Raw genomic sequence first — 72,089 nt, 5'->3', positions numbered from 1 at the left:
GACTGATATTGGATTGAATTAATTTTTGTTTTAGCGAAATGCTAGCCGAGTCGTATAACTCACATCCGTAGTTTAGTATGGATCTAATAATACCTTTGTATATTATATAAAGAATCGTTTTATTATTTCCCCAACTTGTTCCTGCTATACACCGCAACAATTTTATTCTTTCTGAACATTTGAGTTTTATATAATCGATGTGCTTTTTCCAGGTGAGTTTCACATCAAACAAAATGCCCAGAAACTTATATTCTTTGTATTGTGGTATAGAGTTATCTTTAACCTTGATATTTACCTCTATATGCTGCCTATTGGTAAAATCATAGCAGCAGACTTTTGAGGAGAAATAATCATACTCCAGGTTGAGCACCACTGTTCATTTTTTTTTACAGCTTTCTGCATTTTCTTTTGTAAAAAGTCAGGATTTCTGCCTGTGCACCATATGGCAATATCATCGGCGCACATAGAGATTTTTTTACAGGTTTTTTAAAATCAGTTTTAGATCATTCAACATTGCATTGAACAAAATTAGACTAATAACACTACCTTGAGGCGTTCCATTTTCCACAACAAACTTAAGATAACTGACCATTAATTTTTACCTTGCGATATCGATCTTGTAAAAAATAATTAATCCACTGTAACATTTTTCATTTACTATTCCCTTTCTCCATAAAAGGTCATATGCCTTTTCAAGGTAAATGAAAAAATCTAGGGCATACTCCTTGTTAGCTAATTCTCTCTGTATGTCCGTTTCTAATCTTAAGGAGCTGATCTAAAGAACTTCTGTTTTTTCTAAATCCTGCCTGGGTTGGTGTTAGGATACTGCATCGCTCCACGAACCATACAAGTCTATTTGGAGAAAGTTGATGTCAAGGAAATAGGTCGATATGAAGACGGGTTCGTTGGATCTTTACCTGGTTTAAGTACGGGGATCTGGGTAGAATTATGACAATCTGAGGGTAGAATTGAGGAATTCCAAATATTGTTTACTAAAACTAATATGAACTGAAGAGCTATTTTTGGTAGGTGTTGTAGCATAATTGATTTGATATCATCTGTTCCTGCTGCAGAATTCTTCATTTCTTTAACAGCGCTAGTTAATTCATAATACGTGAAGTAATCATCAAGAGGTGATTCAGGGGAGCAGCTTTCTTCGATCGTATTTTGCATTAAATTTTCAAATGAATTTCTTCTAATAATCTCGCCATTGTCTAATCGATTGTCTGTCGTTTTAAAAACCTTAGCAACTAATTCTGCCATTTCTTGAGCATTAGCTACTGGTGTATTGTTTTCTGTTAATAAATTGGGAGATATAAGTTTTGAGACTGAATCAGTTTGTAGTACTTTTACCATCTCCCATACTTTGCCTAAGTTTGATGTTCTCCTCAAAGACTGACAGTAATTTAACCAGTATTCCTTTTGTGTCGGTCTTTTTAATTTTTGAGCATGTGTTTACTTTTTTCTATACAATTCCAAGTCCTCCTTTCGAAAATGTCTATTTAATCGATTTCTATAATTATTTCTTTCTTTAATTGCTTCTCGGTATTCTAGTGTCCACCAAGGAACTGGGTTTTTGGCTTTTCGATTTCTGCCTGCTTTGCGAAGGGTTTCTTCTGCCACTTTGTCAATAATCTGCAAAATCAAATTGTATTTATCTTGAATATTCAGATCGTGTGAAAATTGCAATATCTTTATTTTACTTAAGTGATGTTTCAGTCTTTCCCGATATATTTCCCAGTTTACATGCTTGAAGGACCAATTATTTCCATGAAGATTGATATTATCATCTACATATTCTATTTCGCGCAGTGGGCACTTGATGACATTGTGATCACTCCCGAAATTTCCTAGCACGTTCCATTTTAGTTTGCTGGCAATATCCTTCGAAGCAATTGTTAAGTCTAGGTAAGACCATAGAATTATTATGGTAAGACCTTGTCCCTGTATGGATGTCCATTCTTGTAGGTGTTCCATCATTTAATACTACTAAATAATGTTTTGTTATAAAGTTTTCAACTAATGTCCCATTACTATCTCGCTTTATGCTACCCCACAGAGGGTTGTGTGAATTGAAATCACCAGTCCTGTAATTGTGTTTTTTGAACAATTTTCAATCAAATTTCTAAATCGCGCAATTCTATCTTTTGACAAGGATTATACTAATTGATTAATGAAATGACCTTGTCATAAGTAAAAATGTCGATTCTTTGATATTCTTTGATTTGAGGGAAATTCACTTCTTTGAACGAAACTGTTTTATGCAAATATATCGCGATTCCTCCTCTTCCTCATTGGCCTCTATTTTTTAGTACTGGGACGAAATCTGGAATTGCTAATATATCAAAATCAGCGAACCATGTTTCTTGTAAACATGTCAAGGCAGGGATGGAGTTGAATTCTACATTTTCTATTAGCTCTTGTAAAAGTCTGGACCGTGAGCACTGATGCTTTGGGCATTCCATTGCAAAATATTTGGTTACACTTCGTAATTCCGAAGGTTCTTTATTCCGAATTCCGAAACACGTAAATTGCCTATACCTCGATGTTCGTTAATCCGAAAACGAAATATCAAGATACAGAAAAGTTCCCATATATGACATAATATAGGGGAAGGCGGGGTAAGTTGTGACAGTTTTTGCTTTTTGCATGTTAGAAATGATATGATTAAAAATCTTGTCGAATTAAGTACCTTGCCCTGAAATTTAATTCTTCCGGAATATTTTCCACCTATATATAACTTTCTATCCCCACACTGAAAGTCATCGTGACCTTTGAAAAAAACGATGTCAAATGGCTCAACTTGCCCCATATATGGGGTAAGTTTGAGCCACCTTCTTGGGTAAGTTGAGCCACAAAAACTATGTACAAAATGTATGAGGGGAGAACCAGCATATCAATCTTTTGTTTAAAGTCTTTTCACTTGCTAATTCTCTATAAATACTAACATCCTTTAAAAGGAAAAGAGCAGTCATGTAAATTAACTCCTTTCAGCCAGCATTTCAATCGATTTTTATGGTTTGTTTGTTTTTTAAGATACATTACCATAGGAATTACCATGGCTCAACTTGCCCCATGCTGTTTGGCTCAACTTACCCCAGTCCGAACTTAGTGCGATAATTTTGTATCCACACATTTATTATGCATCCATCATATAAAAGACTATGACAAGAATGAAGATCCATACCTGGACTAATAATGTTGTTATCATGTCCTCATTATATTTAAAGACATGTGTGTTTATAAAGCACTTATCTATTTCAGACTCTTTTTTACTTTTTTGGCTGAAATTCATATTTTTCCCTCTAAAAAACTACTTTTTGTTTCAAAGTGGAAAACAATGTGGTGGGGTTAGGGGTTATGCTATGGGTCATCAATACATGACACCACCACAATGTCTGACTCATTCATTATTGGCCTGGGGCTGGTGGCTCAACTTGCCCCTATGCTCAACTTACCCCGCTCAACCTTCCCCTAATGATATATCTCGTTAGTAATGATGAATTGCATATATTACTTCGTTCATACATCGCGATTTTTTGCACTTTAGTGCTACTTTTTGTGAAAATTAGTTTCCCCTATTCATATTGTACATACTAGAGTATACAAGGTCCTTTGGCGGCCATTTTGAATATTAGGAAAATAAATATTTTGTCAAAAGTTATTTTTTCAGAGAGTATTCCACTCCTGCCACACAATTTCATGCATTTCATAGCCAATGTGTGGACAATTTTAGGATTTTCATGGGTAATTTGCATATTTTGGCGGCCATATTGGATTTTGCCAATTTGCAGAAAATGCTCAAGGTTACACGAGTGGGATAATTCAAATTCGGAATCAGTACCCTCGAATTGACAAGAAACCATCAAAAAATAGTGTATATATATACATACATATATATATATACAGTGCGTCCCAGAAAAAACGAAACCGAGATTTAGCGATCATTTATCATAACTTAATCATAAATAGAATAGGCAAATGACCTACCAATTTAAAGCTTAGAATCTCCTCTTTCATCTGATATTACTTAGGTTATTTCTTATTCACGCATGAGTGAGCAAAAACCATTTGAAGAAAGGATACCAAAAACTCATTTGGCGGGGGCTATCTGGGTTTCAAAAAGAAAACCACATTTCTAAAAAGTTAAATATCTGCTCTTTAATTTGGTACCAAAATTACAAAAAATGGTCAAGAAATAAAAAAGTTCTGTTCATTTGAAATAAGGCTTGTTTTTCCATAATTTCATGAGATAAACGTGTTTTCACCGGTTTCCCACAGAAGCTTTCGCATGGTGAACAAAAGATTTAATGCATGGCTGATCGTCAACAAAACAGAGTGTCGAGAGAGTTTGAAAGCCATCCTGGAGAACCTCTTCATTTTATGAAATTATTGAAATTCAAGCCTTATTTCAAATGACCAGAACTTTGTTATTTCGTGACAATTTTCTGTAATTTAGGTATCAAATTAAAGAGGAGATATTGAACTTAACAAAAATGTGGTTTTCTTTTTGAAACCCAGATACCCCCCGCCAAATGAGTTTTTGATATCCTTTCTTCAAATTGCATTTGCTCACTCATGCGTGAATGAGAAATAATCTAAGTCGTATCAGATGAAAGAAGAGATTCTAAGCTTTAAATTGGTAGGTCATTTGTCTATTTTATTTATGATTAAGTAATGATAAATGATCGCTAAATCTCGGTTTCGTTTTTTCTGGGACGCACTGTATATATATATATTTAAAAAAACAAGGTTAGGCCTCTTCTATCCTGGACTGACTTTGGATGGAATCATTAAGGCATGTAGACGGGTGAATATCCGACCAAAGTACCCTTACCTGGAACAAATTGCAACAAATGATTTTTCAGTGGCTTTTTGGACTATTTGACCTCAGGGGAGTGTTTCATCAATATTTTCATCCGACAAGTTGTTAGATCTGACATCTTTCCTTGATTCTGATTGGCTGAGAGTCACTGTTCCTATGGTAACTGTCGGATAAACTGGTACTTGTCGGATAAATTGTCTGACAAGTCCTTTCATGAAACACCCACAGGAATAACTAAAATTCTACCAAATCAGTATTCGGGTCCGCATGGCGTCCAAGATGGCCGCCATTCACTGAAAATTGATACAACTGACTCACTGTCCACCCTAGAATCCTATTTCGATTCATATTCCATGGTCTAGGGGGTAAAAAGGTGAATTATAAGCCTTTAGTGTACCTGGCAAATCCAAGATGGCGCCCAAAATGGCTGCCGTATGCTAAAATCCATAATTTATCTAAATGGCTTAAATTTGTTTTTTGTTCAATGGTTTTTAGGTTAAAGTAGTACTTTGGAACAAGTAAAAAGGACATCCAGTGGTCTGGTGTGTCAAGAAATCCAAGGTGGTGTCAAAAATACAAGATGGCTCCAAAAAATTGAGTTTCAAATGGCTGTTAATACTTAAAATGGGCATAGCTCATATCATATCCACCTGGGAGATATGATTTTGGTTTCTAAACCATGGTTTCAATGGTCAAATAAGACATTGGGACAAGTGACAAGGACAGTCAGTTGTCCAGTATGTTCAAAATTACAAGGTGGCTTCCAAAAAGGGGATCTAAAATGGTTGTTGCTACTTACAAAGAAACGACATAGTTTGCTCAATATCCAGATACGTATATGATTTTCGTATCTATACCATGGTTAAATGGGTCGAATGATACATTGGTGCAAGTAACAAAGGAGGGGGGGGGGGGTCAGTGGTCTGGTATATCCAAAAATTAATTCTGAAATAACCTACTGAAGCGGACATAACTCATTTCATATCGGCCTGGGAGATGTAATTTTTGGTGTCTAAACCACTGGTTTCAAGGGTCAATTAATATATTAGGGCAAGTTTACAAGGACAGTCAGTGGTTTGGTATTTCAAAAAAATCTATGTTGGCTTCCAAAGATTGATTCTTAATTGACTGCTGCTACTTAAAGCGGACATAGTTTATTTCATATCGGCCTGTGAGAGGTTTGATTTCGGTGTCTAATAATTAATGAAATGTCTATTAATTCTGAAATAACCTACTGAAGCGGACATAACTCATTTCATATCGGCCTGGGAGATGTAATTTTTGGTGTCTAAACCACTGGTTTCAAGGGTCAATTAATATATTAGGGCAAGTTTACAAGGACAGTCAGTGGTTTGGTATTTCAAAAAAATCTATGTTGGCTTCCAAAGATTGATTCTTAATTGACTGCTGCTACTTAAAGCGGACATAGTTTATTTCATATCGGCCTGTGAGAGGTTTGATTTCGGTGTCTAAAATATGGTTTCAAGGGTCAAATGATATATTAGGACAAGTGACAATGACGGTCAGTGGTCTAGTATGACAAACATTCCAAGATGGCTTCCAAAAAAGGAGTAAAAAAATGTCTGTCACTTATGAAGGACATATGCCCTCTTTACACAGGATTTTCTTAACCCCGGACTATCGCTAACCCCGTACTATCCTTAACCCCGTACTATTTTTTTTCCTTTTCACACATGCCAAATTGTTATTGCTAACCCCGATAAGGAATGCTTGCTTTTTACACACGAAACTCGCTAACCCCGGACTAGTGGTTTTTGTCGATCATTCGTAGTACAAGTGCTTCACTCGTACACTTTTTACACACGCTACAATTTCCTTAACCCCGGGCCAAATTGCCATTTAGCCCCACCTATAGTACGGGGTTAAGCTTAGCCCATGAACGAAATAAGGTTCGTTGTTCCAAAGGTTCGTTAATCCGAAAACAAAATAAGGTTCGTTAATCCGAAAACGAAATAAGGTTCGTTAATCCGAAAACAAAAAAAAGGTTTGTTAATCCGAAAAATGAAAGCAGAGGCAGAGGCAAGGGGAGGGGGGCGGGGGACACTGTTGCCGTTCAATTATTGTTATGAGGATGGGAAGGCAAGGGCGGCCAAACGAATTTTCGTTTGGGGGTTAAAGCCAAAAAAGGAAAATCATACGTCAAAATTGACACTTTGGTGATATTTTCCCTTAAGATTATCATCTGCTTGAAGTCATTGTGTGTTTGATAGTGATTAAGTAGAGAAAAACCTTTTTGAAATGATTTCTGATATGGCAAAACGTATATTTAGGCTTAATTTTTCGGGAGAGAGTGTAATGAGCGAGCGGCTTGGTAAAACAAAGTCAAAGGTGAAGTTGTAAAACGTTTTTGGGGGTCAATTATTCTTAAAAATGGCATATTGCGAGGTGTTGCGAGCGTGAATCACAAGCTAAAACTTTAGGGTATTTCAATAAAGAATGAAAATAAGTTTTTAAAAATCCGAGCAGATTTCTGCTGTCTTTAAAAAGATGTGAATCTAACTAAACAAATAACACGAGCGCAAAACGCAGCTTAAACATACTGACCAGAAAAGGAACCTGTTAAAGAAAGCATTTAGTGACCTCTTTAGGATGCATATTTCACCAATCGAATGAGAGTGCGAAGCGCAAGCTGAAAATTTGCAATATTCCAGCCTGAAAACTTAACTTGTATACTTTAAAAATAGCATTTTATTTCGAAAAACATGAAAAACGGCATATTTATTTTTGAAAAAGGAACTTTCCCATTTTGGAAAATATTAATTTCCCTGTTTTTTTTTTCATTTTTGGGGTGCAAGTGCCCCCTGCCTCCCTCCCGGCGGATCCAACTTTCGTCAAATAGGGGGGGGGGGGCCAATATTTTTTTCAGCCACATTTTCCTCGATCGGCAGCTTAAAGTTGATTTTTTTATTGTTTCTTTGAAAGGGTAGTCCTAACAGTCAATAATTAGCTTTATACTTATGAAATAAGGTAAATATGTAATAACATAATAAACCATTTTTAAATAATGCGAGCGCGAGCTATATATATATTTTAATATATGATGGGCAATATGTTTGTGATCTTCAAAACGAGATGCCTATGTAACTAAATTTAGATAATAACTGCGAGCAAGATCGCAAACAGAAATTTTAAATATATAAGCTCTGACCTGATCTAAAGGGGACATTTAAAGAAATTTTTTGCAGTTAGCCATGAAGACGATGCGTGTTTCAACCAGTGTCGGCGGAATATATTTTCCTGGGGGGGGGGTGCAAAGCCAAAAACGGGGCCAATAGGGGCAATTTGATGCAAACGTATATTTTCAAAATGAGATTATCATCTGTGTAAAGAGGTTGTGTGTTTTGTAGTAATTGAATTGAGCAAAAAAATAAGTGATCACTGATTGATAAATTATATATTTACGTTTCATTTCTGCGAGCGTAGCGAGCAAGCGGTTTGGAGGGAAGAAATCAAATCTGAAGATGTAAAATTCACCTTTTTTGTCAATTACTGTTAAAAGGGCATCCTTGTGAGATGTTGCGAGCGAATCACGTGCTCAAACTTTTGGAAATTTCATGTAGGCCTAGAATGATAATAATGATATAGATATTATTTACCCAGGGAAGCCACTTCAGTTCTGAAAACTGTTCTCCCAGCTATTATTTTTTTTACAAGAATGCTTAGAATGTCCAGTTTTCAGGTTGGAAAATCAGAAAATTTGGCTCACGTTTCTCGCTCGCATCGAGTATTGTTTATTGAGGAACTCATTCTATTCCGGGTTACCAAAAAATATAAAAATGTCCAGTTTTCAGGTGGAATATCACAAATTTTAAGCTTGCGGTTCGCGCTCTCATTATTTAGTTCGTGAGATATATATTCTATTAGGTAAAAAGTTTTATGCAACGGGCCCCAGGTCAGTATATAAACAAATTACAGCTTTATTTCGCAAAATAGGATAAAAATACAAAGAAACATCAAATAATGTGATTAGATAATAAAATACATTGCGTGGCTTTCCATGAAGGTTATCAGAAACCTGTAAGGCTGGATCGCCAAAACATAGTAAAAGGACAACAATATTAATAAAAAAGAAAAACCAGAATATCATATCATTGTAGTAAATACAATGAAGGAAAAGGGACAGAGAAAAAAAAAGAATACAAAAAGACACGAATCAAAGGGGGGGGGGGTAGATAGGGTACAAATAATGCATTGATATCAACTGCGAAAATTAATAATCATTCACTAGAAAATTTTTGTACTGCTTTCTAAAGGAAGATATAAATTGTGAATTAGATATTATTTGGGGAATCTCATTCCATTGTTTGGGACCTACATAACTTAATGATTTAGCTTCGTGACAAGACTTGACAGACCATAGATGAAATTTATTGGAAGAACGGGTATTATGGCTATGAATTTGATTATTATATTGAAAAAGATCTGAAAAAGGAGTGGGTAACAACCTCTTCTTGTACTTATACATAAATATAGCGATTTCTTGCTTATTGATATCATATATATTAAGTAAAGACAATTTCTTAAATAAAGGTGCGGATGGTGCTAGGTAATGGGAATTAGTAATTATTCTTAAACATTTCTTTTGAATTTTGAATATTGAGTCCAATTCATATGAGGTTACATTGGTAGACCAGACAATATTGCAATATTTTAAATAAGGGAAAATTATGGAATGGTATAGAGTTATCAGATTTTTATGAAGCAAACTATGCTTAAGTTTATAAATTAAACCAGTATTCCTACTTATCTTATGTAATACATTTATCATATGGTACTTAAAACTCAAAAGATTATCCAATGTGACACCTAAAAAGTTAATGGAATTACTTAATTCGATACGTTTATTGTCGATATAAATGTGAATACGATCGTTGTCAATTGAATTATTATTATTAGATTTGTCAGTATGGGTTCGTGTTAAAGATTTATTTTTTTGAAAATAGATGCATCTAGTTTTATTTATATTCAGGGACAACTTATTTGCTTTTAACCAGTCGGAAACATTTTGGAGTTCATTGTTCAGGATGTGGATGGTATTATTTAAATCTTTAGAAGAATAAAAAATACTTGTGTCATCAGCAAATTGATAAAAGGTTAAGAAATTAGATGATTTACAAAGGTCGTTTATATATAAAAGAAATAACAAGGGGCCTAAAATTGATCCTTGCGGTACCCCAACGGAAACATTTAATAAAGAAGATAAGACACCGTGGACAAATGTATGTTGAACCCTATTTAAAAGATAATCCCTAAACCAGTCTAATGCGATCCCTCGAATTCCATATTGATTAAATTTAAATAAAAGTTAATTCTTTAAAAAGATACACATCTTTCTCACGACTAAAAAAACTGCTCAGAATGTTTAAGTTCACGTCTTGTTACATGAAATGTCTACTAGTTTGAGCTTGCGATTCGCGCTTTCAACATCTCACAAGGATCATTATTATAGTATTATTTTTATTTTTATTACCAGCAGAAACTGTAATTAGAAATGGCATCCCCTCCAATACAAATCCTATTATCTAAAGGTTACTCGCACGCGAGCAACACACTTGATCCCCTGCATCTTTAAACCATTTGCCTAGGCAGCAATTGCTCAGATAAAAACGACAGTAGCCTATGCTTGATCAGGGCTCCTATTAATGAAATACATGCTTTTGGCCACAACACATGCATGAATCATCGATCGTCATTGCATAACATAACGTCATTGTTACCAAAATGAATAATTTTTCAGTTTCGGAAATACGAACCTTATTTAATTTTCGGATTAACGAACCTTATTTCGTTTTCGGATTAACGAAACTTCGGAATTACGAACCTTATTTCGCTTTCGGATTAACGAACCATATTTCGTTTTCGGATTAACGAACCTTCGGAATTACGAACCCAATTTTGTTTTTGGATTAACGAACCTTCGGAATTACGAACCTTATTTCGTTTTCGGATTAACGAACCTTCGTAATTACGAACAAGGGCGCCGGAAGCGAGGGGGGGCACTTGCCCCCCAATAAGATTTTTGGGGGGCAAAACGAGATTTGCCCCCCCATGTGCCCCCCTAAAGAAAAAAATGATAAATTATTCAAGGACAAAAGTATATGATGAAAGCTTGTTTCTGCCTAAAAATTGTCATGTCCATTGTCAAAAAATGAAAAAATTTCATTATGAAAATAGGTTTATTCAATTTTTTTCCTCCAAGAACTAGAAAAATTGGATTGACATCCGATTTAGTGCATTAGATATTTATTGCTGCAACTTATTTCATTATAAGGGAGACATATTATTCACACAAGTATGAAATAATGAAAAAAATATAATTTTATGTAATAACATAAGAAAACAGAAAGTGGAGATGTGACATCATCAGCCCACCTAATGAATATTCATGACGACTGTTTTCACAAAATATTGCTAAATTTTAAACGTCAATAACTGTATTATTTGTTATCCAATGTTGATGAAATTTTCGGCATTTTGCTCAGTGAATTTTACTCTATTTATTAAGACATATATTTTCAGCCCGGACCATCCCCTTAATCAGTTCATGATTATTTACAAATGAATATTTCCTGGAATTTGATAATCATCATTTCCTAGTTATGGTCACATTTTCCCCAGAAAATATGTAAAGAAAAAAGAAGACTTTGAAGGGGTCATCTAAAAGTGCTTCCCAGCCATACAAAACATGCAAAAGGAAACACATAAATCGAGTAATGAATGTTTTAAACTTTAATGATTTTCAGAAAAGTTCGAAATTGTTAGAGAATTAAGCTTGACATATTTCTTTTTCCTTCAGTTACAAAATATGAAATGTATTGCCCATGCATGGATAATCAGGGACTATCTCCAATGCTGATGTCAGAAGTGATTTGCATAGAATGGGTATTTAAGTGCTTATCGACGTCTGCCACGTCAGAACAGTATGACATTTTGAACTTGAAAAGACATTAGAATTTATTTTGTTTCTGTTGTTGCGCTTCTTCTGCTTAATACACTCCTTGTTCTGACAGGAATTACTTGAAACTTATGATTGTGCTCTCTCGCGTTGTCCGTGTATGTAAATGTACATATAAATATTACTGAAAGGATATTGCATGAAAAATGTAATTTCTGGTATTTTGAGTCAATATAGGAAATTCAATTGATCAAACACATTCCGAAGCGATCGTTTTGCGCGTAGATTTCATAGGTTCTCATGAGTATAGTATTTCGTAGTGAATTCTAGTCTTTCGTAGTGAATTCTATGTTTGAATTTTAAGAAATTTATTTTTGAATGCTCTTAGAACGCAACTTTTATACTCCATTTTAACACAAAGTCCTTACCGTGGGGGGGGGGGTCCCATACCCCCTCCCGCTCGATCGCTTCGGTATCTCACGCTGTCAAAAATATTGTGCCCCCTTCAGGATGCCCCCCCAAAAAAAAAATGAAAGTGTTCCGGCGCGCCTGCTTGTAAACGTGTTAACTTCAGTTTAACTTATCCTAGGTTTGTATAATTTGGTGTGTATAATACTACCAAAGATCCCAAGAAACCTATTGATTTTCAAGTCAAAAGGCCAAGGTCACAGTGACGTGTTTTCATCTTTCCCTTCTGAAGTCCTTGTAAAAGCGATAACTTTAGTTTAACTTAACCTATGCTCATATAATTTGGTATTTATGATACTACCATGGATCCCAGGCATCCTATCGATTTTGAGGTCAAAAAGTCAAAGGTCAAGGTCAAGTGACATGCTTTTATCTTACCCTTCTGAAGTCGACCTTATAAACGCGAAAACTTTAGTTTGACTTAATCTAGGCTCAATATATCGTTCCTTTAACACTCAGATTAAGGAACACAAGGCACATGGTAGGAGAGACGAGAGGGACAAGTCTGCAATAATCGATCATGCTCATACGCATGATCACCAGATCCTTTTGGATGAGAGTAGACTGTTCACCCGTGTCCCCTACTGGCATCAGCGGAGAGTCAGAGAAGCATTGGAGATTGAGGAACATAACACTGTTCCTCAAGACAGCGGCCTCCAAATCAGCAATATCTGGCTTACCGTTCTAGACAAAGAGGCTAATTTGCCTAATTAGCCTACCCGGACGTTCCACACACGTGCGAGCACTGCAGTGCACGAGCGGAAGTGGTGGCTTTTGTAATTCACGCTAATCCTAGCAGGAATGATAACCGACGGCATTTCCGGTCGTCGCTGGTTTTGCGTGCCCAATTTTGTTGTCGCCCACATCCGCATATGTGGATGTCATGTGACTTACCTAGCCAATCAGAGACATGTACCCTGTGAGATACCGTGCATACGGCACTTCGACAGAGTACATATGCCTGCTTTTACAAACTTTCTAACTTACAGGGTTTGGATTTGTTCTATTGGTTCTGGTAATCTCCAAAACAGTGGAGGGATCACTTAAGAGAGAGCTGTCTATCTTGTAATGACAGTGCCCCCCCCCCATCTTGGATTTTCTTGTGTAGAACAATTAATAAAAAAGTTTTCTTCAGATCATCAGTTGGGCAAAAAAATTACAACAAGCTATATTCCAATATCATATCAATAGAACAAAAGAAAGAGATGGTTCTACAGAAGTTGAGAGTGAAATAGAGTGGCGAAAAGTGGAGAGAAAAAAGAGAAAAGCAAGTACAAGAACTATAAATGAAGATGACAAAAGAGTTAGGAAATTAAGTTTCGAAAACAAAGAAGTGTCGTGTTAAAATCTTTAAAAAAAAGTAAGGAACAGAATATCAGAAATGAGAAAAAAAATCTATGATAGTAGAAATAAGAAATGTTGGTAAGAAATCATGCATAAACAAAATAAGTCCAGCAGAACTCGAAGTACAGAGAGGTGAGTAAAATTACGAAAGAAAAGGGAAGCCTGAAATTTACTTGTAATGATGAAACACAGATGAAAAAGATTTTAGACATGACTGAACTAATTCGCATCCCTGTCAAGGTTGCACAATATCTGCCCATAACTCAAATCCGCGGTGTTATTCATAATGGCGCTGTCACACCTTGGCGTTTTAGACAGCGTATGCCCAACGTATGAGGAATTTGGCGAATACGCTGGCGTACGTCGAAAACGTTACGGGTAAGTTTTGCATACGTTAAGAGTACGCTAAAACATGCTGGGATACGTCGTCATACGGCGAGTTCGTCGAAAATTTTTGTGCAAGCACAAAATCTTTCGACGTATGCCAGCGTATGGCTCATACGTCCCGCATACGCGGGCCATAAGTTGTAGGCAAGTTACGCGATCGTTGATACACGTTGACACACGTTACTCGTAAGTTACTCATAAGTCGATGTACGTGGAGATAATGTCCAGCGTACCCTAAAACTTCTAACCTATGAGTAACGTGCTTTGAACGTATGTGTAACTTAACTCCAAAGTATATTGACGTATGAAGACGTATGAAGACGTGCTTCGGACGACCACAAAACTTACTGAACGTGTTTATAACTACCGTACAGCTACCGTAAAATGGCGTATTGAAAACGTTTATAGGAATTGGTATATAAAGGTGGGGTTCACAGGAGGAACCCATCAGAACTCATGAAGACTTCATGGTGAACAGATCCCATGCCATTCGAGGATGAAAACGAAATAAGGTTCGTAATTCCGAAGGTTCGTCAATCCGAAAACGAAATAAGGTTCGTAAATTACAAGGATTGCAAATGGATAAGATGAAAACGCATCAATGTGAACTTGACCTTTTCACCTGAAAATCAAAAGGATTCCTGGGATTAATGCTAGTTACATACACACCAAATTATATGGGCCGAGGTTACATTAAACTAAAGTTATCGCGTTTACATGGAGTTCCGAAGGGAAAGATGAAAAAAAATCACTGTCATGACCTTGAGCTTTGATTTTTTAACCTTAAAATCAAAAGGCTTTTCGGGATCTATGGTAGTATTATACACACTAATTTACATGAGCCTATTTTAAGTTAAACTCGAGTTATCGCGTTTACAAGGACTTCAGAAGGGAGAGATGAAAAGATGTCATTGTGAGCTTGACCTTTTGACCTCAAAATCTATAGGCTTCTTGGGATCAATGGTAGTATCATACACACCAAATTACATGAACCTAGGATAAGTTAAACTGAAGTTATCACGTTTACAAGGATTGCAGATAGGTTAGATGAAAACACACCAATGTGAACTTGACCTTTTGACCTGAAAATCAAAGGGATTTCTGAGATCTATGCTAGGATCATACACACTAATTTATATGAGCCTAGTTTAAGTTGAACTTGAGTTATCACGCTTACAAGGACTTCAGAAGGGAAAGATGTCATTGTGAGCTATACCTTTTGACCTCAATTTTTTTTTCAAATCTGCTATCGCAAGGTAAAAAATGCTATATATATTAAAATAAATGTTGATATCCACTTGGGTTAAAAGATACAGGCATATACATCATGTAACACATTATTATCATGAAGAGGTTAATGGGTCAATCAGTTGCAACATTCAAAGGTTTTTCAAGAATTGTAGATTTGGGTAATTGAGCTAATTTGTTGATATCCGAACCTCCGAAAATTGTGTCTCGTTACATAAAAAGCATTCTACAAAACACGATACGATAATCGATAATGAAAAGAAACAAGAGTGAGGCTAGGGGGAGCATAATATGCCCGCCTGTAAAGTGGCAAATGGAGCTATTGGTCGAGCAAGAAAAGGGAAAGATTGCGACTTGACCTTTAAACTTTTGACCAAAAATCAACAGGCTTCCTGGGATTGATGCTGGTATCAAACAAAACAAATTATATAAGCCAAGGTTAAGTTAAACTAAAGTTATATCGTTTTCAATGACTTCAGAAGCAAGGGCGCCGGAAGCGGGGGGGCAGGGGGGGGGGCACTTGCCCCCCAAATAAAATTTGGGGGGGGGGGCAAAACGAGATTTTGCCCCCCCAACATGCCCCCCTGAAAGATGAAAAATGATAAATTATTTAAGGACAAAAGTAAATGAAGGCACTTTTCTGCCTGAAAATTGTCATTTCCATTGTCAAAAATGAAAAAATTTTGCCCCTGACGGGGCAAATACATTATCATAGTAAGCCTCGCGTCTTTTGACGAACAGTTCCTCTGTGAAACATAGCTTTGATAAGCCCCCTTTCCATCTTATTACAGTGTGATAACGTCTAACCTTTTAAATGAATACATTTCAGACTAAAAGCGAATGGCAAATTGATAGTGGTCCATCAATGATTAGGTTTATAATTCTATGATGCTGGCTGTGTCGTTAACGCGCGGTCGCCCAGAAACGCTCAGACCGGACCCGATATCACTAACGCGCGTGAACACTAGTTACTCGAGCAAGATATGGAATCTATGTCATAGCTGTCAAGCCCAGAAACCATAACATCTCGAGAAACTTGTTTCAATTATTTCATTTTCAACTAAATATAAATTGAGTTAATACAGTGATAACAAGAGAGCGGTGTTGGCTCAGTCGGTAACGCGTCTGCCCGTCGAAGTCGAACCAAAGATCGTAGGTTCGAGTCCACCCTGGGCGGATGACTGAAGTCAGTGCGTTGTGTGTAAACGTCTCTCCCATGTTTCATAGATGCAGGCTATGTTACAATGGAAAACACTCCGTCCCTCGGATAGGACGTTAAATGGAGGTCCCGTGTAGAGGAGAGTCACCACCCTTGCACGTTAAGAACCCACTGCACTATTCGTATAGGGGGAAACCCCGGTGTCGAGGTCCACCTGCACCCCCCCCCATCAGTTATATCGGGAGAAGAGACCTGTGGATCAAAGTGATTCAGTTCGCTTTTCGCCTCCCAGGCACAGGTGACGCCAAACAAATAATAATAACAATTCAGCGCCCTAAAGAAAATACCAAGGTCATTCCAACTCAATATAGATATGTTATCAGAAAATTACACTCAGAATAATCATGTGTAGAGGATTATAATTTATTATTTGTAAAAATGGTGAATCCCACTCGAAAGCAACTTAGAGATAATGTTTAGACATGAAAAAATAAAATCATCTGTGAAAGTGTCTTCTTGACCGGACTCATATTATCCGAGATATGAATAAAAATGTAAAGAATGTAAAAGAAAAAAAAGCGTTACAGTACTGCTCTACTATATAAAAAAAAATCTTAAGATATTTTCACAGCCCCGTATTTTCCTCTGTTCCTTGTCATTGGCATGATTGGAAAGCGTTTTGTCTGATACTATTTCAGCTCATGTATAGCACTTATATATATATGTATTTTAGATTCCAAAACTTCTTCCCATTACCTGTTACTAATCAGATCGAGATGGCAGCTATGTTCTCTGGTTCATCCCAGCTTTTGTTATTCATGGACGTTTGGAAAAATAAAAAAAAAAAACAACCCGGGAGTGGGTGGGGCTAAATTTTCGAAGAAACGTAAGAGCGAGGGGATTTGTGATGGGGGAGCTTTTGCATTTCTAGAATAAAATTGAAGGATTTCGTGCACGCTTTTGGTGAATTTTGCCCTCTCGATCGGCGGCCCCGGCTCGTACGGTCATGTTTGTCATCTTAAAGTCTTTAAAAGGCCTATATAACATTGGTTTGAAACAATTTCGTTTGCAATAAGGCTCGTAATTTGCTGGAACTGCGACCCTGGTCATGAAGAAACACCAGGCTGGGTCAGAAGGGAGGAAACAGAAGGAGCAAAAAGAACTCCAAGACTGTTTAATTCTCAAGAAATTCATTTTTGAATGCACTTAGAAACGCAACTTTTATACTAAATTTTTACACAAAATCCTTACCGTGGGGGGGGGGGTGGGGGTCCCATAGCCTCTCCCGCTCGATCGCTTCGGTATCTCACGCTGTCAAAAATATTGAAATATTGTGCCCCCTTCGGGATTTTGCCCCCCAAAACTGAAAGTGTTCCGGCGCGCCTGTTCAGAAGGACTCCCTCCAATCAGTTATATCGCGACGAGAGACATGCGGGTCATAATGATTTAGTTTGCTTTTCGCCTCCCGGGCACATGTGACGCCAAACAAATGATTATAATAATAATAGTAAGCTGAGAACATGTCACTCTGACCTTGACCTTCTGACCTATAAAACCAAAGGCTTCCATGGATTCATGCTAGTATCATACACACCAAATTAAATGAGAATAGATTAAGTTAAACTGAAGTTGTCGCGTTTACAAGGACTTCAGAAGGGTAATATAAAGCATGTAACTTCGACCTTCACATTTAGCCCTCAAAATCAGGAGAATTCCTGGGATCTTTGCTAGTATCATACAGTTTATATGAGCCAAGGTTAAGTTAAACTAAAGTTATCGTGCTAACAAGCCAGGACTAACGAAGGGAAAGATGAAAAATTCACTGTGACCTTGACATTTGACCTCTAATTCAATAGGCTTCTTTGGATCCATGCAAGTATCCTACACACCAAATTATATAAGTCCTGGTTAGGTCAAACTAAAGTTATCGCGTAACGGACGGACAGACACCGAGCGTAATACCATAATACGTATAGGACAGCTGTATAAAAACATATCTGGTTGCATGATGTTTATTTCATGAGGTATTATTCGGTGAAGCTCAAGAATCAAATAGTAAGGGGGGTATTAATCCTATGCTCATTTTTCCTTGATTCCTAAATCAAAATAAAAACGGGAAAAATAGCCGAAAGATTTATGAAATTTCTTGGTTCATATGGTTACAATTGACTATTAAATGACGGTTGATATAAATGACAATTCAGTAAAAACAATTTCTCTTTATATGAGGCATCAAAGCCCCATGATATAACTTGACGGCAATAGAATGAGGGGTATTAAAAATCTGAACTTATAATTTATATTGCTTGCTTGTAATACTGTTTTACATGTAAAAACATCCTAAAAGATATGACCTTTGTAGTTGATGCCATCGACGATGATGTTGAGTAGAAGTCATCATGATAGCTACCTTGAGTGTCAGGTTCTTCAGACATTCATCTTATAGATGAAGAGAGCGAGATCACGTGATGCAGAGGGGCGTTCACTGAGATCCTCATCGTGACAAAGAGTCTCAATCTGATATTACAGTAACATAAAAATGAAGCCAAAATTACTTGACGTTTCTTATACAGCAATGTACACTGACATCATATGTGATTTGTTTTATTCACAATCCCGGTTATGATAGTATTCATGGTAGACAATTCGATATCATGTAGAAGATCACTCAATTTAAATGTTTCTCATTGCATTTGCATGTTTCCGAAAATGTCACTTATAATACTGTGGAAAAATACATCCTGCCAAAGAAAATCCGGATAAAACAACATTTTTTTAAAATCTGCTATAAATGGTTAATTTCACCCTGCATCACAAGGTAAAAATGTTATATATCTTTAAATAAATTTTGATAACAACCTGGGTTAAAATATACAGGCCTACACGTCATGTGAAAGATAATTATCATGATTATAATGCAGAAGATTAATGGGTCAATCACTTGCAACATTCAAAGGATCTTCATATTTTTAGATTGGGGTAATTGAGTTGATTTATTGATATCTGAACCTCCGAAAATTGTGTTTCATTACATAAAAAGCATTCCACAAAGCATGATACGTCTCGATAATCAAAAGAAAAAATATATATTTCCGATTCCATGTTTTTTCATGATATATTATTCGGTAGTGTTCAAGCGGTTATTATTCCCATGGTAATTTCTCTCAGATTCCTAAATCAAAAATGAAAAGGGACATAACGGCCAAAAGATTTATGAGATTGCTTGGTTCATGGTTACCATTGACAATTGATGTAATAACAATTCAGTCAAGACAATTTCTCTTTATATGAGGCATCACAGCCACATTATATAACTTGACGTCATTAGAATGAGGAGTATTGAAAAAAATCTAAACTTATACGGTTTGCTTGTATTACTGTTTTACATGTAAAAACATCCTAATAGATATGACCTTTGTAGTTGATGCCATCGACGATGATGTTGAGTTGAAGTCATCATGATACCGACCGTAGAGTGCGAGGTTCTTTAGATGATTCATCGTACGGATGAACTGAGCGAAATCACGTGATGCAGAGGGGCGTTCACTGAGATTCTCACACCGGTCATGAAGAGTCTCAATCTGATATTACAGTAACATAAAAATGAAGCCAAAATTACTTGACGTTTCTTATACAGCAATGTACACTGACATCATATGTGATTTGTTTTATTCACAATCCCGGTTATGATAGTATTCATGGTAGACAATTCGATATCATGTAGAAGATCACTCAATTTAAATGTTGATCATTGCATTTGCATGTTCCAAAAATGTCACTTATCATACTTTGGAAAAATACATCCTGACAAAGAAAATCCGTTAAAACAAAATCTTTTTAAAATCTGCTATAAATGGTTAATTTTACTCTGCATCACAAGGTAAAAATGTTATAAATCTTAAAGTAAATTTTGATAACATCTTGGGATATAATTATCGTGATTATAATGCAAGAAGTTAATGAGTCAATCAGTTGCAACATTCAAAGAGTTTAAAAAGCAATTTAGATTTGGGTAATCGAGTTGATTTATTGCTATCCGAATCTCCGAAAATTGTGTTTCATTATAAAAAAATTATTCCATAAAACACGATATAATTTGATAATTTAAAGAAGAAAACATGTTTCTGATTGCATAATGTTTATTTGATGATGTATCATTCGGTAGAGCTCAAGAATCAAATAAGGGGATATTAATCCTATGCTCATTTTCCTTGATTCCTAAATCAAGATGAACTGAGGAAAAATAGCCGAAAGATTTATGAAATCTCTTAGTTCATATGGTTACAATTGACTATTAATTGACAGTTGATATAAATGACAATTCAGTAAAGACAATTTCTCTATATATGAGGCATCAAAGCCTCATGAGATATCTGGGCGGCAATAGAATGAGGGCTATTAAACATCTGAATTTATATGGTTCGCTTGTATTACTGTTTTACATGTAAAAAAATCCTAATAGAAATTACCTTTGTAGTTGATGCCATCGACGATAAGGTTGAGTAGAAGTCATCATGATAGCTACCTTCGAGTGTCAGTTTCTTCAGATGATTCATCTTACATATGCACTGAGCGAAATCACGTGATGCAGAGGGGCGTTCACTGAGATCTTCATCGTGACAAAGAGTCTCAATCTTATATCACAGTAACGTAAAAATGAAGCCAAAATTATTTGACGTTTCCTATACAACAATGTACACTGACATCATATTGGATTGGTTTTATCCAAAATTAATAAAATAATCCGGTTATGATCAAATTTAATGGTATGCAAATTGACATAATGTCGAAAATAGCTCAGTTTAAATGTTTCTCATTGCATTTGCATGTTTCCGAAAAGTCAAGGCCCATATTTATAAAAAAAATCATCCTGCTAAAGAAAATACGATAAAACAAAATCTTTTTAAAATCTGCTATAAATGGTTAATTTTACTCTGCATCACAAGGGAAAATCTTAAAGTAAATTTTGATAACATCTTGGGATATAATTATCGTGATTATAATGCAAGAAGTTTATGAGTCAGTCAGTTGCAACATTCAAAGGGTTTAAAAAGCAATTTAGATTTGGGTAATCGAGTTGATTTATTGCTATCCGAATCTCCGAAAATTGTGTTTCATTATATAAAAAGTATTCCATAAAACACGATACGATTTGATAATTAAAAGAAGAAAACATTTTTCTGATTGGATAATGTTTATTTGATGATGTATCATTCGGTAGAGCTCAAGAATCAAATAATAAGGGGATATGAATCCTATGCTCATTTTTCCTTGATTCCTAAATCAAAATGAAATGAGGAAAAATAGCCGAAAGATTAATGAAATTTCTTGGTTCATATGTTTACAATCTACTATTAATTGACATTTGATATAAATGACAATTCAGTAAAGACAATTTATCTTTAAATGAGGCATCAAAGCCTCATGAGATAACTTGACGGTAATAGAATGAGTGGTATTAAAAATCCGAACTTATGTGGTTCGCTTGTATTACTGTTTTACATGTAAAAAAATCCTAATAGATATTACCTTTGTAGTTGATACAATCGACGATGATGTTGAGTAGAAGTCACCATGATAGCTACCACTGAGTGTCAGTTCCTTCAGATGATTCATCTTACATATGAACTGAGCGAAATCACGTGATGCAGAGGGGCGTCCACTGAGATTTTCACTGTGTCGAAGAGTCTCAATCTGATATCACAGTAACGTAAAAATGAAGCCAAAATTACTTGACGTTTATTATACAACTTTATGCACTGACATCAAATATGATTTGTTTTATTCACAAATTAATAAACGAATCTGGTTATGATGTATTTATGCAAATTGACATATTGTAGAAAATAGCTCAGTTTAAATGTTTCTCATTGCATTTGCATGTTTCCGAAAATGTCACTTAGAATACTGTGGAAAAATACATCCTGCCAAAGAAAATCCGGATAAAAAATATCTTTTTAAAATCTGCTATAAATGGTTAATTTCACCCTGCATCACAAGGTAAAAATGTTATATATCTTTAAATAAATTTTGATAACCTGGGTTAAAATATACAAGCCTACACGTCATGTGAAAGATAATTATCATGATTATAATGCAGAAGATTAATGGGTCAATCACTTGCAACATTCAAAGGATCTTCATATTTTTAGATTGGGGTAATTGAGTTGATTTATTGATATCTGAACCTCCGAAAATTGTAAGTGTTTCATTACATAAAAAGCATTCCACAAAGCATGATACGATTCGATAATCAAAAGAAAAAATATATATTTCCGATTCCATGTTTTTTCATGATATATTATTCGGTAGTGTTCAAGCGGTTATTATTCCCATGGTACTTTCTATCAGATTCCTAAATCAAAAATGAAAAGGGACATAACGGCCAAAAGATTTATGAGATTGCTTGGTTCATGGTTACCATTGACAATTGATGTAATAACAATTCAGTCAAGACAATTTCTTTTTATATGAGGCATCACAGCCACATTAGATAACTTGACGTCATTAGAATGAGGAGTATTGAAAAAAATCTAAACTTATACGGTTTGCTTGTATTACTGTTTTACATGTAAAAACATCCTAATAGATATGACCTTTGTAGTTGATGCCATCGACGATGATGTTGAGTAGAAGTCATCATGATACCGACCGTAGAGTGCGAGGTTCTTTAGATGATTCATCTTACATATGAACTGAGCGAAATCACGTGATGCAGAGGGGCGTTCACTGAAATTCTCACACCGGTCATGAAAAGTCTCAATCTGATATCACAGTAACGTAAAAATGAAGCCAAAATTACTTGACGTTTCTTATACAGCAATGTACACTGACATCATATATGATTTGTTTTATTTACAATCCCGGTTATGATAGTATTCATGGTAGACAATTCGATATAGAAGATCACTCAATTTAAATGTTGATCATTGCATTTGCATGTTCCAAAAATGTCACTTACATGTATCATACTTTGGAAAAAATACATCCTGACAAAGAAAATCCGATAAAACTAAATCTTTTTAAAATCTGCTTTAAATGGTTAATTTTACTCTGCATCACAAGGTAAAAATCTTAAAGTAAATTTTGATAACATCTTGGGATATAATTATCGTGATTATAATGCAAGAAGTTAATGATTCAGTCAGTTGCAACATTCAAAGAGTTTAAAAAGCAATTTAGATTTGGGTAATCGAGTTGATTTATTGCTATCCGAATCTCCGAAAATTGTGTTTCATTATATAAAAAGTTTTCCATAAAACACGATATGATTTGATAATTAAAAGAAGAAAACATGTTTCTGATTGCATAATGTTTAGTTGAAGATGTATCATTCGGTAGAGCTCAAGAATCAAATAATAAGGGGATATTAATCATATGCTCATTTTTCCTTGATTCCTAAATCAAAATGAACTGAGGAAAAATAGCAGAAAGATTTATGAAATTTCTTAGTTCATATGGTTACAATTGACTATTAATTGACAGTTGATATAAATGACAATTCAGTAAAGACAATTTCTCTATATATGAGGCATCAAAGCCTCATTTGATAACTTGACATCAATAGAATGAGGGGTATTGAAAAGTCTGAACTTATATGGTTTGCTTGTATTACTCCTTTATATGTAAAATAGATATTACCTTTGTAGTAGATGCCATTGACGATGATGTTGAGTAGAAGTCATCATGATAGCTACCTTCGAGTGTCAGGTTCTTCAGATCATTCATCTTACATATGAACTGAGCGAAATCACGTGATGCAGAGGGGCGTTCACTGAGATTCTTACACCGGTCATGAAGAGTCTCAATCTGATATTACAGTAACATAAAAATGAAGCCAAAATTACTTGACGTTTCTTATACAACAATGTACACGGACATCATATGTGATTTGTTTTATTCACAATCCCGGTTATCATGGTTATGATAGTATTCATGGTAAACAATTCGATATCATGTAGAAGATCACTCAATTTAAATGTTGATCATTGCATTTGCATGTTCCAAAAATGTCACTTATCATACTTTGGAAAAAATACATCCTGACAAAGAAAATCCGATAAAACTAAATCTTTTTAAAATCTGCTATAAATGGTTAATTTTACTCTGCATCACAAGGTAAAAATCTTAAAGTAAATTTTGATAACATCTTGGGATATAATTATCGTGATTATAATGCAAGAAATTAATGAGTCAGTCAGTTGCAACATTCAAAGGGTTTAAAAAGCAATTTAGATTTGGGTAATCGAGTTGATTTATTGCTATCCGAATCTCCGAAAATTGTGTTTCATTATATAAAAAGTATTCCATAAAACACAATACGATTTGATAATTAAAAGAAGAAAACATTTTTCTGATTGGATAAGGTTTATTTGATGATGTATCATTCGGTAGAGCTCAAGAATCAAATAATAAGGGGATATTAATCCTATGCTCATTTTTCCTTGATTCCTAAATCAAAATGAAATGAGGAAAAATAGCCGAAAGATTAATGAAATTTCTTGGTTCATATGTTTACAATCTACTATTAATTGACAGTTGATATAAATGACAATTCAGTAAAGACAATTTATATTTAAATGAGGCATCAAAGCCTCATGAGATAACTTGACGGTAATAGAATGAGGGGTATTAAAAATCCGAACTTATGTGGTTCGCTTGTATTACTGTTTTACATGTAAAAAAATCCTAATAGATATTACCTTTGTAGTTGATACAATCGACGATGATGTTGAGTAGAAGTCACCATGATAGCTACCACTGAGTGTCAGTTCCTTCAGATGATTCATCTTGCATATGAACTGAGCGAAATCACGTGATGCAGAGGGGCGTTCACTGAGATTTTTACTGTGTCGAAGAGTCTCAATCTGATATCACAGTAACGTAAAAATGAAGCCAAAATTACTTGACGTTTCCTTTACAATGTACACTGACATCATATGGGATTGGTTTTATCCAAAATTAATAAAATAATCCGGTTCTGATTATGCAAATTGACATCATGTAGAAAATAGCTCAGTTTAAATGTTTCTCATTGCATTTGCATTCTTCCGAAAAGTCAAGCCCCATAATTTGGAAAAAAAATCATCCTGCTAAAGAAAATCCGGATAAAACAACAACTTTTTAATTACATAAAAAGCATTCCACAAAGCATGATACGATTCGATAATCAAAAAAAAAATATATATTTCCGATTCCATGTTTTTCATGATATATTATTCGGTAGTGTTCAAGCGGTTATTTTTCCCATGGTACTTTCTCTCAGATTCCTAAATCAAAAATGAAAAGGGACATAACGGCCAAAATATTTATGAGATTGCTTGGTTCATGGTTACCATTGACAATTGATGTAATAACAATTCAGTCAAGACAATTTCTTTTTATATGAGGCATCACAGCCACATTAGATAACTTGACGTCATTAGAATGAGGAGTATTGAAAAAAATCTAAACTTATGCGGTTTACTTGTATTACTGTTTTACATGTAAAAACATCCTAATAGATATGACCTTTGTAGTTGATGCCATCGACGATGATGTTGAGTAGAAGTCATCATGATACCGACCGTAGAGTGCGAGGTTCTTTAGATGATTCATCTTACATATGAACTGAGCGAAATCACGTGATGCAGAGGGGCGTTCATTGAGATTCTCACACCGGTCATGAAAAGTCTCAATCTGATATCACAGTAACGTAAAAATGAAGCCAAAATTACTTGACGTTTCTTATACAGCAATGTACACTGACATCATATGTGATTTGTTTTATTTACAATCCCGGTTATGATAGTATTCATGGTAGACAATTCGATATCATGTAGAAGATCACTCAATTTAAATGTTTCTCATTGCATTTGCATGTTCCAAAATGTCACTTATCATACTTTGGAAAAATACATCCTGACAAAGAAAATACGATAAAACAAAATCTTTTTAAAATCTGCTATAAATGGTTAATTTTACTCTGCATCACAAGGTAAAAATCTTAAAGTAAATTTTGATAACATCTTGGGATATAATTATCGTGATTATAATGCAAGAAGTTAATGAGTCAGTCAGTTGCAACATTCAAAGGGTTTAAAAAGCAATTTAGATTTGGGTAATCGAGTTGATTTATTGCTATCCGAATCTCCGAAAAATGAAGCCAAAATTACTTGACGTTTCCTATACAACAATGTACACTGACATCATATTTGATTGGTTTTATCCAAAATTAATAAAATAATCCGGTTATGATGATATTTAATGGTATGCAAATTGACATAATGTAGAAAATAGCCCAGTTTTAATGTTTCTCATTGTATTTGCATGTTTCCGAAAAGTCAAGCCCCATATCTTGGGAAAAAAAATCATCCTGTTAAGGAAAATCCGGATAAAACAACATATTTATTAAATCTGCTATTAATGGTTAATTTCACGCTGCATCACAATGTATAATTGTTATATATACTAAATTTTGATAACAACTTGGGTTAAAATCTGCACCCTATTCGTCATGTGAAACATAATTATCATGATTATAATGCAAGAGATTAATGGGTCAATCAATTTCAACATTCAAAGGGTTTTCAAGAATTATAAATTTGGATAATTGAGTTCATTTATTGATATCCGAACCTCCGAAAATTTTAAATGTTTCATTACGCAAAAAGCATTCTACAAAATACAATGCGATTCGATAATCAAAAGAAGAAAAATATTTCTGATTCCATGTTTATTTCACGACACATCATTCGGTAAACTTCAAGAATCAAAGCGGTTATTAATCCCACACACCAAGAAATTCGGGTTCAATTTTCCACCGCTTGGAGCGCAAAGGCTTGTCGCTAAACGGGTACCCCTAGAGGTGTACAACAGACACGGACTCTCACATAAGAGCTAACTCGCACCTCGATGTAAGGGGTGTACGCACGTATCGTACACCCCATTTCTTAGTGTGCATTACCCTAAATTCCTTAATCAAAAATGAAAAGGGACATAACGGCCGAAAGATTCATGAAACTGCTTGGTTCATGGTTTACCATTGACTATTAATTGACAATTTATATAATAACAATTCTTGACGTCAAAAGAATGAGGGGTATCAAAAAATCTGAAGTTACAGTACATGGTTTATTTTTCATGTAAAAACATTCTAATAGATGTGACATTTGCAGTTGATTGATTTTATTTGTCAAGAATATCGCAGGTGATTACAATGAATTTGAGGAATACCTTGTCAGAATAGCCCATGAAAGCCAACAGGCTTATTTCGAATAGGGTGCTATTGTTAGTATAAAGCATTAATTTATTGTAACAACAAAAGGTATACACTACGACAAGTACTGGAATATGGTACAAAGAAATACATATACATCAGTCAAATAATTAGCAAATCACCTGAAGCAAAAAAAATCTACGTAATATATGAAGAAATATTATATTTTATCATACCCTTCATTATCTACAATACTAAACACCAACCGTACAAAATGGTGATTTGAAATGGCGATACTGTTCTCGAGTAGATTCCAGTTTTAGGTTCTTCTTTAATGCACTCTTAAAGTGAGGAAAAATTTTAACAGCTTTTATTTTTATTAGGAAGAGCATTCCAAAATTGAACGGCATTAAAATAAAAAGTGTTCCCCATATTACCTTCACGATTTGGTAATACAAGATTAAAATTGATACTTCGAGTATCGTACTTATGGATATTTGATACACGGGTGAAATGATTTGCTATGTATTGATTAATGTATCCGAATAGAATATCTCATGTACGTGGTGTAATACTAATTATTAAGATCTTTGTTCTACATGAAGTAATCCTGCCTTTTCAAGTTCATTACATCCGACACGTGCTCTTGGTCCTAAAACATTTAACAATCTTACAATCTTATTTTGAATTATTCTTAGCTTTTTCTTCTCCGTCGCAGCCAGACTACCGTACCAAGCCGCATTAGCATAGTCGAATACACATTGTTTTAAACCTTGTGTTAAAACAAAGCATAAAATACGCCTAGACTTCATATTCAAACAGGTTTGATATTTATACAAAATTTTTAAGCGTGAATTTGCTCTATTGGTGATTGAGTCTACCAAACCTGTCCATGATAGGTCACTTGTTTAATCAATTCTCAAATATTTTACTGAATCTGTTCAATTACATTATTATTATGGAACCTTGAAATCGTGTGTATATCTTAACTTTCGTTTCGAACAAAATAAAATGCTTTCCATTTTCCCAACATGTAAACTAAGCTTGTCAGACATCTATTCGTTGCAATTTGCCAAATCTGCACTAAGTTGAAGACACTATCATCAGCATATAAAATCACTTTAGATTCGTTAATACAAGTACATATATTACAATGTAAGACGTAAAAAGAATGGAGCCTAAAGGAAACTTGATGACGATAAGGTAAGTATGATCTAAACAATGTCACACATTCAGAGTCTAAACCAATCGCTTTTAATTTCTTTAAAAGTTTGTTGTGATTTACAGTATCAAAGGCTTTTTGTAAGTCTAGGAGAACCATTCGAACCATGCGCCCAAGTGAAATGCCATTCCTGATAAAATCTGTTAAATGTATAAAATAAGATTCAGTGGAATATCCGTTACAAAAGCCGGATTGAAATTTACATATTAGCTTACCTTCTTGAAAGTATTTCTCCACTTGAGCATGAACAGATTTTCCGAAATTTGCGACACCAAACACTCAAAAAATATTTTGATACTTTTTGTAAAATTTACTTAATAAAATTAAGGCAAGACGGTTGCCTTAATTTCATTAAGTTTTGTTTAAAATGTGGCATTTTGAGTTTCAAATACTGTCTGAATGCTTGTTTCTACAACTCAGAATAACTGGCTCCAGTAACTTAATTCTCTTGATGAATATAACTTTTCTCAAAATTTGAGTTTTTACAATGTAAAAGAAATTTGTTTAAGGAACTCAATTTTCATGAATGAAAGATAATGGCATCAATTTTCAAGTTATAATATTTATTAATTGTTAAGCATACTTAAATTTGAATCATTTTTTTGCCGAATTTACTTAATAACCTTTAAGCAAGATAAATGACTTGATTTTTTTAAGTTATCAACAGCGAAAAAGCTGTTTACATGCAACTTAACAGAAATAAATAAAACAAATTATATATTTCCCAATTTTAAGTCACAGCAATTTGTTAATATATGTTCAATCTACTTTAAAATTTAACTCATTTTAAAAGTAATATTTTTTATAAGTTATTGTTACTCAGAAAATTTGGTTTCATACACTATTCAATTGTCTGAAGTTTCACATTTTTTAAGTGTTCACAGTGCAAATCTTTTTTGTTCCATGTACTTAATTTTATAAATTTGAAAGTATTTGAAACCTTAATAACATGAGTATATTTACTGTCGTGTTTATGCCCCGTTTGTAGCAATTAAAGTATTTGCTTTAGTTGTGAATACTTTATGTTAAAAGTAGAATTTACATTAATAGACAAGTGTATTGTTATCATCACTCGATAAATGCAAGTTTGATATCTGTCATAAGTAAAATCCGATAAAGAATTTTGAGTAAATGTTACACATTCTTTTAATAAAGTTCATGGTTAAAGCAGTGTTTTAAGTTGCATGTACTCAATGGTTGTAACTTCAGATGACAAAGTATTCTTCTTGGTATGTACACACAGCTAAAATTAATCAATAACAAAGTAAATGAAATTTAACCACAGAACTGTACTTTATTAAGTAGAATAAGCAAAGCATAAACATGTAGCATCAAAAGATAACTAGATTAAATTGTGAAAAATTGGTGAAAACAACACAAATTGTAATATTTCCTTGTACCTACACCCAATTTTTTACTACACTTCTTCTTACCACATCTTTCCTGCATAGGTCTATTTTTTTTGTTCCCCAATATGCCATGATTTTTTCAACATTTCGTGTTGGTACAGGTAACTGGAATTTACATGTCTGTGAGAGCTAGAAAATGGCCTAAAAGATCTAAAAATTCTGAAATGCTCAATACTATAACACAAATAAATGTATTATATTTGTACAGTTAAAGATTAAAAAATGATGTTTCGTGAAGAGTAAAAAAAAATGCATTATTAGGTCTTATTAGTGACAGGCAGAATTTGTGTGTTTTTTTTAAGTACAATGATAATGATAATAATCATCTGTTTACTTGACCAACAAATGATCAATGGGGAAAATTTGAAAAGCCTTCCCATTAGCTGCCAAAAATGCCAAAGAATGTCAAAAAAGTCATGCTCCCCGTAAAGGTGCAAAATAGAGAGTTCTTTCAATTTATCACAGAAGTAGAAAAAATAATTTGATACATACACAAAGAAAATGCTGCTCCAAAACCAAACTGTGGTTCCAATTTCAGACTTTCAATTATTTTGTTTTGACAGTTTTATCCGGGAGTTTTATTCCACCTAAATATTGACATTAGGTTTCACCATTATATCATCTGCTGCCAGAAAAAAACAGAAGTGGCTTGCAAACATAAGAACATAGATGAACTCAATAAAAATACTAAAACTGTACTGGGTTTCCCCTAACTAACTGCAGACACACTTTTGGTTTGATATGGGCAATAATTTTCAAATTTCTACACCAATTTTTAAATCCTTTGAAAAGAACAGCTCTAAATGGACAAATGACGGGCAAAGTTTCATTACCAATAAGTAGTTTTTGTTTTATCACAGTTTTTGCAAAGGTTTACCATAATTGGAATCAATCACTTTTGCAAAAAAAAACACAACTGTGTAATTAAAAATCTATTCGGCCTGGATTTTACTGCTTGCAAGACTTTGCTAAACTACAGAATAAAATCTTATTATTTAGATACATTTTAAGGAAGAGTTGCTGTTTCAAGTGGTGTAATTTTTTTTTTACCCTTTTCAGACTGGAAGTGTGCCATACGCCCTGAACAACAACTACAAATCTAGTTCTTCATAGCTAACACAATTCCAAACTCACTTGAATATCAATGTTAAAACTGTTTTAAAACCTTAACTGATTACATTACAAAGTATGCCAAAAAGAAGTCTACAAGCACTGCCACCTTAACACACTCCTTCAAGCAGGTTCACTGCTGATGTTTAATTTAAAAACTGTAGGACACCTGTGAAATAACATAGAATCATTGCCAGTACTCCAGAGTGTAACAAATTGTAATAGCATTAGCAACAGTCTACCTGCTTCAAGAAAAGTTTCTAAAATAAAATGTGCTGGCCATATTTTGTGTGTTATCTATTTTTTTTTCTGGGACGCCTAGTATTTGAAACTATTTTAAAGAAAATTAAAGGGAAATTCCAGCCGCAAAATAATTTTCTTTCGAGAGAAGCGGAAAAATCAGACAACAAAACAAAATAAATTTTGAGGAAAATCTCACAACTAAAATGAAACTTATAAATTTTAATGACATGAAAATCTGGGGAAAACAATGAAAATCACTACACAAATTTGCAAGTTGATGACATCATGGGTACACTTCTCATGATTTACTCTATAAATATTAATACTATCAAATTTAATTTTTTGTTCAAAAATATGATTACCTCAAAACTTTACCCGAGATATCTTTTTAGTAAACATTTTTTTTTGCATCTTTTCATTAATACAGAATAGTTTTCTGTAAAAATCTGTCTGATTTTTCTGCCTCTCTTGAAAGCAAGTTATTTGAGGGCTGGACTTTCCCTTCAAACTATCATTTGCACGCTTATGATCTGATTAAATGCAAAATAGTATTGCATACACAGCTTAATTCCACATACATTAAATTATGTAAAATGCTAATGAAAAGCACCAACCCATAGCAAGCATTAATTTCATGATGGGAAACATATTTTTTTAGAATGGGAAGAACAAGCATCACGAACACATAACCCATATGCTACTTGCGATTCTGTCCTTGAAATCTTGCGTGTCCATCTTGATTGCTCATCCCATCAGCAAGGGAAAGGGGAATGTTCGAGTGAATACAAAAATCCAAAACACATTATTACAGATACTGTATATCATTATACCTTCTGATTTTTTTCTCATAAGTAGTGAAATAAACTTTCGTAGTCTGTGTATAAAGTAACAAAATGCCAAACTTGAGATCGTACCACAGTAGTTTGTCGTCTTAAGGCATCAGAGCAAATACATGTAGATACTATGATCAGACATCGTACAGTTTCAATTTTAGTCCTTGGACTTTAGGCGAAGGCTGCTTACCATCGTCAAGACCCATGAAGATTTTTTGTACTGATTCTAAGAAATATTTCAACTTCTTCGGATAGCTAAGGTTGAGGGCGTAGGTGAGTCCAAAGGGGATTACTATACCTTGGGTCACAGACAGTATCTCATCGATGTGGAGCGTTGTGGCCCAGTGGATAAGTCTTCTGACTTTGAAACAGAAGATCGTGGGTTCGAATCCCAGCAAGAAATTTATCCAAATTGTGCTGCACTTGACCCAGGTGAGGTGAATGGGTACCCGGCAGGATAAATTCCTTGAATGCACGAGCGCTGGAAAGCAGCTCGAGCTAAAGCCGGGGTAATAATAATAACAACGCGCCTCGGAATAGAATATTTCTAGATAGATGGCGCTATACAAATGCCTATTATTATTATTATCGATCACATTGCCTTCAACCTCAATGTGCACACAAGTGTCAGGATTCCCTACCACTGCCAATGAGAGATCCTTTTCTTCATCCTATGATATATATTTTAAAAGAGATAAATAAGGTTAGAGAATTGCATTCAAACAATGATGGTATGATTAACTTAGAAAAGACAACATGAACCATCGATGTTTAATGGGTATACTTTTTAAATGTAAATTAACTAGAAGGTTCAAAATCTATTGCAGCAATTTCCTCCACAAATCACATGTGCAAAACACTGTTGGCATATTCATTTGCATTATTGCTGTGTAGGTCATACCAAACATACAATTCCATGCAAAGTTTTGTGAAAATCTGGTGTAGGGTCTAAAGGCAATCAAGCATTTATCCCTCAAAACAAGAGAAAATAGACTAAACATTGCCAACCTTATCTCACCACACAAGTCACAAGGGTTACCCTCGGGACAAGGTTAGTCCTTGTACACATTGGATAACTAGACCCTGGCCTAAGTGCTCTTAACCATGCCCTCCATTCCCTGTTTGCACTTTGACTTTGTCTTTGCCTAAAATGAGGTCCAATCTGCCAATATGAGACTCTGAACTTAGCCTGGCTGTGAATGTGATCCCCGGCTGTGATCGGTAAAAAAAATAGTAAGCAGCCTCCCCACAACGAACCGGCTTCGACACTTGTACAGGACCAAGGCACCGCGATGACGAGGTCTTCGCCGGCCGCGGGCTTGTGTGTGCATGGCTGAGTATAACGTTAGTTCGGAATGTGGCCAACGCGATGCCTCATCAAATGACGAGAGTCAGATCCACAGTAACAATTCTACTTATATTGTCCATGACTTCATGAAAAGAAAATCATTTAAAAACTTATGAACTAATTCATTCTTACCTTTCGTAATGACATGAAAACGACGACCCACCAAATCACCACTGCCTCCAGTCAAATTTTGTGGTACATGTAGGTATAAGCGACGAGTGCGCGTGCGCAGTTCAGGAATTTTTATGTCGAACTTGAAATTATTCAGTAACGCGCGTAACAATGTATGTCTAACACTCGTAACACGTCGTGAATACAATTAAGTAGATCTAATTTCTTAAATTTTATTGCTAAAATTACGAGACGAGGTGTTGGTGCAACTTGAATAAATTTGTTACAGTCGTCATATTAGACGTGCTCCGACTTAATCGTTTCAAGATGCCGTAGGTAATACCATCCGGGTCTGGTGAGGATTTCGACCTCCTACTCTGTAGTGTAACTTTGACATCCTTTGGCCTGATGGGTCTACGGTCGAAAGGAAATTCAATCTCACTAGCTATTTTTTTCACCCAATCTAAATCGCGTTCATCAATGGAAGGTGGCTCTGTGCCATATTTTGATGAAAAAGTGCTCATTTGCGGTGTCAAGGGAGAAGGAAGGGGTCTGGGTTCCTGAGAAAAGAGTGCCGTCGACTGCGTGCTTGCTAAAGCTCTAAAAATTCTTTCTGAAGCGTGATTCCTCATGTTTAGTAGATCGTTCTCTCATCTTTGAATAGTGACTCTTGCGTAGGTAGTTGTAAGTGTGAAGCGCATCGTAGAACTGTGATCGGTCATTGGGGGTTGAATTTTCACCGAAGGCCTTTTTCTGGAGAGTTTTTTAATTTCTTCATTTGATCTAGAGATTTACTTGGCTGTCTCCGAAACCCTTGTAGGTTGGTCGATTCTTTCACAGAATTGAAGAGTGGATTAGATCTCAAGAAGTCTTGCATGATGACACCAAGACAGTCACCCGCTTTGTTAGGAAGTATTGCACCACTTGCAAGATCATGGTGAAGGGAGTGTATCGTAGCTTGTAGGTCCTCGTTCACCGATTCCATTGTTCATATGTTAATTGCGGACATTCGAATCTTGGAGATAACGTGGATCGGGATATAATGCACAGTATGTACAGCAAGGACCAAAAAATGGCGTCTCTGTCCAAAGTAATACTCGGCGACAGTTTCATTCCAATAGTGTGGTTATAGACCAACAAATGAGGTTAAAAATTGTGCAGAAGTAGGCTCAAAACTTGATTAAATAGTATGGTGCAAGTAAAAGATGGCGTTTGAAGGCGGAAAATAATGAAAATAATGCACAATTGGCAGAGGCTTTTTACTGACCTTCCTTTTCCGTCTGCGAGTGCCCTCTATTGACCTGTATTATGGTCAGAAGTGTGTCTAGGTCACCTCAGTCAGTGGGTCATCACAGAATTTCATAGGTTTCTCAACTGCTCTGAGTCTTGGTGCTGTTATCTTTGACACGTCCTCAGGTATGTGTCATGTCGATAGTTCAAGCCTGCCTTATGTAATTGTTGGAGAGACGCAGCTTGTACTTAAAAGGGATGATAATGAATTCATCTTTGAAGGCTTAGTCGTCGAGGCTGATACCGAATTAGCCCGAACTGGTATCCATTTCTTAGAGGTGAACGATATCTCTGTTCGTCTTTCTTGGCGTTCGGTCACGATTGCTAATGGGTCCTCTTACACCTATGGCCCAGCGCCGGTCCCTGCGCATTTCGATACAGCGCTCTCAGTTGTCGTCTCGTCAGTCGTTCTCCCATGATCGCTCGTACTCGGCCAGGTCTCCCTTTCAGCTTGAGATTGGGACCCCCTCATGGACGCCCCCCGGACAACATCTATAACCGCTACCCATGATTGATTCTCTAGACTTTTTGGACCATGTTATTCCCATGTACCATGATGGATGAACTATGGACTCTTAGCCTTTACCCAGGATGCTTCTGTTTTTGCGAATACTAGACGGCTTAATTCAGGGTGACCAGATTTCACAAAATGAAATACGGGACAATTGACAAACGAAGATCAACAAAGAAGCCCGCACAAAGTGTTAGACTTGGGAAAAAATATAGAGAATTGGAAGAGAAGGTGAACGAAAGAATAAAGGAGAGAAAGAAAAGAAATGATTGAGAAGGAAAGAAAATAAAGGAAAACAGAAAAAATAACAGAAAGTTAGAATAAAAGAAGGATGAAAGAAATAATAAGAGATAAAAAAAAAAGGTTTCCGTCATTGTTTGAAATGGAACAAATAAATAAATTTTAAAAAAATATAGAAAGAAAGATTGAAAGAAAGAAAGAAAAAATGAAAGAGGAAGGGAAGATGAATAAAATGTCTGAAAGACAAAATAAAGGAGAGAATTAAAGGGGGAAAGGGTGAGAAAAAGAAGGAGCAAAGAAATAATGAAGAAAATATTCAAGTTTCCTTCATTCTTTGAAAGAAAGAAAGAATAACGGAAAAGAATAAGAATGGAAAAAATAAAGAAAGGAAGAAAGAAAGAGCGGTTCAAGGGAAGAATGAAGGGAGGAGAGAACGCAAAAAAAGGAAAATAATGGGAGGATAGAAAGACCGAAAAGAAACATGAGACGAAGAGAAAAGGAAGCCAAGGTAAGAAAGAATGAAGGAAATAAAAAAAGGATATTTGATAAAGAAGGAAAGTAAGAGAAAGAAGGAAAGAAAGAAAAATGAACAGAGAGAGGGAAAATAAAATGTCTATAGGAAAGAAAGAGAGGAAATAAAGATAGATGGAACAAAATAGGGCAAGCATAAAGGTTAGGGTATATATAAAAGAAAGAAAAGGGAAAAGTTCAAACCTCAAGTAAACAAAAAAATCAAATCATCTTATAAAAATCATAATTTTATTTGGTGTTTTTTTTAATGTATTATTGAAATTTAAGAAATAAAATGTTTATAATAAAATGAATAAAATTTCAAAGTGAAACATATTTTCAAACTTAAAAATTAGGTGAAACATCGCGGCATCGTACACACCAAGACTCGAAACGAAAGCTGAAACAACTAGATCTATGAAAAGTCAATAACTTGTTCCTCTGATTACATCTCTAAATCATTAATCTGAAATCAGTAGTATAATTATAATAATTTCCCGCCGATTTTGTGATTATTTTGGTGGAAAAACTGTTTATGTGAGATTGTTTGCACAATTGAGAATTTGCTTCGATCCTATACATGCCTAGCTAGTAGCCTGCCATAACAGGCAGGAGGCCAGTTCGTTTGCCATAACTGGGTTAGCAAGAAATCGCCAAAGAACTTGCAAAAGTTTACAGTTATCGATTTAATTGTTGTCCCTGCTTCGTCAGCTGTTGATTATTTAATGAAAATTCGTCATTTTTAAATGTCTTAACTGCATTTTGTTCAATATTCTGAAATACGGGACATATAGGCGTCCAGGGAAGGTTTGTCGGGACACCGGGACACAGGAGCAAAATACGGGACAATCCCGGGAAATACGGGACGTCTGTTCACCCTGGCTTAATTTGTTTCTCGTAAATTTTGATGTCGTCATTTTTTTGGTCGAAATTTCATCTCATTGATATTAGCGTATACTTGATGGCCTTAAGTATTTTTTAAAATGTTTTTATACTCTTGTTTGTATGGACTACTTGTTTGGGGCTTATAACCCTGCTAATTAAACGTCGTTATATGAATATGGTTTTCTTATTCATGTATTATTGTATATTTAGTATTTCGTGTTGTGATGTACTACTTAAACTGATTTGATTGCTCCATGTAATTATGAGACATGTGTCTGATCTCGTATGTAGTGTGATTTTTAACAGGTGCTTGCTATTCATGGTATGAGCGTGTTTTGATAAATGTCTATTTTTCCTTTGTTTTTGCTGAAATTTTTGGTGCATATGATTGTTTCATTTATTTGAATTTGACATGTATATAGCATGACAATGACATTGTTGTATGAAACATGTATTTTGCATTGATCAGCTTTTATTGTCGTACCCCCCCCCCCCAAGTTTATTGCCCTTAATTTTTTTTTGGTATGGTCAGTATTGCTATTTTTACAGCTATATGGTGCTCGCTATTTATGCATTGTTTATTGTGAATTGCTTGGACTATAGTCTTAAATATTTTTATCTTGGCTGATGGTTTATTGAGTGGTCATATGTGCATATTATCAGTTAATAACTATTTGATGTAATTTATCAGCTGTCCAAGTTAGATAGACTTTTGTCTTATTACTTATCTGTGTATTTTTTTTCATGTTGCAGGTAGGGAGTTATGTACATATGTGTGTATGTTTTGGTGATTTATACTTATTTATCATTTTTATATACATGTCAAACGTGCACAGTCCATTCATGATTTTATGGATGATTTTATTTGATTTGTATATATATTACGGCATTTGGTAAGTTTTAGACTTATTACTACAATTATGTTTGGAGATTGATAGAAAGCAGTTTGCATGCCACTTGCTCAGTTTTTATTCCAAGGATTTGTATAAAGGAAATGCTTATTTTCTTGATTTTAGTTCATGGTATCGAGACACTTATATTTTGCCTTGTGTGTTTTACAAACAACTCAGGCTGATTTATATGGGTAATGTTTTGCATTGGTGGAAATTGATTTTTATCATAGTTGCTGTATTTACATAGCTTCTTCATTGTTTAAAGAAGTACGCTTTTATGTAGTTCCCTATTATGTTAAAGAGAAAGATAAAAGGTTGCCATGGTAAGCTGTTATCTGTCTATGACATGTGTATTTTGATGGGATAATTATACTAGTAGGTGGAGAAAGTAATTATGGTGTTATTTCAATTGAGTTGTATGTAGTGTATGTTGGTGAACTTGTATATACATTGTAGTTGATGATAGTTACAGTTAATTTGTATTAGTGGTAAGACAATGATTAGTTATAGTGATACATGTACTTTGAATTATCAATAAGACAGTCATTATTTATGTAAGTGAACTGGTATGTACACTATGTACAGTTAGTAATAGTGTTACAGGCACTTTGAGTAATTGATAAGACATTGATTATTAGCAGAGTCAAAATATTTACTGTTGAGCATTTTTCTTTTAAATTTAGTGGAATTTGTATGAAGGTCAGTTTGCATCACTGTTACTGTTATTGTTTAAATAGTTGTATTGCTTTATATTTTAACAGTTGAGTTGTGTTTTTCATGGCTTAAATGTGATTATATGGTTTAAACGTGATTTTGCAGTTAACAAGCTACTTGGATGTCAGATGAGTAATTGCAGTAATTTAGAAAGTTAATAGAAGAGAAAGTTAAAGAAGTTAGTAGAGGCAAAGAAAAAGTGGTTACGCCATTGTGGATTGCTGCCCTCTGTCGGGCTATGTTGTATATGTTACACATGCGAATCGTTGTCATCAGCCCTTATCCGGCCAGCTCTGTGTAGAGGTACATTGTCATTAAAATATGAACCATAAAGATTATTGTGATTGACGCTTTATCATTTAATGGTGCATATTATTTGCTATGTGAAACAAAAAAAATCATCGTTAAACGTAGTGCAGGGTATTTAGGCATAAATAATAAAAATAGAAATTTATCTTCAAGACAATTCTCCATTGTCATTAAAATATGAACCATAAAGATTATTGTGATTGACGCTTTATCATTTAATGGTGCATATTATTTGTTATGTGAAACAAAAAAAAAATCATCGTTAAACGTACATGTAGTGCAGGGTATTTAGGCATAAATAATAAAAATAGAAATTTATCTTCCTCAAGACAATTCTCCATAAAGGGCAGATAGTCGCAGTGGTGATTACTATTATTCTTGGTTATAATATGTAATTATTTTTTACACTGATGATAACATAAACTTTGATTAACATCACTTCTTATTTGTTATATGAAGAAGAAATCATCGTTCTACGTACCCTTGTATTAGTGGCATTAAGAGCAAGCATCGAGTAAAACACATCATGCATATGTCCATCCGCTGGGAAGACAGGCATACTGATCGTCACAGATCTCAGGGTGTTTGAAGAGCACATAAATTCAGCCAGGTCCTCTGAAGCATTCCGTCCACACGGCTTTTCAATTTCCAGATTTTCCTAGAATGCACAGTATTTATGAGAAAACTTAGTTATATATGTAGAGACAATCAAAGATAAATTTCATTTGATAGTTCAATATCATATATCGTTCTAATTTATTTCATTGTATCGCGTGTCCTTCATGAATATTTTACCAAAATCAATGCGAATGAAATATATTAAAAAACTATCAGTGGCTATAAGGACAAAATAATAACAATGATAATAGTAAAAATAATCTAAACATCCCAAAGTCCTCGAATGATCATTATTTGAAATATTTTCTTTTCCCAGTTCTTCTGATAAAGTGGTAAAATAGGAGATCAAAGATGAAAATTTTGAAACCTAATGCAGCAACGAACCTATTTGTTTGAAATTTTATTTTTCTAGTAACTCTTGGGTAAGGGACTTTTGTAAGGGACACACGGTGCAAAATTGTAATTTGAATGATGATTCCTGTTGAAAAAAAATTCTAAGGACGATTTTTTAGCATGTGTGAAACCAAACTAGAATCACGAACGATAATCACAACCACAAATTCAAATTCTACTCCGGAGGTGAATTCCAGTTAAGTTCACTCAAATTACTTTACGAATTTTACGTCTTAACGGGTCTTGAGGGGCGGACTGTTACACCCACAAATGTAATAATCGCCCACAAATGTAATAACGGCCACAAATGTAATAATTTCGCCCACAAATGTAATAATGCACTTTACCCACAAATGTAATAATTTTTGATCGCCCACAAATGTAATAATGACTTTACCCACAAATGTAATAAATTTGAAGGGATTTTTGACGAATCCGTTCTAAACTAAAATCCTATAGGAATGCATTCATATAGCACAAAAGTGCAAAGTCTTTCTTGGAGATAAGTCCAAAGTCTTTTTTCCAAACCCGGTTGTTTCAAAAATTAGTATATAAGTCCAAAGTCTTTTTTCCAGACCGAGTCTTTTTTATTGTTATAAGAGTCCAAAGTCTTTTTTCCAGACCCTGTTGATTCAAAAATTATTGTATAAGTCCAAAGTCTTTTTTTCCAGACCCAGTTGATTAAAAAATTATAATATCAGTCCAAAGTCTTCCAGACCCAGTTGTTTAAAAAATTATTATATAAGTTCAAAGTCTTTTTTCCAGACCTGTTTATTTCAAAAATTATAATATGGGTCCAAACTAACATACGATAATGATATTCTAGTGGAATAAAAATGAGAATCGAGCATAGTCTTTTCTCCAGACCCAGTTATTTAAAACTGGTGGAATCAGGCAAAAAGTAACCCAACCCTCTTATTAATGTTTAATAACATGGAAATATAGCATAGTCTTTCATCCAGACCCAGATCTTTCAAATAACACATGATGAATAATAATAATAAAATAGTAATAATAAAAAAAGAAAACAAAACAAAGACCCACGATCCTATTTATACTGAGTAACATGGAAATATAGCGTGGTCTTTCCTCCAGACCCATTTATAAAAATCATAAAATCACAACAACAACCAACAACAAAACAAAGACCCTGTAATCTTATCAACATTGAATAGCATGGAAATATGGTGTAGTCTTTCTCCAGACCCAATTATTTCAAAATAACAAAATTATTTTAAAAAAGAACAACAGAATCTAAAACCCAACTATCCTTCAAACTAATAACCTTCAATAAATAAAAGTTTAGAGAGTTTTCTTTATTCCAGACCTTGTCATTTTCAAATATAAGATAAATGAAATCTTCATAACTAAGACTCAATCTTATTCTCGTGCCTGTTCAACATGAATAAGATGATTGTGGGAGTATTTCATCAACATTTATGTCCGACCTTGATGTTGATTGGCTAAGATGCAGTGCTTCCATGGTTAGTGTTGGATAAAATGGGACTTGTCGGATTAAACGTCAGACAACTCCTTTCATGAAATGCTCCCCGGGCTCTAAGTTTTGATGGTTTTTATTAATTATAAATTTCTTTGCCTGGAAGAAAAAGTGAATGTTTAAATACATTATATATTACAGGATCTTAGGCTGGAAGAGGGTTTTAATTTTAAATGTTTGTTTTGTTGTTCTGTTTTTTTTTTTAATAAGCTGGTCTGGTCAAATTAAGTATGCGTTATCACAAGGGTTTTATAGTTTGGAAGATGTTGGGGTCTAAGTTTTAAGATTAATGTTTCGCTTAATTTGTATTTTTAAGAGAACTGGGTGAGGGGTAAAGACATTACTCTAAGCCCAAGCATTTATACTGGGTTTAATTTTGAAGATTGGTCTTAGCTGTGATTTTTTTCAATATTTGTTTATCTTTTAAATAACCGGGTCTTGAAGAAAGACTAAGCATAATACTCGTCTTATTCCACAAGAATAAGAATATGACAAAGTCTTATGTTTTTAAGATTGTTTAAATCATTTTTAAATGACTGGGTCTGGAATAAAGACAACGCTCTAAACATGTGCTTTTCTACATGCATGGTCTTAATTTGGAGGATTGTTGGTTCTTAGATTCGTTGTTGGGGGTTGGGTTTTATTGATTTTTTTTATTCTTGAAATAATTGTGTCTGGAGGAAAGACGATCTTCGACAATTGGTCTACGTGTTATTCCACAGTAATCAGATTATTGGGTCTTCGTTTTAGAATATTTGTAAAAACTATTTCATTTTTTTTTCAAATAATAACCAAGTCTGGAGGAAGGATGTTTGCTTTACCCATGCATTATTGCAATGTTTTGTTGGGGTCTTAGTATTATTAAAAAAACTGGGTGTGGGGTAAAGACATATTTCTTTACTAGGTGTAACTTTGGAAGATTGGTCTTAGATCTGAAGTTTTGTAAATTCATTTTTTAAATAGCCGGGTCTGGAGAAAAGTTTACGTTTTAAAACTCGCGTTATTCCACAAGAATAAGAATATGATAAGGTCTTATGTTAGAAGATTTTTTGCGCATTTATTTTAATGATTAGGTCTGGACCATAGACAACGCTCTAAACTTCTTTTTAAAACATTTCTTAGGTTGAAGGATTGTTTGGTCTTAGGTTTTTATTTTTTATTATTACTATTAGCGTAATTTTGAAAAATAAAACTGGGTCGGGCTGAAAGACTACGCTACATGTATATGTCCATGTTTTCCAGCATTAATAAGATTATGGGGTCTTTATACTCTTTTGAAAATGTACATGTAAGTCATAATTTTGAATAACTGGGTTTGGAGGAAAGACTATGCTATATTTTCATGGAATTCAACATTACCAAGAGTGGAGGATCTTTTTTTTCAATCATTTCTTATTTTGAAATAATCTGGTATGGATGAATGTCTACACTTTATTTTCATGTTATTCAACATCAATAGATTGTGTGGTCTTTTTTAAAAGATTTGATGAATGTTTTAAATGACCCGGAGAAATGTCTTTGCGCTATATGAATGCATTAATATAGGGTTTAGTTTTTAGTTTTAAGTAACCGGGTCGAGAGAAAAGACTTTGCATTTTTGTGCTACATGAACGCTTACTATAGGGTTTAGTTTTTAGTTTTAAGTAACCAGGTCAAGATTACGCTTGATTCTGAATTTACTCTTAGCGCATATATTCACAATAATACACCAAATAAGTTGAAACAACTACAGACATTAATTCCACCAGTCTTCATTAACTGGGTCTGGAAAAAAGACTAAGCTCGATTCTCATTTTTATTCCACTGGAATATCATTATCGTATCTTAGTTTGGACTTAAATAAATATAATAATAATGAGACTTGTAAAGCGCCAAATCCACTCTGTAGAGTGCTCAAGGCGCATAAAGAGCTAAGAGTTAAAGGGGAAGTTCACCCTGAAGAAAACTTTGTTGTAAAAATAGCAGAAAAAATAGTAAAAAATATTGGTGAAGGTTTGAGGAAAATCCGTTAAAGAGTAAGAAAGTTATTAGAGTTCAAAATTTTGGATTTGTGACGTCATAAACGAGCAGCTGCCCCATGTGTTATGTAATATAAAATGTATGAATTTCAAATTTTGTATGGTTCCTGATGACTTAATTTTGTTTTCTTTTCATGATCGGGTGTGAAATGATTTGTCTGTTGATATACAAAAGTTACAGTGAAAACCATTTTTCAATTTTCTGAGAAAATGACATTTCATTGATTTTTTACCATTCGCTATGTAGGAATGCTGCTCGCATATGACGTCACAAATCAGCAAATTGAAATTCTAATAACTTTTTAAAGATTTGATGAATTGTTCTCAAACCTTCGGCAATATTTTTTATTATTTTTTCTGCTATTTTTACAATAAACTTTTTGTCAGGGTGAACTTCCCCTTTAAATAGCAAAGTTTTTAGAAGATTTTTGAAAGTTTCGACAGAGGTACATTTTTTTATGTCTTCAGGAAGGCTATTCCACAAAGTGGGGCATGCAAAAGCAAATGATCTTTCCCCCAAGTTTTTGAAACTTTCGGAATGACAAGTAAGCCAGAGGTGGATGAGCGCAAAGATCTGCCTGGTCTGTAGTGATTGGTAAATGAAAGACTGTATTGTGGTGCTGATCCACGAATACTATGAAAGGCAAGTAACAAAATCTTAAAGATAATCCGGTTTTTTATAGGGAGCCAGTGCAGCGAATATAAGATAGGGGTGATATGTGAGCGTTTACTTGACAAAGTGACAATGCGAGCGGCTGCATTCTGGAGCTTCTGAAGCTTATGTAACTGAGCCTGCGGTAAATTAAACAAAAGGGCATTACAAAAATCAAGGTGGGAGGAAATCAAGGCATGTACAATCTTTTCGGTCGCGGACTTAGATAAATATTTCCGGATAAATCCTAGATTGCGAAGATGATACCGAACTGATTTGCAGATATTTGAAATTTGGGAAGACATCGTCATGTGTGAATCAAAATTTACTCCAAGATTACGGCAAGTTTGAGACAAATGAATTGTGTGGCCAGAAAATGAAAAGGAATTGACATCAATTTTGTTGAGCTGCACTTTAGAGCCAAACAAAAGAAATTCACACTTATCTAAGTTTAGTTTCAAGGAATGAAATACCCGGGTCTGAAAAAAGACTTTGGACATAACATATAATTTGTTTAACACCTGGGTCTGGAAAAAAGACTTTGGACCTATATTTCAATTTTTGAATTAACCGGGTCTGGAAAAAATACTACGCTTGATTCTCAATTTACTCTTAGCGCATGTATTCACAATAATACACCAAATAAGTTGAAACAACTACAGACATTAAGTCCACCAGTCTTCATTTAATGGGTCTGGAGAAAAGACTAAGCTCGATTCTCAGTTCTATTCCACTGGAATATCGTTATTTTATCTTCGTTTAGACTTATATTGTCATTTCCAATTAACCGGCTCCGGAAAAAAGACTGCATTTTTGTGCTATATGAAGACATAAGGGTTTAAGTTATAAGTTTTAAGTAACCAGGTCTGGAGAAAAGACAACGTTGATTCTCGATTTACTCTTATCGCATATATTCACAATATAAGCCATATAAGTTGAAACAACAACAAAGACATTAATTCTACCGGTCTTAATTAACTTGGTCTGAAGAAAAGACTACGCTCGATTCTCATTTTTATTCCCCTTGAATATCATTATCGTATCTTAGTTTGGACTTATGTTATAATTTTTGAAATAACCGGGTCTGGAAAAAGACTTTGGAATATCTAATAATATTTTAAACAACCGGGTCTGGAAAAAAGACTTTGGACTTATATAATAGTTTTTGAAACAACCTGGTCTGGAAAAAGACTTTAGACTTATCTCCAACAAACACTTTGCACTTTGTGCTATAGACCAATTTCACAACGTGAGAGGGCAGCAGACTGGTCGCCATGCTGCGGTGGGCGAATCAACTTTTATAGTACACAAGTCAATAGGGTATTTGGTACATTCGTTCGATTTTTTTTTTATTTTGGAACAATTGAGCAGATTTCTTGTAAGATTCACAATGAGCATTAATCGGAGAAGTGCCGGTCGCAGCTGTGCTGGGTTCAATTGCCACAACAATTGGAGACAGCTTCAGGATTGGAAGCAAAGTGAATGTGAAATTCACTCGCCTTGGACTCATGAAGCCTGTTTGTGTGTGAAGCCGTACTCCCTGCATAGGTTTCCAGGCCGTGATGAAGGAATGCGTCGCCAGTGGATAAAAAACATCAACAGAAAGGACTTAGATGGAAATATCAGTCCCTCTCTCTCTCTCACACACACACTATCCCTCTCTCTCCCTCTCTCACACACTCTCTCACTAGCCCACCCCCTCTCTCTCTATCACTACCCCCCCCCCCTTTCTCACTATTCCTCTCTCCCCTCTCACTATCCCCCTCCTCTCACACATACTCTCCCCCCCTCTCCCCTCTCTCATCCTCTCTCTCTCTCGTTCACTCTCCCGCTACTCTAACACAATTTACTAGCAACAAGATGTGAGCTCCCTGATGAAAACCAACAGCGATTCTTGGTCATCATCAACTCACTTTTACTGACAAAACTAAGGGGAAAAAGTAGCCAAAGTGCAGAAATTCATCATACCTTCATCGGTCAGATATGGCCATTGTCTTACATCGTCTACCCAGGTGTCCATGCTTTATTTTATTGTTTTATGATGAAGTTAATGACAGAGCTTATCTGTAATCTTTCATTGAATTTGTACACAGAGCCAATCGCGGTCAGCGCACTTGCACACCGCAGCAATGGCGTCGCCGATAGAGGGCCAAATACATAAACAGGCCGTGAAATTGGTCTATACGAATGCATTACTATAGGATTTTAGTTTAGAACGGATTCGTCAAAAATCCCTTCAAATTTATTACATTTGTGGGTAAAGTCATTATTAAATTTGTGGGTGAAATTATTACATTTGTGGGTAAAGTGTTATTACATATTTTGTGGGCGTTATTACATTTGTGGGTGCAACACGGACCTTGCGCCGACCTTGCGTGACCTTTCAAGCACCGATTCTCGTGTGAAAAGGCCCATGGATATACCCCCTTGGCAAGAAAACATTTAACCGATTCACTCTATTATTATAAACCTTACATATTCTTTGAAAGCGCAGAGGTGACAATAGACGGGTCAATATATACGACCAAAAATCCGGGGGGGGGGCACTCGACCAAAATAGCATTATTGCTTTGTTTTCTCCTCTCTACTTTTCTATTGTAAAGTGCTCATTCTATTTAATTTAACATTTAATTGTAATACGTATTTGGAATTTGTTACAGGCCACCTATTGTGTAAACATTGTTACTAAATTTCAGAATTTCTGCTATCGTAATAATGTTTTGTATTTCAATCATTTTATATACATGTAGTACTATGTAAATCATTTTGTATATGCTTGCTTGAGATTACGATGATGAATAAATAAATACCATTATTAAGATGGCCGCCAGTAACTGAAACTGGATATTACTCACCCATTATCAACCCTAGAATCCTACTGCGGTTCATATTCCTTGGTCCAGTGGGTAAACGTATTCATTGATACAAGTTAGAGTAAATATTAGCACTCCAGGGTACCAGGAAAATCCAAGATGGCGCCCAAATGGCTGCCGAAGGCTAAAAAACCCCACAATTCATCTATTACTTAAGTGGCTTTAATTTGGTCTAAATTCAATGGTTCTAATGGTGAAGAAGTACATCGGGACAAGTTACAAGGACATCTAGTGGTCTGGTGTGTCCAAAAATCCAAGATGACTTCCAAAAATGGCGTAAAAATGCTTGCTACTTAAAAAACCCAACATATAAAGTTTTTCAATATTCGGGAATATGATTTTTACGCCTATACCATGGTTAAATGGGTAAAATAATGCATTGGGATAAGTAACAGGACGTAGGGTGGTCAAGTATGTCCTAAAGTCCACGATGGCTTAAAATAACAGTATAATTAGCCGCTGGTATTTACAAATGGACATAGTTCATGTAGTATCCGTCAAGGGCATGTGATTTTGATGTGTATACCATGGTTTTAAAAGTCAGAAAATTAGTAACAAGGACTGACAGTGGTCCAGTATGTCGAAAATCCAAGATGGCTTCCAAAAATCGGAATCTAAAATTGCTACTGCTACTTTAAAAATATACATAGTTCATTTAAAATCCACCAAGGAGATGTTATTTCGGTGTTCACACTATGGTTTCATGGTTAAGATAATAAGTTTTGACTGGTTACATTGATATTCAGTTATCCAGTTTGCCTACAAATTCAAGAGGGTTAACAAAAAAGGCATCTATAACGACTCATATCACTCCATCATGGCCAGAGTTCTATATACAATATCTATCTGAAAAAAATAATATTTGTGTCAAAACTGTGGTCTGAAGGGTCAAATAATACATTTGGACAAACAGCAAGGCTGGTTAGCATTATATTTTGTCAAAAAATCCATCCTGGATTCTAAAATTTCATCTAAATGGGTGCTGTTACCAACTCATGAAATATGATAACTTATTACCATGTATTTAAGTGTAGGCACCAAGATTATTTCTCACAGGTATAGTAGCTGTTTGAGCTTTGTCCATTTGGAAGTAACAGCAGTCACTTTGGAACCCATTTTTGAAGCCAACTTGGATTTTAAGGCAAAAAGGATAACTGCATATCATAGTAACCAGTCCTAAAGTATTTTTTGACCATTGGAACCCTGGTGTAGACACCAAAATGATATCCCCAAGTAACAACCGTCAATTTACACCCATTTGTTTTTAAGGTCACCTAATTGGATTTCAAACATACAGACAGCTGAGTGGTCTTGTAACTTACACTAGTGTATTACTTGACCCTCAGTTTAAACCACGGCTTAGACACCAAACTTATATTCCATAGACAGATATTGATAAACTATGTCCTTCATAAGTAACATCAGACATTTTTTACTCCTTTTTTGGAAGCCATCTTCGAATGTTTGTCATACTACACCACTGACCGTCATTGTCACTTGTCCTAATATATCATTTGACCCTTGAAACCATATTTTAGACACCGAAATCAAACCTCTCACAGGCCGATATGAAATAAACTATGTCCGCTTTAAGTAGCAGCAGTCAATTGAGAATCAATCTTTGGAAGCCAACATAGATAGAAATACCAGACCACTGACTGTCCTTGTAAACTTGCCCTAATATATCAACTGACCCTTGAAACCAGTGGTTTAGACACCAAAAATCACTTCTCCCAGGCCGATATGAAATGAGTTATGTCCGCTTCAAGTATCAGTAGGTTATTTCAGAATTAATTTTTGGATATACCAGACCACTGACACCCCGCCCCCTCCTTTGTTACTTGCACCAATGTATCATTCGACCCATTTAACCATGGTATAGATACGAAAATCATATACGTATCTGGATATTGAGCAAACTATGTCATTTCTTTGTAAGTAGCAACAACAATTTCAGATCCCATTTTTGGAAGCCACCTTGGATTTTGAACATACTGGACCACTGACTGTCCTTGTCACTTGTCCCAATGTCTTATTTGACCATTGAAACCATGGTTTAGAAACCAAAATCATATCTCCCAGGTGGATATGATATGAGTTATGCCCATTTTAAGTATTAACAGCCATTTGAAACTCAATTTTTGGGAGCCATCTTGTATTTTTGACACCACCTTGGATTTCTTGACACACCAGACCACTGGATGTCCTTGTAACTTGTTCCAAAGTACTACTTCACCCTAAAAACCATTGAACAAAAAACAAATTTAAGCCATTTAGACAAATTGTGGATTTTAGCATACGGCAGCCATTTGGGCGCCATCTTGGATTTGCCAGGTACACTAAAGGCTTATAATTCACCTTTTTACCCCCTAGACCATGGAATATGAATCGAAATAGGATTCTAGGGTGGACGGTGAGTCAGTTGTATCAATTTTCAGTGAATGGCGGCCATCTTGGACGCCATGCGGACCCGAATACTGATTTGGTAGAATTTTAGTTATTCCTGGGGTGTTTCATGAAAGGACTTGTCAGACAATTTATCCGACAAGTACCAGTTTATTCGACAGTTACCATAAAAACAGTGCCTCTCAGCCAATCAGAATCAAGGAAAGATGTCAGATCTAACAACTTGTCGGATGAAAATATTAATGAAACATTCCCCTGAGGTCAAATAGTCCAAAAAGCCACTGAAAAATCATTTGTTGCAATTTGTTCCAGGTAAGGGTATTTTGGTCGGATATTCACCCGTCTACATGCCTTAATGATTCCATCCAAAGTCAGTCCAGGATAGAAGAGGCCTAACCTTTTTTTTTAAATATATATATATATATATATATATATATATATATATATATATATAGGTGGTTTCTTGTCAATTCGAGGGTGCAGATTCCGAATCTGAATTATCCCACTCGTGTAACCTTGAGCATTTTCTGCAAATTGGCAAAATCCAATATGGCCGCCAAAATATGCAAATTACCCATGAAAATCCTAAAATTGTCCACACATTGGCTATGAAATGCATGGAATTGTGTGGCAGGAATGGAATACTCTCTGAACAAATAACTTTTGACAAAATATTTATTTTCCTAATATTCAAAATGGCCGCCAAAGGCCCTTGTATACTCTAGTATGTACAATATGAATAGGGAAAACTAATTTTCACAAAAAGTAGCACTAAAGTGCAACAAATCGCGATGTATGAACGAAGTAATATATGCAAATCATCATTACTAACGAGATATATCATTATATTATGTCATATATAGGAACTTTTCTGTATTTTGATATCTAAAATAGCCGCCACTGGCCCAAACAGTATAGCGTACAATGGCAATGGGGGCAAAAAATTTCACAAGAGTGATCACTGAAATGCATATTATTAAGATTAAACGAGTGGAATACTGACTAAAACATAATTGTTAACGAAATATGCCATGTATGTGATGAATGTTTTATTTTGATATTCAAAATGGCTGCCAAAGGCCCTAAAAGAATAAGCACAATGAGAAAGAGGAGCAAAGAAATCACAAGAGTGAGCACTAAAATGCATATACATGTGATAAATTAATGGGATACTGTCTTAAAACGTATTTTCTAACGAAATATATCATTCAGGTTTCAAGTTTGTGTTAAATACTGTATTTTGACTTTCAAAATGGCCACCATAGACATTAACTGTATCATGTGCAATGCAAAGTGGGAAACCAATATTCACAGGAGTGAGCACCATAAAGGCACGTATAGTGATCTATGAGTAAAATATTGTCTGAAAGCAAAATTTCTATTATGATATATCATTTATTCTGCCAGTTAGGTGATAAATACTGTTACTGGAAAATCAAACTGGGCGCTACCGGCCATTACGGTATTATGCACAATGTGAATGGGAACAAATTATTTCAACAGAATTTGGCTTTGCTTGGCCAAATGGTGATGTTTGAGTAAAATAGTGTCTGAAAACATGATTTCTACCAAAATATATCATATCTTATGTAATTTAGGTGATAAATACTGTATTTCAACATTCAAAATAGCTGCCATCTGCCCTTTATTGTGAACATTATGTCTCCACTCAAATTGTATATAATACGATAAGGGCCTATGGTGGCCATTTTCGATTAAAAAATGCAGCATTTATCATCTTAATTACACAACATCATGACATATCTCGTTAGAAACCATGGTCTTAGACAATATTTCACCCTTACATCACAATTCACAATTATATGCAATAGAGTAAAGCAAATCCAAATTCTGTTAAAATCATATGTCCCATGTTACAATGTACACATAATTTTCGGACCTATGGCAGCCATTTTTGATTTCACAGTACAGCATTTATTGCCTCCACGACCAATATGTGATGTATTTAGTTAGAAATCATGTTTAAGACAATATTTTTTTCTCGTACTCACTCTTGCGAAAATTATTTCCCCTATTCGCATGTTACATAATTAGTGATGGCTTGTAGAGGTTATTTTGAATGTCAAAATACAGTATTTATCATCTATATTTCAAAAGAAATGTTATAATTTACTTTTAAAAATATGTTTTAAATAACATTTTACTCATACAACAGGATTATACGGATGTCATAGTCAAGCAAATCCAAATTCTTACAAAATTATATGTCCCCATTCACATTGTAGATAATATACTGTTAGGGCCTATAGGGGCCATTTTGAATTTCATAATACAGCATTTATCTCATGCATGACAAAAGAAATGATATGTCCTCCTATAAAACATGTTGTCAGACAATTATTTACGCGTAGATCAAAATTACATGCATTTTTGTCTCGCCTGCATAGCGGAGCGAGACATAGGTATCACTATTTCCGGCGACGTTGGCGTCGTCGTCGTCAACAATTGTGTTGTACACCCAATAACTTTCTATAGCTTCGAGGTAGGACCACCAAATTCATACCAGAGGTCCTTCTCCTGAAGGCACAGGTCAAGTTCGAATATGAGTCGAATTTGAATAAGGTCAAAGGTCAATGAACTTTCCATGACTGACACTGTGCTGTGTTGTACACATAATAACTTTCTATATCTTCGAGGTGGGATCACCAAATTCATAACAGAGGTCCATCTCCTGAAGGAACATGTCAAGTTCGAATATGAGTCGAATTTGAAAAAGGTCAAAGGTCAATGAACTTTCCATGACTGGCACTGTGCTATGTTGTACACATAACTTTCTATATCGAAGTGAGATCGCCAAATTCATAACAGAGGTCCATCTCTTGAAGGTGCAGGTAAAGTTCAAATTTGAGCCGAATTTGAATATAGTAAAAGGTCAAAGGTCAATGAACTTTCCATGATTGGCACTGTGCTGTGCTGTACACAAAATCACTTTCTATATCTTCGAGGTAGGATTGCCAAATTCATACAAGAGGTCCATCTTTTGAAGGTACAGGTCAAGTTCGAATGTGAGTTGAATTTGATTAAGGTCAAAGGTCAATGAACTTTCCAGGATTGGCATTGTGCAGTGTTGTACACACAATAACTTTCTATAGCTTCGCAGTGAGATCGCCAAATTTATTACAGAGGTCCATCTCTTGAAGGTGCAGGTCAAGTTCAAATGTGAGCCGAATTTGAATATGGTAAAAGATCAAAAGTCAATGAACTTTCCATGACTGGCACTGTGCTGTGCTGTACACAAAATAACTTCTATATCTTCAAGGTAGGATTGCCAAATTTATATAAGAGGTCCATATTTTGAAGGTACAGGTCAAGTTCAAATGTGAGTTGAATTTGATTAAGGTCAATGAACTTTCCATGACTGGCATTGTCAGTGTTGTACACACAATAACTTTCTATTGCTTCGCAGTGAGATCGCCAAATTCATAACAGAGGTCCATCTCTTGAAGGTGCAGGTCAAGTTCAAATGTGAGCCGAATTTGAATAAGGTCAAAGGTCAATGAACTTTCCATGACTGGCACTGTGCTGTGCTGTACACACAATAACTTTCTATATCTTCGAGGTAGGATTGCCAAATTCATACAAGAGGTCCATCTTTTGAAGGTGCAGGTCAAGTTCGAATGTGAGTTGAATTTGATTAAGGTCAAAGGTCAATGAACTTTCCATGACTGGCACTGTGCTGTGTTGTACACATAATAACTTTTTATATCTTCGAGGTAGGATTGTCATACTCGTAACAGAGGTCCATCTCTTGAAGGTGCAGGACATTTTGCTCTCACATCTATCATAGCCTTTAATCAAAATGTGCTTATAAGAAACTGACTCTTTCAAACTTCCTACTTATACCCTATTACTTATTTTATCTTGTAGCACTTCACTCTTGCATCATTTACTTATCATATGCACACAGATCAATTTAGAAAACCCTACTGCTAAAGTGAAGGCAAGATGGCTAAAAATCACACACAATAAGTTTTTATATTTATCTTTCATGCACAACCTTTCCTCCATTTTTTCAAACAATAAGTTTGCCATAACACCTTAATAATTAATTTAATTTTACAATTTTACTCACATTATTATTAATTACATTCTTTTTCACTACTTGCATGGAAATAATTATAGCTTCATAGTATTAACAGCATTCTTAGTGTTACCTGATTTTCTAGGGATAAAGTAGGCCTATACCATTAATGCATATGTAAACTGTCAGAACCACAATTCACCCCCTAAACTGCTGACAGCCTCAGAAGTTATAGCATAGTTTTGACATGCAGTCTCTTCATAACTGCAATATGCAGGCGAGACAACGCTTGGCGTTTGCCTTGTATGTTTCTTACTCGGATGAAAATTAGTTTCTCCATTCGCATTGATATATATATATATATATATAGGGCATATGGCGGCCATTTTAAATTTAGAATGCAGCATTTATCACATAAAAGGCATATTAAAAATTATGTTCAGTATTCCACTCGTTTATCTTAATAATATGCATTTTAGTGCTCACTCTTGTCATTATCGGCCCCGGCTATTGCCATTGTACATAATACTTTTTGGGCCAGTGGGCTATTTTAGATATCAAAATACAGCAATGTTCCCATTTAATGACATAATAAATGAGATTTGCATATATTCCTTCGTTCATACATCGCGATGTTTTTGCAGTTTAGTGCTCATTTTTGTGAAAATTAGTTTTTCTTTTCATATTGTAAAAAATAGAGTATACAATCGCCTATGGCGGCCATTTTGAATATCAGGAAAATAAATATTTTGTCAAAAATATTTTTCAGAGAGTATTTCACTCCTGCCACACGATTTCATGCATTTCATAGCCAATGTGCGGACAATTTTAGGATTTTCATGGGTAATTTGCATATTTTGGCGGCCATATAGGATTTTGCCGATTTGCATTATCCAGATTCGTAATCAGCACCCTCGAATTGACAAGAAACCATCAAAAAATATTGTATATATAAAAAACAAGGTTTGGTCAAGTTTCTATGGGGCCTATCCTGGAATAAGTAGCTACTCTACAATACTTGCTTGTCACACAAAGTAAGTCTATACAGCGTGTCCCCCAAAAATGTCCCTCTGACAAAGGACTGAATTCCTTCTAAAATGTGGTAGCAATCTCAAATAAATGTTCATGAGTAGAAAGCCCATTTCACGATCTAACTAATATGAAAATTTCATTGGTCGCGCTTCAGTGATTTTGAATATACACTCTGTTACGTAACAGAGTTGCGTTTTTGCCCATTCCAAGTTTGCAGCATTGATGCGTTTCTGCATTGTCTATGCATTGTAAACCCATATTTTTACATCCTGGATCTGAGCAGGGATATTCCCCTACCCAGGCTCATCAAACTATAAACTTGGGCATGTTCAAAAGGACTAGAAACATGAAAAAATATGTTTTTTTGATAAGGGGAATCAGTGCACCAACTTGAAAGAAAAGTAAATGATCGATGAGTAAAATAAGCTGAAAAATAAAGGGGAATCCACAAATTAATCACCCTTTGCGAAAAAGGAACTTTACCAGAGAATTTTTTTTTCTTTTACAAAGTTACATTGAAATAACTTGACCAAAGTAGCGTAATAACAAAAAAAGAAATAAGACAAAATGCAGTATTAGACATGAATTAGCCATGAAACAGACATGACCTGTTGTCTTAATCGTTGTGCATCTCCCGTTTTCAAACATAAAATGAGCTGTCAAACATTGGTTTTGCTCTTCTGAACATGCGCAAGGTTATGATTTGATGAGCCTGTTTAGATCATGGATATTTCTCTGGTCAGATCAGGGAATTCCTTGGTCAGAATGGTCAAATGGGGGTTGATATGCTAGAAAGTGCAGAACACACAGTAGTGCTGCATGCATGCAAACTTGGAATGGGCTGAAAAGCACCACTGTTACATAGACTGTGTATTCAAAACCACTGAAGCGAGACCAATGAAATTTTATAGAAGTTAGAACATTAGATGAGCTTCCTATATCCATACATTTCATTGAAAATTATTTTTTCTTTATTTTTGGAAGTAATAAAGCGGCATATAAGAGGGACATTTTTTTTTTGGGGGGGGGGAGCGCTAAACATGACGAATATGTAGCATGTGTGAAACCAAACTAGAACATGATGAGAATCATGAATGCTAATCGCAGTCACGATTACAATAGGAATCATCATTACAATGATGATTCAAGATTCACGTGTGAAGAGGCCCTTTGTAACATCTATTTGATTCAAATGAGCGTCCATAACTCTTTGTCTAGACGGGATGGTGTGTTTTATTTCAGACCATGCGTAAGTTCTCAGTCTAGTAATGATTTACTCATAATGTCGCTCATTCAAAAGACTCTAAGTCACTATTCATGTAAGGTTCAATGTTAACAAGGACACTGCTTTAGTGAAAATGGATTAAAAGTCGTAATGATCACAGCCGGATCACAGTCATAATGAAAGGACTAATAAGAGCTATTTCTGCAATACTAGGTGTCAACATGGTAACGTAGTAACAAATAGTTTGAAATTGGTTTTCACATTTTCTCCCTAAGTGTAAGTCTCGTGACCAGTTTTACCCGAACCGTGAAAGGGTTCACAGTTTGTCATATTTTTCTGACAAATTGCAACTTCTCTCTCTAAAGCCAGGGCTACAGCAAAACCGAATTTTCCCGAGTAAATTCGGACCGATTCCAGCCGAATCCGGCCTAATTTTGATGGTTCCGGTGGAGTCGGAATCTATTTGTCTCTGATAAGGGGGGGGGGGTAGTGGAGCTCCCCGAATGGAGACGAATGAGTCCCGAACATGTCCTGATTCAGCGCTGAATCCCAAAGAATCGACCGGAATCAAATTTGTCCATATCGAATAAATCCGAATGCCACCCGAATAGTGGCAAGAATCTGGCAAGGTAATAGCCGAATGTAGCTTGATTGTTCCAATTACAGCAGAATGACGACCCAAAGGTGATGGCCAAATGCGCGGAGCTCGGACCCTTACTCCCGAAATGATACGAATAATGAACTTGGCTAGAATACTCCTAATGCCTCCCCTAATCCACCCAAATGTCATCCGATTACATCCAGTATGTGAACCGAATGGAGTTTGTTGTAGCCCCGTTCGGGAGTATTTTGGAGGGTAGTCGGGTGGTTTTGAACAACATTTCACAATGAGCCGAATTCCACCGGGAATGTTCCCGAATCCATTCCGAATATTCTCGCATTCGCGGTGGAAAAAAGAATAGTAAGTAAAAGTAATCAATTTTTTTTGACACTCCCTATAACATTTATTTTATTAATAATTTGTTACATACATTGTGAATATGATAGATTTGATATGCATGGTAAATGTCTGTATAATTAGCATTTCGAAAGTCGCTTACCACGACACGATGATTCATGATAAAGATATGTCCTGATACAGTGTGCGCCTGCATCAACTTCCCGATCTTAAATGCCTTGCTGGATGAAGTCGATAGATGATCTGCCACAGCTTTCGCCACTGTTTGGTCTTGACTCTCATATGCTACATCAACAATGAAGTCATCATCGTTACCCCCATATCCCATTTGCCATAATGACATATAACTATCTCTGGATGCTATGAGCTGAGACACGATATCCAATCCGACCTCCTTCTGCTGGGCTGAGGTAAAGTACAGAAGCTCTCGGAATTCTCTTGCTTTTCCGATGATATCCTTCATTAACTTGTCGTACTCGCTCCTGTCTAAATTGTGGAGAGATGCCAGATACTTCCCTGATAGATACTCCTGAAAGAGCTTATGAGGGAACTGCACATATGTGACTGCAAAATGAGAACGGTGTCTCTCTTTCATCGAAGGGGTTTGGGTTTGCTTAGTGAGCACTCCGACTTTGCAACCTGTTTCCATAGTTCCCGGCCAGCGCTGGAACTCCTGTTCAGTGAACACCAGTCTCCTCTCATGGAGTCCCCGCAAGGCAAGACAACCTATATCACAAAGATGGCATACAATCTCCTTACGTTTCGTATCCAGTTCTCTGCCGATATCACCTGCAGACGTACCGTGCTTGGAAAGATGATGATAAACCAAAAATTGGACCATCTCATCGATCAGCTGAGAGAAAGTTTGCAGTTTGGACATTGCCTTACGGCGTTCGCCGTCAAAGTCTTTCCACATAATACACAGCATTGCTGTGTATATTGGGAAGGGGGCCATGTTCTCTCTGATCACATCGTTGTTCGATATGAATCGATTCAAATCTTCAGATGAAGTTGTGTCTGGATGGAAGAACTTGGTGATGTAGGAGGAAAGATTTTCATCAGAGAAACCTTCCACGGCAATGAAGGCATAAAGCTTTCTAAGCTCTGTAATCTTCCGTATCTCATCTGATCTCCATCGTCTCGATGTGATTAGTACTTTCCCTGACTTGAACAGCCGATTCAGGATGATAAGGGCGATTTGGTAACAGCTATCAAGATCGCCAGCTAACTCGTCAAAACCGTCCAGAACTAGAAGGACGTCTTTCTGATGGGAAAATACATACTTGTTTAGCTGCATGGCTGTAACCTTGATGTCGTCTGGGAGGTAAGACATTATGATCTCTCCAATGGTCTTATCCTTTACTTCACGAAGGAGGACGAGAAGTACAAGTTTGAAATCTTGGTAACCTGTTCCACGAATCCAGTCCCAAACGATCTTTGCACAGAGAGTTGTCTTCCCCACACCACCTTCACCTTCAACCAACAAACGTTTAGGAAGGACTCCGTTGACTTTAGTCTTGAGCAGGTCTGCGTAGAGTATTGGTGCCTTTAGAGTTGTTCCTTTGTCTTTTTCGAACAACGTTAAGTTGGTGAAGATCCGGTCTAATTGAAAAAGAAGGCTGTTGTTAAGTGGATCGGCTTGAATCTGACAGTGATGAAGTGCAGAATATTCTTTGACCTCTTTGATTACCCGTTCGAATTCCTCTTCTGTCAGTGATAGTATGTGATCTCCGACCTGACCTGTGATGATAATAGAAAATAAAATATCTCAACTATAAATGAATTTCCTTTCTTTATGTCTTTCACTCAATGGATTTGAAGTACATGTTTTGTGTCAATTTGATATTTTATATCGCTTTTGCTTGTTGTAGTATACTTTGGAAATATCTTATGCACGTTTTAATGTTTTTTTTTAAGTATATATCCGAGCCACATTATGATCTAGAATGAAGAGCAACTTCAGTCTCTTGTAATGATTAGTATTTTTCTAATTTTTGATATGATTGAACCTATTACTAAGAATATCAGTACCATCATTATCATCATTACCTATAACGATTATTATATCAATATTATGTAATATTATTTTCATTGCTTGTACAATAGCCTATCGTTCTTATTGTTATCAGCCTTACAATCATAATCATCATTGTTCAAACTATTATTTTAAATTTTATCTCATTAACATTATGATCATTTCTCTGCACAAGAGTAGTATAGGTGGTGGTAATTACCTTTCTGTAATTTGTCGGCGAGCTGTACGAGATTGATGTCTTTTAATTTGTTGGATAGTATCTCCCTCGCTTCATCTTGTAGTACTGTCTTCAGCCATTCACAAAGCATCTTATAGGTAGCTTGCATTATGTTTCCAATGTTGTCTTCCTTAAATCGACTTAGTTGAGCCTCAGTGAATCCTAGAACTAGTCCGACCTTCCTAAAGTCTGATGGATCCATGCCGTCAGCAAGGAGATGGAGTTCAAACTCAGTTAGATTACCCGGGCTAAATAATAATTAAAGATACCAAAGATGATATGTGGATGCTTAGAGAGGATCAGAAACATATTTTCAAGTTGTTTCCGTAACGTTGAAAGTTTGTCAGATTTCGTAAAATCATAAAGTTTTTCATAAGAAATACAGTTTGGCAGTTCACAGAGAAAAACTAATGGGAAAGGAAAGATGCTACAGCTAGCCATGCTTGCCGGAGAAACCGATATACGGTTAGACTTTTTCGATATTCTTTAAGATTGAAACCGTCATAAAAATATTTCAAAACGATTCATTTTAAATTTTCTTACTTGGTGTCTGGACCAGGGTTTTGCTCCACATCACCAGACCTCAGTAGGAGCACGTTGGTCATACCAGAACAGAATAAATTCCTTTGTGTTTCATCTGTTCCACAGCTGGGTGAACGTGATCTACTGCCTGTAGAGATTGGTGTTCCATGAAACCCTGCGATCTCCTAAAGCGAAGAGAAGGACAAGTGACAGAAAGACCCTTCAAATAATGCACGGATTACTACACAAGTTGTAATATAGTTTTATAGTTTTAGTTTTAATATTTTTCAGATTTATTTTGCTCCAAGCGGTGTTAACATACCTAACATGTCAATGAACATGACAACATTAACTTTGTTTGATTTTTGTTCGGAAAGTTGCTCTGCCTCATTAAATGTAAGTTTTATCAGAAAATTCAATACAGTGTCCAGATGTCAACATGCTTTAATATTGTGCTCAGAATCCTCCTATACGCTATACATTGATAATTTCTAGGTACACTCTAAAAAATGAAGTGCTAATTTAGCTCTTAAAGAGCGTGTATAGTGACTGCACTTCGGAGTGCTGATTTGTCTAGTTCAAATTTGAACTGGACGGGTCAGCACTCCGAAGTGCAGTCACTATACACGCTCTTTAAGAGCTAAATTAGCACTTCATTTTTTAGAGTGTAAGTTAGGTAAAGATAAAATGGCTACAAATTGCTTTTGCGAAGCAAACGTTTAAATGCTGTACATTTTTCTTGTTATTATCGTAACGGTGAGTTCCTACTTATTCTTACTGAGAAAAGGATGGTTCTAGAGAGAGACAGTTTTCTTTTTGAATATCAGACATACCCTCATACACAATGTGTGCCCAGCTTTGCTTGATGTATCCAGTTCAGATCGAGTTATGCTACAGATAGGTGAAGATTGGCCATGTATCCCCGACGGTAATGAATTTGATGTCTCTTTCTCGTCATGTTTGCCGTCATGTTGAGAACTAGGTGCATGTGAGTATGACTCCGATGGACCATACGGTTGGTTTGGTTCACTTATTTGAGTTGAAGCGCAGAGGCCAATAGGAGATACGCCATTAATGGTTATATATCTCATGTCCAACTCGTCAAGGTCACAATGCTCTGGAGCCTTGGTGTCAGAAGGATCATAGACGGGGACAGGTTCCTTTCCTGTCGAACAACGGATGCGGTCATCAGCAATCAGCGATCCATGTTGAGCGGTATTACCAGGGCTTCTGATGTCACATGGAGATCCATTGACGGTATCACAACCAGGATCACCAACCTTGATACTGCTGATACTTGGAGATTCAGTTTTGGTGGTTTTCAGTTCTACATCACCAGAAGACGGAGGTTGTTGACAGGATGTTCTGACAGCTTTGCTCTTTTCATCGATCAAAGAGCCGTTGCTCGATGGATTCTGACAATTGGCATTGTCATTTTCTTTTGATTGATCAGCTTCTTTCTTCGAATCATGATGGCACCTCCTCAGAAAGGTACCGATCCTGACACGCCAGACACTGAGAGAGACAGGCATGGTGACATCAGGAGACTACGTGGAATTAAAAAAACAGAGAACGTAGCATTGATGAATAGTGGACACCATGAATTATTGATGCAATAAAAGAATCGGCATAAAATGCAAAGTAAAATATCTTTAAAATATACACAGAGTGACCAGTATTCTGAACTTTTTTTTAAATAGTCTTAAGGGGTTCAACTGTTGGGAGCCAGATGTAACGCAGAAATAAAGAACTACATGATCAATATATCATTGCGTTGTGACATTCAAAACATTGAAAATCATCTGGCAATGATAAATGAAATAGTTTTCTTTTACCCTTAAAACATGGGATAGATCCCAGTAAACTCAAAGTGAAGCATGATGAGAAAAGGATATTTGATGCTTATAGCTTTCCATAGCTGTACCCTAGACTTAGACCATATTATAAGTTGAATTGGAGTTCAAAATATGAGCCTACATGTATGTCTTGAGTTGTTTTTTCGAGTTTTTATTCATCGTTAATTCTCATTCCATTTTGAATAAAAAGAAAATGAAGCCGTTTCATAAAGCTATTGGTCATGGAACACACAACGTTATAAACATATGACAAATAATATAACAAACTTGTGTGTCTGAATAAAATGAAATTAAATTGAAAGCACATTTAGGGCGAGCTACAATGTATATAAGCTCAGAATAATGTTTAAAAATGTTCGTAAATTGTTCATACACTAGAATTCAATTTTCATCAAGTGGTCAAGTTTGCCACTGCATATTTCCAACGCTTGTGATAATGTAAGAGTGAGAGCAACCGCGTAGCAAGGATTTCATTTTGGAGGGGGCGGTAAATGCACGCGATGCGTTCCACATACATACAGAGCGCGCGAAGCGCGCTCCCTAAGGGGTGGGCGCAGGGAGGGGGAGTTTCCCTGTGGTGTCATGTTTTGAGTATTATAATTGATGAAGCTGAGGATGAATTTATTCCTTCTGTAGTAACATGTGGTAAACATGAATGAGGCAAAGGAAATGACTTCCCAGTTGATTATGACACCTTGAAATTGATAAAGAAAAAGCACAGAGCCTGGGAAAGATATATTAGAGACAAAAATGTAGAAAAGAAGAAAACTTATAACACAATCAGAAATAAAGTGAAGACAGCAACAAGACATTGTCAAAAACGAAATGAGTCAAACATTGCCAAATAAGTCAAATCTAATCTTAAGAAACTCTGGCAGTATGCAAAATACAAGACAAAAGTAAAGAGTGGAATACCACCACTCGACCATGATGGAACTGAAATTGGTAAAACATTGACAGAATCAGATGTAGGGAAATCAAATGCACTATTGAAACATTTTTCTAGTGTCTTTACTAAAGATCCTGATGGACCTCTCCCATTTGTTAAACATCATGATGTTAATATCCTAGACACAATTGTTATTACTGAAGAGTGTGTATTAAAGAAATTAGAGAGTTTGAATATATCAAAATCACCAGGGCCAGATGGGTTGCATCCCCGTGTCTTGCGTGAACTGGCACCTATTTTTGCAAAAACTATTATTTACTCAAACTTACTTGCATTAGGCGTAGTACCAAATGTTTTAAAAAAGCCAACGTCAGTGCCATATTTCAAAAAAGGGTGATCGTAAACTCCCTTCAAACTACAGACCAATAAGTCTTACATGTATTGTATGTAAAATCATGGAGTCTATCCTGAGGGATGAAATATATGAGCATGTGAGGAGCAACAACTTTCTCAGTTCAAAACAATTTGGATTTGTATCAGGACGATCAACAATGTTGCAATTACTCAATGTGTAAGATGATTGGACGAATATGTTGGGGGATGGTGGTGCAGTTGATGTATTCTACCTAGATTTCATGAAAGCATTTGATAAGGTCCCACACCAGAGACTTTTAGCTAAAATTGAGGGATTTGGCATATCTAAGCTCATATGTGAGTCTTGTTGGTCGTCAGCACCATGTTTGTGTGAATGGTGTGTTCTCTAACTGGGCTTATGTAACCAGCGGAATACCGCAAGGGAGTGTCCTCGGACCCCTGCTTTTTGTAATGTACATTAATGATCTACCAGATCAGATTTCGTCAAGTACTGTTCGTTTATTTGCAGATGACACCAAGTTATAAAAGCATGTAAAAATGACAGAGGTGCTGAGTTATTACAAGCGGACTTAGATCGTCTTGTTTCATGGTCAGACAAGTGGCTATTAAAGTTCCACCCGGATAAATGTTGTGTACTTAACATAGGTAAAAAGAATGATGAATTCAATGACTATACAATGACACATGATAATGCCTCACATAATATATCACAAGTTGAAACTTGTAAAGATTTAGGAGTGATTTTTGACACAAAGCTTAGTTTTGACCAGCACTTTCAGTCAAAGATAAATAAGGCCAGTAGGCTAATGAATCGTATTAGGAGAACATTTGTTTATCTTCACAAGGAGAACTTCTTACTACAATACAAAGCATTGATTAGACCTCATTTGGAGTATGCTCATGCAGCAAGGAGTCCATACTTAAAGAAACGGTTACACTTCGTAATTCCGAAGCTTCGTAATTCCGAAGGTTCTTTATTCCGAAGGTTCGTAATTCCGAAACACGTAAATTGCCTATACCTCGATGTTCGTTAATCCGAAAACGAAAAAGGGTTCGTTAATCCGAACATTTGTGGCGTAATTCCGACGGTTCGTTATTCCGAAGGTTCGATAATCCGAAAACGAAATAAGGTTCGTTGTTCCGAAGGTTCGTTAATCCGAAAACGAAATAAGGTTCGTTGTTCCGAAGGTTCGTTTATCCGAAAACGAAATAGGGTTCGTTGTTCCGAAGGTTCGTTGATCCGAAAACGAAATAAGGTTCGTTTTTCCGAAGGTTCGTTAATCCGAAAGCGAAATAAGGTTCGTTGATCCGAAAACGAAATAAGGTTCGTTAATCCGAAAACGAAATAAGGTTCGTTAATCCGAAAACAAAATAAGGTTCGTTAATACGAAAAATGAAAAGCGGGAAAGCAGAGGCAGAGGCAAGGGAAGGGGGGGGGCGGGGGACACTGTTGCCGTTCAATTATTATGAGGATGGGAAGGCAAGGGCGGCCGAACGAATTTTCGTTGGGGGTAAAGCCAAAAAATGAAACTCATACGTCAAAATGGGCACTTTGGTGATATTTTCACCTTACGATTATCATCTGCTGTGTTTGATAGTGATTAAGTAGAGAAAAACTATGTTGAAGTGACTTCTTATTATGGCAAAATGTATATTTAGGCTTTATTTTTCGGGAGAGAGTATAATGAGCGAGCGGCTTGGTAAAACGAATTCAAAGGTGAAGTTGTAAAACGTTTTGGGGGTCAATTATTCTTAAAATGGCAATATTGCGAGGTGTTGCGAGCGTGAATCACAAGCTAAAACTTTAGGGTATTTCAATAAAAAATGAAAATAAGTTTTTAAAAATCCGAGCAGATTTCTGCTGTCATTAAAAAGATGTGCATCTAACTAAAGAATTAACACGAGCGCAAAAAGCGAGCTTAAACATACTGACCAGAAAAGGAACCTGTTTAAGAAAGCATTTAGTGACCTCTTTAGGGTGCATATTTCACCAATCGAATGAGAGTGCGAAGCGCAAGCTGAAAATTTGCAATATTCCAGCCTGAAAAATTAACTTAACTTGTATACTTTAAAAAGAGTATTTCATTTCGAAAAAAACATGAAAAACGGCATATTTATTTTTGAAAAGGGAACTTTCCCATTTTGGAAAATATTAATTTCCCTGTTTTTTATTTCATTTTTGGGGTGCAAGTGCCCCCTGCCTCCCTCCCGGCGGATCCAACTTTCGTCAAATAGGGGGGGGGGAATTTTTTCAGCCATATTTTCCTCGATCGGCAGCTTAAAGTTGATTTTTGTTTGTTTCTTTGAAAGGGTAGTCCTAACAGTCAATAATTAGCTTTATACTTATAAAGTAAAGTAAATATGTAATAACATGATAAACCCTTTTTAAATAATGCGAGCTATATATTTTTTTTAATATGATGGGCAATATGTTTGTGATCTTTAAAACGAGATGCCTATGTAACAAAATTTAGATAATAACTGCGAGCAAGAAGCGCGAACAGAAATTTAAAATATATAACCTCAGACCTGATCTAAAGGGGACATTTTAACAACTTTTTGCAGTTATTTTTTTGTTTAACAAATTTTCGGCATTACTCCTATTTGTTTAAGATCAGTATGCTCGATCTGTAATGAAAATCATAAGATCAGAATGCTCGATCTGTATGAAAATCATAAATCATAAGTCAGAAAAAATTGGAACCAGCGGGATTCGAACCTGTCATCTACTGCTTTCCGGGCAGCGACTTGCAGTTAGCCATGAAGACGATGCGTGTTTCAACCAATGGCGGCGGAACGTATTTTCCTACGTTTGGGGGGGGGGGCAAAGCAAAAAAGGGGCCAATAGGGGCAATTTGGTGCAAACGGATATTTTCACCATGAGGTTATCACCTGTGTAAACAGGTTGTGTGTTTTGTAGTAATTAAATTGAGCAAATTTTTTTAAGTGATCACTAAAGTTATATATTTACGTTTCATTTCTGCGAGCGTGGCGAGCAAGCGGTTTGGGGGAAAAAAATCAAATCTGAAGATGTAAAATTCGCCTTTTTGAGCAATTACTGTTAAAAGGGCATCCTTGTGAGATGTTGCGAGCGAATCACGTGCTCAAACTTTTGGAAATCTCATGTATTCCTAGAATGATAATAATGATATTGATATAGATATCATTTACCCAGGGAAGCCACTTCAGTTCTGAAAACTGTTCTCCCAGCCATTATTATTATCATTTTACAAGAATGCTTAGAATGTCCAGTTTTCAGGTTGGAATATCACAAATTTTAAGCTTGCGGTTCGCGCTCTCATTATTTAGTTCGTGAGATATATATTCTATTCATGAGTCACTAAATGCAGTCCTTAAAAGATTACTTTCTGAAGCCTGTTGCATAAAACTTTTTACCTGAGAAAACTCTGGTAAAAACTGAAAACTAAGGTTAGTCTCATTTCCGCCACTGCATGACTTTAGCACAGGGCAAAAACTCTTGCAAAAACAACCTGAGTTTTCTCAGGTAAAAAGTTTTATGCAACGGGCCCCAGGTCAGTATATAAACATATTACAGCTTGCCCTCGCATTAATTCTTTAGAAAGATACACATCTTTCTCACGATTACAAAAAATGCTCTGAATGCTCACTTCACGTCTTGTTACATGAAATGTCTACTAGTTTGAGCTTGCAATTCGCGCTTTCAACATCTCACAAGGATCATTATTAGTATTATTTTTTATTTCATTACCAGCAGAAGCTGTTATTAAAAATGACATCCCCTCCAATACAAATCCTATTATCTAGAGGTTACTCGCACGCGACCAACACACTTGACCCCCTGCATCTTTAAACCATTTGCTTAGGCAGCAATTGCTCAGATAAAATCGAAATTAGCCTATGCTTGATCAGGGCGCCTATATTCTTAATGAAATACATGCTTTTGGCCACAACACACACATGTATCATCGATCGTTATTACTATCATTGCATAATATCGTGTAATCTTGTAATGACAACATCATTTTTGTTACCAAAATGAATAATTTTCATTTTCGGAAATACGAACCTTATTTAATTTTCGGATTAACGAACCTTATTTCGTTTTCGGATTAACGAACCTTATTTCGTTTTCGGATTAACGAACCTTCGGAATTACGAACCTTATTTCGTTTTCGGATTAACGAACCTTCGGAATTACGAACCTTATTTCGTTTTCGGATTAACGAACCTTCGGAATTACGAACCTTATTTCGTTTTCGGATTGACGAACCTTCGGAATTACGAACCTTATTTCGTTTTCGGATTAACGAACCTTCGGAATTACGAACCTTATTTCGTTTTCGGATTGACGAACCTTCGGAATTACGAACCTTCGGAATTACGAACCTTCGGAAATACCAACCTTCGGAATAACCGAACCTTCGGAATTACGAAGCTTCGGAATTACGAATGTATGCGAAAGAAACATATTCAAGCAATAGAAAATGTACAAAGAAGGGCAACTAAGTTGGTACCTGAAGTAAAGAACCTTCCATATGAACAAAGATTGATTCAGCTGAAACTTCCTACATTAGCATATCGCCGTGCGCGAGGAGATATGATCGAAACCTACACGTTATTTCACAGGTATGACCAAGTGGTAGTTCCAGATTTGGGCCAGGTGCATGGGCCTACCAGAGGTCATGATAAAAGATTGTGCATTCTGAGTTCAGTAACTGAGAACGCAAGAATTCTTTTTACATAAGAATGAGGAAACCTTGGAATAGCCTAAGTAATGAATTAGTAAATGCACTCAGTGTCCACAGCTCGAGAATGGACTTGATAAGTATTGGAGATGTGAACCTGTGAAATACAAGTTTGACGCTGACCCACCAGGACATGATCCGGCCAACCTAAAGATGAGACATAATTTGGAACTGAATATAGAGTCTTAGACTGCGTTCAAAAACATCCATAGGTATCCATAGGTAGGTAAAAAAAATCCAGTTGGATGATATAGAGTCGGTATGTCACACCCTTTTTAATTAAATTATATGAATTATAAAACGTTTAAATTCCTACAAGCATACACATTTGATATTGGTCAATTTGAACTGGGGGCTGGGAGAAAGATGTGTCCGGATGTAACTGCTTGCGACATGCAGAGCAATGCCTCCAAGAGGTTTCATAACATAAAAGTTGGTTTAATATGAAGAAAACGCCTTTAGCCTCAAACCCATACATGTAATATGCACTTTCTATCGCTACGCTCATTACCTGTATTCATGCGCGCTAGTTACATCAACAAAGGCGAGGCAAGACCGATCGAGTATTTTGTACTCTTTTAAAAGGTATGCAAGCGAGCGCATTGTAGTCGGTATCACTAGTGTGACTAACCACGGAGGTTGCTTTTTGGTGTCATTTTATCTCAATATCGGAGAATACAAGTTAAGACATTAATACTGTCATGAAGCATATCAATGTTAATACAGTGCGTCCCCAAAAAATATACACTTTTGAAATGGCTGCCAAATAAAAAAATATATCACTTTGGGGGAAGGACTTACACATTATGGAAGCCAATAAGGTCACCTTTCAAAGGACACCAAAAAGCTGGAAAACTATTCAGGCTTGAGCGAGTACTGCCCACTGAAACAAAGGGTATGAAAATTAATCTGGGCTGGAATTAGCCTTCCAATTTCTGTCAGTTTTTGAGAGGCAAATCCTTTGGAACTTGCGAAGTTAAGGGCATTGTGATAAATTAATGATCAATCGTGACCAGTTTAGGTTAAGCAGATTTCATAAATTATTATAAATTGAACTTTAATGCATGAGTGAACACAAATTGCACTTTTTTGGGCACCATTTCAACATAATCATGTGGATCTCAGCAATGTGTTCATGGGATTCGGGAGAATAGGGGGTGAGATAGGACTTAAGTGGGAGAAGTAGGTTGATGGAATGAGGGTCAACAGAACATTTAGCCCCCTTCCCTTTTTCCCGCCCTCCCCTTATGTTGAGTGACCGGCTGATTGTTATTGTCACACACGCTTGATTTCCAGAGCAGAATGTTGATTAATTGAGAAAATCTGAATTGGGGCCTCAACTTTTTCCTATCAATCATAGATCAATAATTTATCAATAAATCAACTATTTCAATGTGCAATGTGATCAATCAAACATTCAGTTTCTCAATAATGTCTTGGTAATCATTCCATTAAAAATGACTATCAGCCACCGGTCACTTCTGTGGCAGTTAAGTTTTGAATAGGCTACAATCCAGGAAGTGAGACAGAGAGAGAGAGGAAGAGGGGGGGGGGGAATTGGCTGGGAAATAGAGGTTGAGGGGGATACATATGACTTTTTATTTGTAAAAGGACAAAAAGAAGAGGAATGACCTATTAACCAAGTCTTATCATATCTTGCCCTCTTGCTTGTAAAAGGTACCATCACATTACTCTGACTTTCACAAACACACTGCTCAGGTCCACATGATAAATAGGGGACACTAAAATCAAATTACTGTTCACTCATGCACTAAATTTCAATTTTCAATTCAATTTGCCTAAGAAACCAAAAGTTATCTCATTCATTAATTTACCATAACACCCTTAGCTTTGCAAGTTCCAAATGACTTACCGCTCAAAAAACTGCAAGTCTAATTCCCGCCCAGCCTAGCCGAGTTTAGTCTCTCAGAAAGAGAGAAGTGGTGGGGGGGGGATAGATGGAGGAGGGGTTGCTAAGTGTTCTGTTGACCTTTTCCCATCAACGTACATCACCTACTTAGGTCCTATCATACCCCTATTTTCCTGACTCTCATGAACACATTGCTGAGATCCACATAATAAAGTCAAAATGCTGCACTAAAAATGGCAATTCATGATCACTCATACATTAAATTTCAATTCAATAACGCATGAAATTTTCTCAAACAACAAACTGATCACAATATTGATCATTAATTCATCACAAAACCCTCAACTTTGCAAGTTCCAAACAAAAAAAAATGAAAGAAACTTGAAGGCTAATTCCAGCCAAGCCTAATTTTCATACCCTTTGTTTTAGTGGGCAGTGCTCGCTTAAGCAGGAAAAGTTTTCCAACTTTTTGGTGTCATTTAGAAGCTGACTTTATTTGCTTCCATAATATGTAAGTCTTTCCCACCAAAATGATATATTTTTATTTGGCAGCCATTTTAAAAGTGTATAGTTTTTTTGGTATGCACTGTATATCATCTTTCCTGTTTAATGCTGATATTTTGCATTAGTTATTAATGACAAAACAGATAGATATCAATGCACATGCAAATTTTTGAACAAAAGCATGGAAAGGCATAAATTCTCATATTTTTCAAAAATTATTAATCAGACTGTCCAGAAAACGATTGCAATCGCTTTCTACTATCTAAATCATTGTGAAATGCGTATTTATTTATATTGTCACGAAATGGGTTTTATTTCGTGTGTAGAAAATTATCTTTCGTTGATTCATAATCATTTTGTCGTAGCTGGCGATATTACATGCATGTTTCTGCACTAATAATGACGTAGATAACAACATGAAAATTATGCATGTTTTGAACGGTTTTTGTGGAATAACAATTTCCTGGAGATGTTTAACTGGTTATCACTAGCTTGATCAAAATAAATGCTTTAATTTGATATGTCATTCATGCATATCCGATTTAGGAGAGCAAAGTTATAGCTGATCTAAGATTGTAGCAGAGGTTAACTGTAAAGTTTGTGAACTCGTGAGGCTTTGCCTATCATCTGTTGAAATACGGTGCGCACGGGGTGCATTGCACGTAAAGTATGCAGATCGATTTGGATTCGCTATCCAATAAATAAAGTTGCTGGATGCGATCGAAATGATTTATATGATCGTTCGCATGTCTTTCCATGGGGAAAACTAGGATGGATTTCTAGTCCTAGGCGACGATTGTGGTTAGATTTCTTTGTATGTTGGGTCTTTTGCACGCCAGCAAGAGACTATACCAGGGCTTGCTCTTTTGGTAGTCTGGTTGGTCTGGAACCGGACGGTTCGGAGTCTGGAGCAGGCGGCTGGTGGTCCAGAGCAGACAGGTTGGTCTGAAGCGAATGGTTGCTCGTCTGAAGCAGACGGTCGGAGGTCCGGAACAGACAACGGTGGAAACTACAAGTAGAGCACAGCCAATGGGTATGGTCGTGAGAGCCTGACTGCAGAAGGACCCATACCTATGGTCGAAGAACCAGACGTAGTTTCTGGTACTGAACAAATGTCAGTGGTTGCAGTACGGACTCAGACGTGATTGTGGTACTGAACAGACGTGGTTGCAGTCCTTAACAGACGTTGTTGCAGTACGGACTCAGACGTGGTCGTGGTACTGAACAGACGTGGTTGCAGTACTGAACAGACGTTGTTGCAGTACGGAATCAGACGTGGTCGCGGTACTGAACAGACGTGGTTGCAGTACGGACTCAGACGTGGTTGCGGTACTGAACAGACGTGGTGGCAGTAAGGAATCAAACGTGCATGGTTGCAGTGCTGGACAGACATTGTTGCAGTACGGTATCAGACGTAGTCACGGTACTGAACAGACATGGTTGCAGTACGGACTCAGACGCGGTCGCGGTACTGAACAGACGTGGTTGCAGTACGGACTCAGACGTGGTTGCGGTACTGAACAGACGTGGTTGCAGTAAGGAATCAGACGTGCATGGTTGCTGTATTGAACAGACCTGGTTGCAGTACGGAATCAGACGTGATGGATGCAGTACGGAACTCAGACGTGGTTGCTGTAAGGAGCAGACGTGGTTGCTGTACTGAACAGACGTGGTAACGGTTTGAAGCAGACAGACGGAAGTCTGGAGCAGACGACGGAGGAAATAACATGTACAGCAGAGTCCATGGGTATGGTCGTTGGAGCCTGACTACAGAGAAACCCATACCTATGGTCGAGAGATCTTAAACTACAGGAATCAGATGCATATGGTCGAGAGAGCTTAACTACACAAGCTAAATGCTTATGGTCGATTGAGCTGTTGGAACTAACAACAAATAGTGTAGGCGTCTTTAGGTTGCCTGGTGGTAGTACTGACAGAATCGAGGCTTGTGCAAGTGTCAACTGCGGCAGTATATCTCTGCCAAACGGATCCACGACTAAAAGTTTGGAAATCGACGTGGCAAAGGCACCCGCCGGCGGCAGGCATCCTGGCAAGAGCGAGCTGCCGGCGGACCGACCACCCACGCCCGCCGAGCGATTCTGTCACAATATATATACACATATGATGGTGTGCTCTTAATCTGAATGGGGAGTGGGAATTGGCAACATTGCAACATGTCGCAATGCTGTTTCCCAAGGTCAACAACA

General features: G+C 35.9%; 2 protein-coding genes across 2 annotated transcripts; both read right to left on the bottom strand.

Moving 5' to 3' along the window:
- Positions 1-18,774: 18,774 nt before the first annotated feature.
- Positions 18,775-23,070, bottom strand: LOC121413165. Its single transcript, XM_041605927.1, has 3 exons — positions 22,944-23,070; positions 19,761-19,928; positions 18,775-18,864 (listed from the first exon to the last, which is right to left on the bottom strand). The coding sequence occupies exons 1-3, from the start codon at positions 23,028-23,030 to the stop codon at positions 18,775-18,777; spliced, it is 345 nt and encodes a 114-aa protein (XP_041461861.1). The 5' UTR covers positions 23,031-23,070.
- A 33,426-nt stretch (positions 23,071-56,496) lies between these two features.
- Positions 56,497-61,193, bottom strand: LOC121413164. The gene is made up of 5 exons (XM_041605925.1): positions 60,495-61,193; positions 59,683-59,846; positions 59,122-59,387; positions 57,030-58,627; positions 56,497-56,550 (listed from the first exon to the last, which is right to left on the bottom strand). Exons 1-5 carry the CDS (start codon positions 61,191-61,193, stop codon positions 56,497-56,499), a joined length of 2,781 nt encoding a protein of 926 aa, XP_041461859.1.
- Between the last annotated feature and the right edge of the window lie 10,896 nt (positions 61,194-72,089).

This window comes from Lytechinus variegatus, chromosome 4, assembly GCF_018143015.1.
Source record: "Lytechinus variegatus isolate NC3 chromosome 4, Lvar_3.0, whole genome shotgun sequence".
Classification (NCBI taxonomy): domain Eukaryota; kingdom Metazoa; phylum Echinodermata; class Echinoidea; order Temnopleuroida; family Toxopneustidae; genus Lytechinus; species Lytechinus variegatus.
The sequence above is the reverse complement of the archived record's forward strand: the minus strand, read 5'-3'. Positions and strand labels throughout refer to the sequence as shown.

Bases quoted from the DNA above. Each gene is read 5' to 3' on its own strand.
- LOC121413165 (XM_041605927.1), bottom strand. From the start codon at position 23,030: ATGAATCATCTAAAGAACCTCGCACTCTACGGTCGGTATCATGATGAC. The intron at 19,929-22,943 runs GTCATATCTATT...CTGTAATATCAG, and splicing joins CGATGGCATCAACTACAAAG to ATTGAGACTCTTCATGACCG. The intron at 18,865-19,760 runs GTCATATCTATT...CTGTAATATCAG, and splicing joins CGATGGCATCAACTACAAAG to ATTGAGACTCTTTGTCACGA.
- LOC121413164 (XM_041605925.1), bottom strand. From the start codon at position 61,193: ATGCCTGTCTCTCTCAGTGTCTGGCGTGTCAGGATCGGTACCTTTCTG. The intron at 59,388-59,682 runs GTAAGAAAATTT...ATTATTATTTAG, and splicing joins AACCCTGGTCCAGACACCAA to CCCGGGTAATCTAACTGAGT. The intron at 58,628-59,121 runs GTAATTACCACC...TTATCATCACAG, and splicing joins CGCCGACAAATTACAGAAAG to GTCAGGTCGGAGATCACATA.